This window comes from Cygnus olor, chromosome 2 (genome assembly GCF_009769625.2).
Source record: "Cygnus olor isolate bCygOlo1 chromosome 2, bCygOlo1.pri.v2, whole genome shotgun sequence".
NCBI lineage: Eukaryota > Metazoa > Chordata > Aves > Anseriformes > Anatidae > Cygnus > Cygnus olor.
In genome coordinates, this window is record NC_049170.1 from 82393206 (window position 1) to 82456255 (window position 63050).

A 63050-nucleotide genomic window follows, 5' to 3' on the forward strand; every position below is an offset into this window, starting at 1 on the left:
AACGTTTCAATTAGAAAGAAAAGGGAATAATGTTTTTTTATGGGGCTTTGGTCCTCTTTTCACTTAGTCAATTTTTATTTATATATACACATACATCTGTAAAAGCTAAAAGTGAGTTTGAGAAAAATCTGTTAAAGTACATTTAAAGTATTTTTAAATTAACTTTTTTTTCCTGTGCTAGAAGAAAAGTCAGATCTTTAGACTAGGTCAGCTTGAAAAGATGATACTCCTTTAAGACAGCACATTGCCAGATCCACAAATCATCTCTTTGTTTGTCCAGTGTCCAAAGAGACTTGGCCTCAATGAAGAGGAAAAGAGTGCTGGATTTGATCAGCAACTAACAAAGTCCTGAGAACAGATTCCTTTTCCCCAACTGTTCCCCTTCATGCCTTTCTGCGTATATCATCTTAAGACAGACTGACCCAAGGGACATGCTCTCCAAAAGTGATTATCAAGGTTACATGTCATGTTTGTACAAAGCAGGATTCACAGCTTCTAGCCTAGCAAGGATGCAGCATTAAGATCTGAAACAACTGCACATGCTCTAGTGCTGATTTTTCACAGATTTCCTTCTACTCTACTGCATGTATCTTAAGAAATGCTTTCTGTAAAATAATAATAATAATAATAATAAAAGGCTTTTTCCTCTTTTCGTATAATTTCAGTGCATACCAGGTCACAGCTTGATAACCTTGAAGAATTTGATGCGATGACTTTAACATACAGCTACAGACATCCACAGCATCCTTCTGCAAGATTATCTTGACCTTTCAGTGCTTCAGCAACCAGCTTTCAAATGAATTATACAGATACCCATATCCAAAATATAGTAGCACGGGGCAGAGGGCTGACTATCAGGAGCAACAATAGACAGAATGCAGTAATCCTTGCTGTGTTCTGCAGTTTAGCCTTGAGATAACCAAAAGACCTTCTAACAACACAATCCTGTATCGCCAGGAGCTCAGAGTCCAGCTTATGAGTGAGAAACTCAAGTACTGCAGGTTCCTTTGGGTGGTCATTCCTGAAACGGGAGAACTGGAAATGGGATTCTGGAATAACAACTTAGTTTTCAAGCACAGTACTTCTCCAGAATAGAGTCATTTGTGTTCTGGGGGAGGGCGCAAGCCAGAGGAAAGGAGATAGCTGAAGGCAACTCATCAGCCTACCTTAATGACAACCAAACTCACTGCAGCAGAATAGCACTAAGGCCAGTCAACAGCCCCTCATGCAGCCAGGCCTGTGTCCCAGTTTTCAAAAGCACATTGCTGTTTGCACACCATCTTAGTCCAATACAAATACTTGTCTCTAAGCCGCTTTCGGAAAAGCGGATGTGCGCTCCTTAGTCACTTAGGTATTACTGAAGTTTCTACTCCGCTCATATTAATTAAGAGGAGAATAACACTCATTATAGATCCTAATTAGTACTAGAGTTGGCAGAGAGTTGGTATATCATAAACATACAATGTTTAATGAGTACATGGCAGATGTTAGTCATCTCATTTAACACACAGCTGGCAGAGGTTCCTCTCACAACAGAGTAGGATGGTAAAAAGAAATCAGCCACAAATATTACTGTCCTTTGCAGAACCATTTCTGGGGCACTAGCTGACCCATTTTTTTTTCCCCCTAGTTATCTATTCCTAGAGGTTCACCTTGATCATTGTGAGCCAGCACAGCCCCACACATTGCCAAAGCTGCTGCATGTCTTTCAAAGATGAAGGCAAAGTTGTAAGAGGTTTTATGGATGAAGTAAAACAGATAAAACCCCACAGAGCCAGCCAAATGCCTGTTAGGAACCACACATACAATTACTGCAGTACACAGTAAAGCAGTCCCTATTCTCCCCAAATTTGGGGGAATTTATAGGGTCATGTCCTATTGCTGCCAGCAGTGTGGGAAACAACCACTGCAGACATCTCTATCAGGTCATTAAGACATATAAATGCCATCAATAAGTTACTGCCAAAAAAATAGCCCCATCAAGCAGCTGCTGCCTCTCTGGGAGAGCCTCACAGCTGCAGGTAGCTGTTGTGGTGGCCGAGCATCAGCAGCAAGCTGCACCCAGCCACATGTTCAGCTGAAACTCATCCATCACTGCAAGTAGTTGCTTGACTCTTTAGCACTAACAGCATTACAAGACTACGATATTAAATATGAATAACTTATGCTGTTAAGCCACCACCCGCTAGAAATGGCAAGGAATTCATTTTAGTAATTTCATTTGAATACGAAAGTCTGGAAGTATTTTGCTTCAGGATGTGAATGTTTATTGCCATTTGCAGTGTTTTACTGCTTAGTAAGCTCCCCTAAATGGTTAGCTGCTCCTTCCATCAAAAACTCATTTTATTTTTCTTAAGTACTGCAGAGCTGTAGGAATTGCAAACAAGACATCTGCAACTTGGGCTTTTTATAAAGTCAGAAAATACATTTAAAAGAAATGGGGAAGCTTTTGGGGTGTGTTTAGCCCAAGGACTCATTTTAACAGTAGTTGAACAAAGGATTTTTTTTTATTTTTTTTTAACAATTAATGAAAATTAAATACATTAGCACAAAGCCTTTGATAATCTTGCCTGTAGCACCGGCTAGTCCATTGAGTGCTTTTATCATCATCCCTGAGATGCAGCTGCACTCACCTTGGAAATGTAGTTGATGCTTGCTCAAACAGCTCTGCATTAACATGGTAAACAGCTACAGTTCAACGTTGTGGAGGAAGAGGAGAACAAGAGAAGTCATTGCTAAGCCTAACTTCTAATGTACAGCTTTTCTTTCTTTATCTGCTCTTTCTTTTCCTTTTCTCTTCACTATAGACAGGTCTTGCAGGAGAACATGAACCAAAGTTGGCTGATTGTTGCCTAAAGTTGCCAATTAGCTATCCTGACTAAACACTTTTTAGTAAAGGCTAGTTTGTTTATTCCCCTAGCTCCCCTCTCCTGGCTACAAATGCATGCAAAGGCTCTGCACTCGCCTCTTCAGAAAGGCCTGCTAATTCACCCTGTACTTTTGCAGTCAAGGCTCCCTAAAATTTTGTTGCAGAGGCAATGAGTTCTTCAGTGACAATCAGGTGAGCAAGGCTTGCTTCAGGTTTACAGCAACCAGTTAACGTGTGAAAACAGCTTCTTCATGCTAAACTTTTGTGCATAGTAACAAACAGGTTTAAAACATGCCATGTACTACTCCCATAGATGTGCCCAACACTTTCTGGGTTCAAAAAACCAAGCACTGTACAGAGAGCCCCCAGTACTTGCCAGTGCTACCAAGGACAGTAAAAGCAAGGAGAAAACCATTGCATCCCTCTCCAAATTATGGATTTTACACTTCCATGTAGTTCTTTCCTCCAAATAAAATGCAATAATAATCCTGGACAAACGGGAGAAAGCACTTTTTCCTTACACAGCAAAATAGCACAGCTTAGTTTAATAGCGTATTTTGCAACACAGACAGTTTCCTGCCCTTCAATACTCGAGCCATGACAGAAATAACAGTGCTTCCAGCAATCTGAAAAGACCTAATGGTAAAGGAGAGCACTACATTTCACAGCACGACAAGAGGGTTGAAAATAACATCAATTTTCCCCTATTTCCCATTGGCTTTTACCTAGGGTGGAATGGCCATTACAGCTACAAAGCACATTTCCCCTGTCCCGGATGTGCTGGTTTGTGCATTTGCTCTCTGCAGATTTCTCTCTCCAAGAGCAGCTGTGTCCTCGTAACCATGGAAACTGCTTGTGGCAAATTCCCTCAAAACACAAAAGTAGAAGGATGGAAAAGAACAAACATTTTAAGAAGGTTGTACACAAAGAGCAAGACAGCATCGTATCTTCATAAAGTGTTCCCAGTGGCTTGGGGAATCATGCAGGAGAGGGGAAAGCCATGGTTTCCTTGATGCTGGAGGGCTGGCTACCAGGCTGCTCGCCTTCCTAACTGGACAAAACAGAGGATTTCGTCCAAGGCTGCTTTTTAGCATTGCAGTTGTACTCTCTGAAGACTTGCACCTATATATTGTCAAAACTTTTCTAAACTTCTGGGAGATCAAAGGACTCAAAACTGAATTTTCGTGGCAGTGCAAGACAACCTCGTGCCATGCCTAGGACAAAAGTACATCAAATTTAAGAAAGTAACTTGGATCGTCTTCAAAAGGAAAAAATGAAGGCATGCATCTGTGTAAAACCATAACAAAAAAGCAAATCACATCTGAGCAGACCTTGGTCCTCCTAGTTCAGTGTTCTGTCTCCAACTCAGCCTGTAAATAGGGAATAGTAAATACCCTTTGGGCAGCCCTTCCACCCTAATACTCCCCACCTGTAACTCCCCCCATCCTCAGGAGATTCCCTGAACCTGTTGTGGCTTTTCCAGAGTAAGCCACAAAGCAGCTCTTTTCCCAAGCACTTCTCCAGGCTCCTTTCCAAACTATAACAGCTTCTTGCATCTACACCACCCTTTTGCAGGCCGCACAACAGACCTCATTCACTGCACATGAGCAACCACCTCCTGTTTGCACTGAAACAGCCGCCTACTAGCATCACTCAATGGCCCTTTGTCCTCATGCTAGAAGAAATAACAGCCTCTATTTACCCCTTGTGTCACTCATGGCTTTGTAGATCTCTGTCACATCATCCACACACAGCCCTTTCCCAGGGATGGAAAATCCAGTCTGCTTAACTTTTCCTTGAACAGATTGTTTCATACCTTTTTTTTTTTATCTACAATGCCTTTCTTCAGACTTTCTCCTGCTCCAATACATTTTGACATGAGAGGACCAGAACTGCACAGAGGAGGGTGAACCTTGGAGTCATGCAGTGGCTTTAAAAAAAAAAATCTCTATTCTCTTTCCGAGAAGTAATAACATTTAATCTTCTTTCCCATTACTACTGAGCACCGAGCTGTCGGAATTATCTATTATAAACCCCACAGTGTCACCCATAAGTGACAAAAATGATATCATAGCTCAATATTTTATACATGAGGCCAGGATTACTTTTACCCAGGACTTACATTTACCTGCATTGAATTTCATCTTCTATTACTACTGTCTCAAATTTAGGAGGTCCTTCTCCATGCCTCAGTCTACCTGAGTCCCTCCAGATCATTTGGGTGACTACCACCAGACCTGGGCATTAGATATTGTTTTGTTTTCTTTGTTTGTACACCTCAGCCCGCTCCATAATTAATTCAGACCTCAGGCTGATCATTTCCTGAGTCACTGATTAAAAGAACAGAGAATTTCCCCAGCTTCCTCTAAAACTAGTGGAAAAATAATTGTTTCTCTGCAGTAGTCTTGTGCACATGGCTCTCAGATAGCCTCACCAACTTTCTGGTGGACTTTGTTCTTTTATGTTAGGTTCTGTAGCCTCTATTCCTCCTCCTCCCAGAGGTGTCACAGCTGCTGCTCAAGGCCAGCTCTGATACCGTGCAGCTGTGTGACCTTCAGCCTGGCTGCTGGGAACAGAGCTGGGAGAAGTCTTGCTGGGAGCCCCTGCTCTTTCCCTTGGGAGATGCATCTAAGATGTTCTGTCAGTCCCTGCCTGAGCTATGCTGTAGGCATCCCTGTGCCCACCTTTGCCCCTCACCAGCCCAGACCCTGACCCAATGACTTGACTTCCCAGACCCAGGCCTCATCACCACCATGGGCTTGCCTGACTAGCTGGACTCCTGCCTACCCCAGGTCACTGCCACCCAACCTGCTCTGCTCTCTTTGCCTGGGCACCGTGGGTCTGGGACTCAGCCACGAAGGAGCAGTCCTGCCAACCTTGCTTCACCTTCATTCCCAGCTCCCCTTGCCCTGTGGGGCAGCCCCAGCCCCACTGTTCCCTGACAGACAGGCTGAGGAATCAGGAAGACTGATTCCTCTAGCGAATCTTCAAGTTTGGTGCATAATATATTATCATAATATTTTTCAAACCGATGAAGACTAAGTATGAATTGTTTTTGAACAGAGATATGCAGAAGAGAAGAAGTGAAGACGCCAGTTTGTTCCGCTGCTAGCTGAGGAGGCAGGACAGCTGTGTACTCCACATTTCCTGTGCATGATCTTCATCTCGTCACTTAGATGCTCCCTGAGAGTCTCTCTTGCTCTAGAAAGGGATAAAGTTTCCTCCCGAGAGCAAAGGAACCCTGCTTCCTCCCTCACTGTACCAAATGTCAACAGTGACAGCCCTGCCTGGGGCTGGGAGGATCCGGAAGTTTGCCATTTTCCCTAGCAAGCTACCAGGCTTCACGTACAGAGCAGGGACAAGACTGACTACAGAAGAGAGGTTGGTCCTCCTCTGTATTAATACAAATAATGCACTAGCACTAGGATATAAAATTGGGCATCAGATATCATTCCCAAGCCTTGTACAAATATATTTAGAAACTCAAAGAAATAAGGTTTTCATATAGAAGCAGCAAGAATAATCTGTACTAGAAAGTATAACAATTTAAATTGCTTGCATTGATATAGCTAGTTTGAGCCTCAGCTAGCAGGATTTCCTTTTTAAATGGGTATTTTAGCAACAATTTTACTTTGCCAAGCTATAAAGGTGAAAACCTGTACTTTTCCTCTCACTAAGCTTCAGAAAATTACTCCTGCGATACTGCTTTCCAAAAGAGTGCTAACACAATTTTGGTAGCTGTGTGTTGAGGTACAGGCACAGAAAGTGAGAAATAAAATTCCATTTAAGATCTATAGTCATGTTTAAGTGTGTTGCAAATCTAAACTTCTACAAGGTGCTTAAGGGCACCTTGGAAAGGCAGGAGGTCAAAACCACCAGGCTTTCTTGGCATAAAAGCCACCCAGGATATTAAAATACCTTGTCTTCACCTCCTCCCCCAATTCTGTGTTATAGAAACTAAGGTAGCTTTAGAGCTCTGCATTTTAATTGATGGTTTTTTTTTTCCTTCACTCTTTCTTCTCTTTTGTTACATCTTCCTTAGAGGTAAAGTGACAAAAGAGAAGGGAGAAAAACAAGGATATAAATATCGGGGGAGAAAAATAAAAAGTTAGAATATATCTTCTAACAAAACTATGAAGGATGAAAATTGCTTTAAAAAGCATTGCTAGAATGGTATAAGAATATGCAGAAATCTAGGCCTAGAGGCATAAACTATATTTCCCTTCTTTAGGCCAATGGATATAGTTGGTAAAGTTTTTAGGAACACAGTAGAGCTAATGAAGGAAGTCTGTGCCTAAAAACTTTACCTTCTCCCTTCCCCGCCCCATTCATATCAGTTGCTCTTAACATAATAGCCCTTTACAAATTTTGTGTCTTAAGTACACATACCTATATTCATATACATTTACATTTTTCAAACTGGCTAAAATGCTTATTTTAAATCAGATTCCAGTCTCACATCTAAGTTTAAGAAACACTGGTACTAACGGAGTAAAATGAAAACAAGCATGGTAATTTCCTCACTTTGAACATTTAACATCAGTCCTGCATTTGACTGTCCCTACTTGGGTGCAGGGAGTCCATAAAGCATCTACACAGAGCATGGAAAAGATTGTTAATGGAAATAATTGCAATAGGTCACAGGACACTTCAGTTCTGCAGCTGAAATGGAACAAGGACTTTGAATTTTGGTCCAAAAGTCTCCCAGAACAGGCTTGACATTTCTTATGTAAAGTTAGGCACCTGATCATAATCAAAGGAAAGATGTTTCTGTCTCTCCTGTACAGACTGTCCTCCCAGCATAGCAATCTGGTGATTGCCTCGGCTGCCAGACAGAAGCAGGTGCATTGTCACACTGGGCCTAAGGAATCAGGGCTGCTCGTTGTACATCACATCCTTTCTCCCAGGCCTTAGTCATTCAAAAGGTTTAAGGCTGCAGTGGACCTAGAGAGAAAACCAGACCTTCCCTTAGATCTGCAGGGGTGGCAAGTAAAAGGGGGTGTCTACACCAGGTGACTGAACAGCAGACCCTGCTCAAGCCCTGTCCTAATGCTCATGCTGAGGTGGAATAGCTTGGCTATCTAAACACCACACAGCAATGTGCAGGGCAGAGGCATGTGAATCCTGATCTCAGCAGCAATTAAATTTTGCCACTTTTTGAAGTGTGTTAGCAGCAAGGTGGAAAGCTAATGAGATAGGAATAATTTACTTGGTGGAAACAGCCTATGCTCTCGAAAGCTAGCTGCAGGTTTTAATTGTTCAGGATAACATTTCCTTCAAATGCATGCCCCATAGGCTTCCCTTAACCAGAAATTCAGCATTTGTAAGTACCATCAATGCCTCTGTTCCCAAGCTGTAACTGTGGTCCCTGCAGCAGCCATAAGCAGAAGGCAGCTATTTTTAGCCCAGCAGCCTGGAGTCCCGTTTCATGGGTGTTATGTCTGAGTGTGCTTCACAGACCAAAAGGGTAACACTGCCATACACAGGCAGGATATTCTCCCTCTTCGGGCTAATTAGATGTGTTAAGGGAGGTTCCTGATGAGCACATCTATCTGCATATAAAGCACAAAAGATATCTATCTCCCTTTGCAGCTATTAGTGAATCACCATTTAGATGCCTAGTAAGCTTGCACGTTAAATTCTAATTGCTTCCTGCTTCCCTCATTAACCTGAATTACTCTACCTACCCGTAAAAATCCTGCTTTTCCAGGAGGTACTGCAGTGCCTGACAGTCTCTGATCTGGATCTGCAATCTCAGAGCTGTTGAAAGTAATAATTCCATCTTCTCTATTTATCACAGCCATGTAACTGTTCGGCAACTCTCTTGACTCAGTGAGCTATATTTCTCTGCCCTGTTGCTCACTTCATAAAAATCCGGGCTGGCATTGTGGGTCTATGGAAAATAATGTCTGTTTTCCACATAAACACTTAAAAAAGCTTGAGCCAAAGTCTGGTTAGTTCATTATATATTGCTGTAGTACCTGTTACTATATATCCCTCAGCTGGAGTTCTTGCTCCTGTTTTGCTAACACCTGCTTACACATATTTGCCAGCTTTTTCTCTCCTCAGTCATGTATCTAATCACCCATCCTCCACATCTGGTTTTCCTCCTTCATTATTTCTCAGGTTGTTAAGCACGGAGGAGACAAACCTAATGGTAAGGCCTCTTACAGCCTGGAAACTGCAGATCTGTGCATTGCAATACAAGATGGGATAAACACCCTTACTGCCTCCTGGATATGGGGAATGGGACTCCCACCCCCCCCAACCAATTCACAACCAAACCCTGGGATATTATGGTGTTTTCCCAACTGTGCTTCAGTAGTGATGAAGTAGGAAGGAGATCAGAATTGTTTATTCCAAAAGTTCCCTAGCTTGCACGTTGAAGATAACCAGCAGTCAGTGATTACGCAGCCTCCACAGTAATGTCCCATCAGAAGAGAAACAGAAGCAAAGTTCCCAGTAACCAAACATCGACCTCAAAGATAGTAAATTGATTATTTCTAGAAGCTACATGTGAACATACTTCACCATTTTAGACTAAAACCCAAAGAGCCACTGCTGTGGTTTAACCCAGCAGGCAGTTATGAATCATACAGCTGTTTCCTCACCCCATCTCCCCCAGCTGGATGTGGGAGAGAAACAAAGAAAAAAAGCACAATTCATGGGTTGAAATAAAAACAGTTTAACAGGACAGAAAAGGAAGGCAAGATAGTAATAATAATAGAATACACAAAGCAAGAGATGCACAATGCACTTGCCCATCACCTGCTGACCAATGCCCAGCCAGTCCCCAAGCAGCAGCACCCCCTTGTCCATCCAACTCCCCCCAGTTTTATTGCTCATCATGACACCACATGGTACAGGGCATCCCTTTGGCCAGTCTGGGTCAGCTGAACTGGTTCCCTTCTCTCCCAGCTTTTTGTGCAGCCCCAGCCTCCTCCTGGCAGGGCAGCGTGAGAAGCTGAAAAGCACTTCACTCAGTGTAAGCACTACTCTGCAATAACTAAAATGTTAGTGTGTAATCAACTTTATCCTCATCCTAAATCCAAAACACAGCACTGTACCAGCTACTAGGAAGAAAATTAACTCTATCCCAGCTGAAACCAGGACAGCCATTAATTCTTTATAAGTATCAGTGTCACATCAGTGTTCTCTAGCAGTTAAGCCAACAAGCAGTTGTATTCTCCAGACCAAACTAACTACACTATAAACTTATATATCACACAAAGAAATATTCCCAAGTATACGTTTCTTTAGACATCTCTAGGAAGAGCTCCCCTATAACAGAACAGTTGGCATCTGTATCAGCACAAGCTTGTAAAGATGAGGTTTACCAGAGCAAGCAGAACCAGGGATCTCACTGTTGGGTGCAGCAAGGGGTCTCAGCAGCCCTCCAGCAAGCTCCAGGCTGCGCACCAGCCAACTCAGATGACAGCCTAGGAAACCCCTAGGAGCAGGACTGAGGGGCCATACTCTTACAGAACAGCTCAGGAAGGAGCTAAAGGACCTGGGCTGCACTGAAGGAGAGCTGTGGTGAGAGCGTGTGCAGTGCAAGTGGTCAGGGCAATCAAACTCAATTAGCGCCCTCAGGGCCCTGGCACCTGCCTCTGTGTGCATTCCTAGGCCTGCGAGTATGGAAATGGAGCACACAGTGAAAGAGGCATGGGGGACTAAGTGAAACAGAAGCTGGAATAGGTAGATGCTATGAGCTGTGCAGTGCTTTTCAAAGGACAAACACCATAAATTTTGTTGCTGCAAAATGCCTATTTCTGCAACGTTCAACACACTCAACTTATAGAAGGGATCCTGATCAGACACGGAAATCTCCCAACAAGACCAACCAGGACCAATACCATTCCTTGCAGGCTAACTGGTGAGGAACAGCAATTTAGCACCCAGATAACACCCGTGCAAGGGAACCCAAGTCCACTTGCACACTGACAAAGATGACTTATCGCAGCTTCAAGACTGAAATGATCCCCTGAGATCTCCTCTGCTTGCGTTACAATCCCTCCCTTATTTCTCCATCCCTCTCCTTCCAAGCCATCCTTGTGCCCCCTTGTGCGCCCTCCGCATACACCCACTGCTTTCTTTTTTATCTGAAGGTCACTTCAAGACCGCTGAATGCAGCATGTGGTATCTCTGCGTGCCCAGCCACACAAGCCAGCTCCCTTGAGACAAAAAGAAACCTGACAGATTTCTGGAGGCTTCTGTTTTGGGAAGAGCTTATGTTCATTCAGAAGTCATGGATTCTGTTCAACTCAATTTTAATATCTACAAAGGAAAATAATGGACAATGGTTGTTTTGCTGGTGGTATTTTTTTGTTTGTTTTATTGTTGTTTTTTTTTTCGTTGTACATAATGAATTTGGCTTCTGCTACATGCAATTACTTCTCTCTCCAGTCTGATTAGTGCAAGGTGATACAGCTAAACAAGAGGTCATGATTACTGACGGATGATTTCCAAACTAAACTGCAATGATAAATGAAGCTTACCTATCAATGGAAATTACTGAAGCTTCTTGCAGCCCCCCGCAATGCTAGAGGCATTTTAATGTTACAGGAGCTTTGTATGGAGGACCAGTGCCTCCAAGCAGTTGAGAGCCTCCTGTAAGATGCCAGGGGGAGCCAAAGGAGGCTCAGCGTCTCACAGACCTTATAAACACATACTGCAATTGTAGCCAACCATTGTTTTTTGCCAGGCTGTGTCAGAAGTAGCTGCAACAGAACACACAAAGCCTGACATAGAGCTCCAACTTATGCTGTAAAAGATTTTAGAAAAGAATACTTTTTTTTTTTTTATGTTCGTTTGAAAACACACGTACAAAGCTGATGCCAGGATGGTTTTAGTCAAGATTCAGTGCTTGCATTTGGGTTTTCTTCTTGCATCATCTGTCTTTTATCAACTATTTTCTTTATCTAAAAGCCTCTGAAAACTGTTTAACAGAATCTGTATACTAGAAGCTGGGTGCTGAAGCTGGTGTCTGAAGCCTGGGCAGGGGCTGGGTCTAATCCAGCCCTTTCTGCCAGCAGTGGGCCCTAGTACAGCTGAGAGCTCATCTACAAGCTGTCAGCTCTTCAGTTCAGAGATGTAGTTAACATCACCAGGCAGCAGAAAATGAATTTTACTCCTATGCAGGGTTTGAAAAAGCATCTTTAGAGATGAAGAAGCTTTTCTTTATAACCTCATCTGAGCAGGTTCCCATAAAAGCAGCCTTTCAAGAGAACGGCACCTGAAACCTCTGTAGCACTTCCCATCCTGTGGCACACAGTATGTGCCTGCTAGCGCTGGGACAAAGAGTAAGCACTGCAAAATTCTGTCCTAGTCATCTCTTGCTGATGTGGAAGTTTGAACTGTTCTCTCTCTCACCAGAGCATGTGGGGTTATATGCTTTAACGGTAGAAAGCACAGGCGTAATGTTAATGGGGCCTAGGAGAACCTAAGAAAGTCTGAATTCATACAATTCAATAGTAAATGCACCTGAGCAAGCTCCACATATTCACTGTTACTCTAATCTTTTAGGTGAATGCAAATTCTCCAACTATTAGATAGAGATATATTGTATATAATATTACCTTGATGTTTTTCCCTTACCTAAATCCCCCAATGTACGTATCACTAACAGTGTTAATTATAATGAGAATGGTTTTAGAGCCTGAGGAAATTACACTGAAAATGGGAATGCTCTGCCTGCTATAAAACTTGGGAACAGCACTTCAGGGTGTGAATATTTCCATAAGAAAGCAATTATATTGATGAAAGCTGACTGGTAAAATAGTCTGAATAATTTGTGTATGTGTGAGGAAGGGAATTCAGAGATAGCTGACTGGTACAGGAATGAACATTACTATAGGATGCAATGGGAAAACATTCATATATACATTTTTAAAGAGTTCGGTGCTGAGCTACAGACTGTTCCAAAAAAGAATCCAGTCTTGGAATCCAGTGCTGGCCTTTTTAAAGGTATTTACTATAACAAATACCAAAAAGACTGATGGACAATATGTAGTGTAGTGTGATATCTTTTATCTTCCCTTTTCATTCTTGAGATCTAAAAAACTCTCAAGATTTTGCAACATTACAATACCAGTGTATTTCACGACCTGAAAAATAAAACCCAAATGAGTTTGTCATCACTGTTCCTCCCAGAAGACACACACCTCCTGTTCCTTCAGTAGATAGTAGCATACTTCACCTTTACTCTGCTCATGCAGCTAACAGCAAGAACTGGTACACATTATTCCCTTATAACACGTGAAAGCAAGAAGCCAAAGCTGCTGAGAAAATAAAGACTGGCTTTTTAACAACGCAGCTTACGCAGGAAGTGGCTTTGCATTGTGGAGAAGGGTTTGGAGATTAAGTCCTTGCATCATCCATTTCTGTCAGAATCATCAGAAGCTAACTAATGACCCACGCTAAAAATTACATTTTCATCATTAGATTTCTGAAGCAACGCACCACTGAGATGAATGGCAGCACTTTGCATCCCAGCAGATATTTTCTGCAGGGTTGTGCAGGCTGGGCAGAAAGGGTTTTACCAGCTGCAGTGGGAGCACAGGGGAGAGGTCTTGTTTACAAACTGAAGAGAAAGTTTTATTTCAGCTACACTTTTCTTAAGTGATGACAGACTAGTTTTTGGAACGCAATCCTGCAGCAAGAACTGAATTCTGCACCATAATCCATGTCTGAATACACATTTAACCATTTGTTGCAATGGAAAATAATAAGTGCATTTCTGAAACACACGGGACAAAAATCCTGACATCCAGCATCAGGGCCCTGAGGGCACCCACAGGTGCCCTGCCCTCCCCCAGGCCTCCCACATGGCCCAAGCCCCCATACCAGCCCTGGGGCCATCAGCCCCTTCCCCATGGGTGCAGCAGCAGGGCCAGGCTCCAGATCCCCCCTGCCCAGTCACGATCCATGGGCAGTCTGGCCCTGTCCCCAAGAAGGTGCTGGGGCTGCTCCTGGCTGCCCTGCTCCTGGTAGGGCAGCGGGATGGGGCCAGCCTGCCAGGCCCTGCCATGGCACACCGGGAGAGACCCCACACTCCTGGCCCTTGTAGGACCCTCACCTTCAGGATGAGAAATTGGAAATGCAGGAAGGAAAATGAAGAATACCCAATGTGCCCAAATAATGAAAGGGATAAACAGTTACCACATGGCATATACTAAGCATTTTAGGAAAGGACTGCAAGGAATGCTTCTGCAGGCTGATTATTAAACTGTTCTCCTAGCACTGGCTGCAAACAAACCCCAACATGTTAGGTACGAGATCTTCCCCCAAGCACAAAACCTGGCATTGGTTCAGGCCTTGCAGCCCCTTTCCTACACCCACAATGTGAGGGAAAACCTCTGCAAAGCAGCTGTAACTGCCCATTCCCAGCATCCAAGAGAGAGCCCAACATACGCAGCTGATTTGGTGAGAAGTTTCTTGCCACTTACTGGGAAAGTCACTGCACCACAACACTAGGCTTGTACTTCAGTGACAGCTTTTGCCCGTGTGTTTGCACTTTTAGTACCTCCAGAGGCTCATTTATATACAACCATATAAACTGGCAGTGTTCCCCTACAGACAAATACACGTTAATTGACCACCACCATGGCCACGAGTCCTGTAAACTCCACCATTTTACTCCTTTTCATCAGGACTGCCCCATGGAAATGACCACTTCCCATCCAGTTACTAGGAATCAAGGACGGGTAAAGCCTGCCTGTGCTCCAAGACCCACCCCCTGCCCTTGCCTGGAGATCAGCTCAAGTCCCCACCGTCCCTGGCCGAGGAGCAAGGCAGAAGCTCTGGTGCGACCACCCAGCCATGAGCTCGACAGACACAGCCCGTGTGGATGTCAGGTGGCAATGAGCTCCTTCTGCCAGATGGGATCCATGAAGGAGTGACAGCAGTACAGTTACAATCAACCCTAGACAGAAATTAAAGAACATCTAAGCATAGATGTCAGGACAAATTCCTGTTTCTCAAGACTTTTTTTTTTTTTTTTATCCTCACAGAGAAGCAACTGCAAGACAAGAATCTTTCAGCCATCAGGTGAAAGGAGCAACAGCAGCAAAGAAATTGTTTGCTTTTTTGTCTTTTTTTTTTTTTTTTAAAGGTTTTCACTTCTTTGAGATAAATTCTCTTCTGTGAGGGATTGTATTACGACACAAATCTGCTGACTTAAAAATTCCCCAAAAGGGCTCTATAAAATGGAAAAAAAAAAAATCCACGTAAACTCTCCACAGCTGCCCCAACAAACAACTGCAAGTATGTTTTGTGATCATAGAGTGATTCCAAAAGAAGAACCACGTTTTACCCAGACAGTAAGTACTTAGGACTATACTTTTATTTGCTCCTGAATACTTGATGGCTCAACTGAGGCAGGTCCCACAGGCCCAGACCTCTTCTCACACTTGTGTAATGCCAAGGACATTACCTGGAAAGCCAACAAGAGTGGCCCAAGCACCACACCAAGGGCTGACAGGACACAACAGAACATACATGCCTACTCTACAGGGGTCAATTGTGGGTGAACTGTGTGTCAGGCTGTCCCCCTAGAGTAATTCAGAGTATTTTAAGACATAAGCTGAAGGACAGCTGGCCTGGAATAGAATCCTACAGAAATGCAGAAAGCTCTGAAGACTTTACCGTAACATACACAAACAGGAAAGCTACACTGGAAACTTAAATCAAATTTTCTAAATTTCTACTGTTTCACTCAAGTAATGTCTTAGTAACCTTTTAACAAAACCTTGTGAACACACAGTCTGCATCTTGGACTGTAAAAGCAAATTTATTTTTATTCCTCAAAGACAATATTGGTTCTACTTCATCACTGATCTATTTTGAACCTATGAGTTGACCACATGCATAATTCACACTTTGAACTTTTCCCAGTTGTAGAGAACTGGTCTGCAGGAGAAAATTGCAGTGGTTTAACCAAATTAGTGTTGTTTCTTCATTTTACATTAGCTCTCTGCACAAAGTAATATACTCAATTATTTATATTGCCTTGATTTATCAAATAGCTAGATCTCATTTAAGTGAAATAAATTAGGTAACCACCTTTGGAAAATAATTGATCAAAATATCTTTTGAAAAATACAAGCTAAACAGTGCAACTTCTGTTTGTAAATAAGTTCTTTGCCTTACAATTCCACTTCCTTGAAGACTTCAACATCCATGCAGTTTAGATGTTTTTCATGAGGAATGTGGTTGTACCTTTTAAAAATTAGCAATATTTTTATAACGTATAACTTAAAGTACTTTGAAAAAGATAAGTAGTTATCACTGAGTTAAAAATTCATAGGAACATTCAAATGAACCAGGAGAAAATGCTGCATCAAAAGCCAATGACACCGTGGTGCTCTAAAAAACATTACTCTAGGAAAAACTCAGGCATAAGGCAACAAAGCAGAATTACCCAAAACACCATGGTAGGCTGAGAGCAGGGCCAGCAACTGAAATCGAATATTCCAACTCCCAATCCAACATATTTATTTACTGGATACTAACCCACCATGGTTAACTGAAAGCACTGACAGAAGAGTTAAAAATCATGAGATTAAAAACAAACAAAAACCTCACAATTTGAATTCAAGAGGCTGCTCAGAAAGCCTTTGCATGAGTGAGGACATATACCTTTCTATTCTAGAAGTGTTATGTACAAGAATCTGATTTATCTTTAAAAAGTGTAAGTGCCAGACTTGATTTACCTTGTAGTTGTAATGATGCAGAATTCCTCCACTAAACTTAGTGGTATTGAACAACATTCACCTATACACAAGATCAACAGTTACGCTAAGAGGTTGCACATGAGTATGTGCCATTTCAGCATTATGGACAATACATGGAGCAGCATAGAAAGAGTTCCCAAAACTCAGCATTTTTCCAAAACTACTAGAGAAAGAATGAAAATTTGGCATGACTGCGAGAGAGTCCCCAGAGAACAAGAAGGGGAGGAAAAAAAAAAGTAACCACCATTTAAAGCTGCAGAAATTTTACTGAAGGCGAGTTATATTTTATTTCATTAAAATATATTTTGAAAACATACTGTGTAAAAGAATTAGGGTTCTCAATAATTTATTATTTACATTAGCAAATGCTGTTTGACTGTTATTCTACAGATAGAAATGAAAAGTCTGCAGAAGGAATTGTACCAACTTCTTCAGGACCACACAAGCCCCATTACAAGGAAACACATCCAAAACACACTCCTCCCCATTTCAATCCTTTCAAATTCACGTTTGCAATCAGATCACAAAGCCCAATGACAGGTCACGCTGGTGAGCGTTGAGCGCTGACAATGACAGCTGGGAGTTCACAGCACTCTGCAAGAGAGAGACCCCAAAGAGATTTTAACCTTGCACTACTCAGTAGCCAAGATGCTGTAGGGTCCAATCCCACTTTTGCTCCCACTGTCTTAATGCCACTGAAACCAACAGCATTACGTGACAAGGCCTGCACCAGGCCCCCAGACATATCCCAGAAAGCTAGACAGACTCCTTGAGCCTCACTGGCCCAGGAGAGGGTGTATTTCCTACCACTGTAGACACGCTGTAGCTTATCATTTTTTTTCAGTCCAAACATGTTATAAATCTCATTGGCTTCCTCCCCATCCTCTAGGGAGAAATATGCATAGGAAATTATCTCTCTGATGTAAACAACTGTAAGCACCATTCACATTTTCTGGTCCACGTGACAAAAGTGATATCCAAGTGCCTGTCATAGCCTTGACCATTCTTAGCAGGGCAGCTCAGCTTTCCCATCAGCTCTCCAGATCTCTGACATCATCCAGGTACCCAAACATTGTGTGTAGTCCATTGCAATGCCAGCTGCTGTCTGCTTTACTCCTGGAAAGAGGGAAAGAGTAGTCATCTCTTCTGGGATTTTATAAAAACCCACGATTAAAAGAAGTAAAGCAGTCAGCTCATGTGTCCTGTAGACTGGAGGCACTCAATGGTATTTCTGACATCTCATGTAAGGCACCAGTCATCCGGTAGCTGAGCAAAAAGTGACCTGCAAAGCCTCCATTTAGCAGCCACAGAGGGAACTGACAAAATTCAGCTGGTTTGCTTGCCTTCTTGCTTACATAGCATAAAAAGTGTGGTCGAGACGTCTGGTGAAGTTTCTGGTGGAATCCTGAAAGAGGAAGCCTCAACTTGCACTGCAAGCCAAGGAGTATGGGTGACAGTACACCACAGCACAAGTTTTAATGGCTGTATCACAGTCGCAGTTGCCACAGACATTGCAGAGATTTCCTCAAGCCCCAGGAAGCCTCTGCTGCCTTGCTTTCATGGAAAACGAGTTTGTTCTCAGCAGCGAAGCAGTTACCTCCGTACAAGATGTCTCTGCAAGACACATAGGAAGGCCAGACTCCGAAGCCAGCTTTGTGGTGTACTTGCTGCAACTTCTCTGCTGTTGGTCTTGTCTGCACAGCCATATTCACAGAGCTGCAATGCTGGAGAGAGCAGAGGATTCACCTACGGACGAAGAGGTCGGCTGGATGCTGGCTGACTGCAACGTTGAACAGCCTCAGTCCAGAATATCAGTCTCAAATGGGACCAGGTGGTAGTATGTCAAGTTGGTGACATAAGCTGTTGGATCATCGCTGTCTTCTAGCTCTGAGGTAAAGTCACTCACACTCTCGAACCTAAGGAGAAATCAAAACAAAACAAAAGGCATTAAATCATTAATAATTATTTTAAAAAGTCAAAGGAATCTGAAGAAAAGTACAGGGGGAAAAGAAGGCCAGAATATCTGAAGACTGATCCCTAGAAATTTTGAGAAAAGACACTTGTGAGGAGGTCATTTGGAATAAGGGCTGCAGGCAAGAATGCCTCTGCTGGCATCTCAGGTTAAATTTCTGAGTAAATATAATGCACGGACTTCCTTTACACCTGAGTAGTGTTACTGTGATAGTCTTTCTAATGCTGGTTTGCAGCTTCAGCTTTGTGAAGCTCAGTTTGCAAGGCAGAGATCTAGAGTCCCAACCCTTTTCTGAATGAAATCATCAGGCTCTCTCTCTCTCGGCAGCTTGAAATTCAAACTTACTCTAGAAGCTGTCAGACAAGGTCCATGCAGATCAACCATGAACCATAAAGTTACAGTTTCTGTGACAACAGCCTACGTATTGTTCTGCTAATGTGGAGAGACCAGAAATGACATCTTCTGCCACTTACATAAACCCATTCCAGCACTTACTAAAGAGGGTTGAGATAGAAATGGAAACCATTGCTCTCCATGTCCTTAATTACAAATAGAAGCTGCTTCTTTGTAACCTGTGGAAATGAATGGGCAAAAGGGTTTGCTTTCAGTAAAACAGGATGGCTATTCCTTCTAAAACTGTGCCAAAACACAGCTACCCAGCACACTAGGAAAGCAAGTTCCACTTCTCTTTAGACAGCAGTCTTCAGCGGAAGGGACTTATAGGACTCCTCTCCCGTATGACACTGACTCTTCACAGCACTTGTCATGGTAATACCTGAACTCATCTCATGACATCTGGTTACCATGTTGAGTTGAAGGTGGCCTGGATCAAAACCGTTATTAATTGATTTTAATTTCCTAGGGTTCCTCTCCTACTAGTGAATAAATGATTTCATGGGATGTAGCCTTTCTTATCAGGCAATTCTGAATACCTTTGAAATTAGATGTTTATGAGTCTAGAAGAGCTTTCACTGTGGTATGGGAAAAGCTCCACAGAAAGCACTCAGAACTTATCCCATCCACCTCCTCCTCAACACAGCCACATGTTTATGAATCAACCACAGGACAGTGAGAACCATGGTGCACACGCAAATCATCTTGTCCTCTCTGATTTTCAAAGCCACTCGTGATGAAGGAAGGAAGCAGCAAGTGAACGCTGGTAAAGTGAGTCATGAAACTGAGGTCCACATTCTTCCATTTTGTTCTCAGAGCATTTGGCAGCAACACGAAATGCCTCTGTTCCCACACAAAAGTGGAACAGAAACTGCCTTTGTATCCAGACTGAACTTGTACCGATGAAGTTGAAAGGGTATTTTCTCTCCATTTGGCTTTTGTATGAGGCTAAATGTTTAAGACAAATAGGAAACAATGACTAGAGCGTCTTTCCCACAGAGCCTTGCTGTCCTCCCCGTGGCATGAGATTTAGATTTTGATAAGCAGAGGATATCTGAATATAGAGATTCCCAAATTTGGTTTCACTTGCTTTGGTATTTTCCTTCTCACTTCCTACCTCCTGTGTTACAACTCAAATTTCTGCAAAGCTCACTCACCACCTCATTCCTCCTGTCAACCAGAAGGCATCAACTTGTTAAAACCTACACTTTCCTCAGTGACACACATTCCAGTTCCAAGAAGGCTGCGATTTCTGCACTAAGAGAACATTTTACTTCTTCCCAGATAGCCTAGCAGTTAAGGGCAAGTCACTTCAGACCAAGGATTAAATCTCATCTTAGTTCAGGCAAGGGACCTGAAGAACTGTCAAATTTCTTTTTTGTACACTCTCTCTTTACTGTTTTGAAAGAACATGCATTCATTCAATACAGAGTGAGAAAACGGAAAATGAAAATTGCACAAGATGGAAAAATAATTTCTAACCTAGCTCTGACTATAGGATGTGTCCCCTTAGGGGACATTTTTTCTAACTTTTTTTTTTTTTGTAGGCTGGCATACTTCAGCTCTCTGAATAACAGGTAAACAGAGAAAGCTTTAAAATAATTTGGTTTAAAACTGCATCTCACCTTCACATCAACTACTTAAATTCCTGCAGTTAAGTAAGACAACTGTAGATACCCTTCCAACTTCAAACTAGAAAGTCCTAAGACTCAGGTATTTCAGAAGATCCAAAGAGGAGTGGTAGGATAAAGAAACAGATAACATCTCCTACTTCCATCTCTCCCCAAAACTCACTTTCTTTGGATGCATCATGGGTTATTGAATAGCAGTGTCCATACATCCTGGAACATATGCACACGGACAGCTCTGTCTTTTCCACACTCCTGCCTGCTCATTCTCAACTCTTAATGATGAGGACCACAACTTTTTGAACAGAAAATCGCACATTTTCTACTGCAGTGTTGTCACTATGCTCTCTACTTACAAGCAAAAAAAATGACACCAAATGTTTATATGTTCATTCCTCTACTCCCACCAGGCTGTTTGCTTGCCTGCATGTGTGTGAACGTGTGCAGAAGAAATTTGACATAGTTTGCTACAATTATTTCACAGGTGACGTTGTGTTATCTTACAGACCAGCAGCGATCCAGAAACAACAGGTTATGAAACACCAGTGAGGCAGACAGAATGACAAAGCCAGAAGAGGAGGCAAGAAAGCTATTTGTATTCTTCTTGCCTTCTTTTATCAGTTATAGAAAACTAGATTATTACAACGTGAAGACCTCACAGATTTTGTGGTTCTTCAGCCTCAGCAATAAGGTACTACAAGCAGCACACAAGATACAAAGCAGTGGCATTCACATACTGTGGGTAGGCAGAAAGCATTCCTTGCTGCTGGAAAGGAAGCACGGGCACAGCGTTCTGCAAAGCACTGCTCTGCAGTGCTCACTGGAAACCAAACCCTGTAAACCAGGGCTACAGCTAGCTGCTGCATAAGACATCCAACTACCAACAGGTTTTTTCCCAGTATAAAGTTTACAAAATACTAACTCCGTGAACTGTCATGCAATGCGGTCTCCTAATGGCCAAACTGCTGTCCTGGTCTTGCTGTTTGTTCCTCTGAGTACCTTGATAGACACACTGTCCTTCACAAGGGCCTATGCCTTGTGCTGTAAGACAGCCTCCTTCGTTGGTTTAACTCCAGTTAATGCATTAGTGCTACTGCTCACATTCACCAGGAAGAAGTGGGAAACGAGGTATGTAGAAGCTAATACCTCTCATTAACTCACAGGAGTAACCCCAGTGTAAATAAGGTGCGAGACAACAGTCCAGCTCCTCTCACCACCTTACATGCAAGCAGTACCTCAACAGAACTCCTTCCATCTAAGACTAAGAAACACAGGGGCAGCATTTTCTTTTCCTGACAAGAGTAGGATTTTGCTTTCCTGGAAATGTTCTGCATCTACCTTGACCAGCTCCACCTACTTTTGCAATGCCACCCATGAAAGCCTCTCCCATGGACAACAAAATGCTTATGATGACTGCAGCACTGTCCTGAAAATACACATCTATTACTGGAATGAGTTTGCCAGAAAGGCAGCATGTCCAGCTCCAAAGCCTTTGCTGCCTGCTGCTGGCTGTAAAGACAGAAGTGCAAACAGTCCTTGCAGAGAACGGTTATCTCTCTGTAACAAAATCAGAGTTTGAACGTGCTTATTTACCACCTTGTCTTTGAGGTCTGCAGTGTACTGAAAGAAGTTTATATAAGAGGACAGTTTATGGCACGTGGAGACCAAACGCACTGGGTTCACCACATTTTGCAATAGTATGGTATACTGGCAACTAAAAAAAAAGAGAAAACGATAAGCAGAAAGGAAGTACTTCAGAACAGAGTAAGCAACTCCAACTTGCAAAAACATTAGTTTCTTCCGCAAGAAGTTTCAGTCTTTTCAGCTGATGGGCTGCTTGGTAGGTAGCACTGAGGCAGTCCAACAGCCGACCAGTGCAGCAGGGCCTCAGCAAACGAATGCTACCTGATGAAGATCCAAGTGCTTCTATCCAAAAAGTACAAGTTTGCTTTGCAAAATGTCTGATTCAAGCACATCAGCAGCCAAAACCCACATGGAGTTTAATGTTGCTGAAAGGAAAATGTTCCCATTTGAGGATATACAAGTCCACAAGGAATTAACTCTAATTTCAGAATAGAAAACATGGGTCCCATAAATCCAATTTTACAGAGACAAAAAGGGAACTGAATAGGATTCCAAAAGATTTTAAAACTTCCTTTCTGGGCTACTAACCTACACTTAAAGCAACAACATCGAAAACCTTTTCTTTAAAAAATAATAATCAATTTTTACAAAAGAGCTGTTCTACACAAGTGCCATTACTTCCTAACTACTACCTCCCAGCTTCAATATACAGCTACAGGAAGAGCAAATTTAAGGTACCATGCACAACAGACATTTAAAATTTACTAACTTCTTCATTTCTGATTTAACTTCCTTCAAGAAGTTAAGATACAAATCCACAAAGCTAGGCTGTTATCCTGGATTTGTTTCTTCTATCACAATTTATGGAAAAACAAACCAATCATCCAGTTTTTATTGTATTTCAGTATTTAGTATTATATACTGGCTTTAGTATCTTCTGACTTTCTATATAGGACAAACAATGGGATAACGAGTAGATGACAGCAGTTTCCAAACCCAAACTAGTAAGTTTTGCTTGGTCCAGAGCACATTTTTAAAATCAAGACTGATATTTTTTTTTAATAAAAACATTTTGAAATAGTAAAAATGGAAAGCCTTTTGCTGCCTTTCAGTCATCTGCTCTAATTATTTATCACTCTCAGCACTAAAACAAGATCCACTGTGAACTGTCAACATTAATTTCCAGACACTAGCCACATAGAATTATCTCCAGTATATCATTTCAACCTCATTAATATAAGCTTATGAGCTTAAATGCTGTTAGCAAGGTCTAGGTTCAAAACAGTAAGTGATAAAACCCTGGTTCTTTTAAAAGTTAATAGAATGGCTTCAAAAAAAATTACAGTGGAGCCAGAGATACATTTCAGCCCCTGACAAAATCTCGTCAAGCTCTAAACTCTTCTGCAGACCGGCAATGATCACATTTTAAATGTGGCAAGACAGAGCCTTGTATTCAAAGATAAAGCCTCTATAAGGCTTTTAGCACTCTGTTTCCATCATTTTGACTGCTCTAATGAAAATGGAGGTCAATGTTTCTCATTAAAAATATTTAAAAGCTTCATTACCTGCAGCTCATTGAAATATCAATCACTTTCCATGACAGAAATTTCTAGGAGCCGATTGCCATCAGTGCCCATCTGTCAGTAGAGTCACTGACTTCAGACGTACATGAAAACCTTCCTGGTTACTGGTCTCTGACCCCAAAATACCTACATACATTAACAAGCAAAATTTACAAATAAGGCTAATCTAACTTTCCCCCTTCTTAATGAAATACACGTTTCACCAACTCAGAGCATGTGGCAGCACCTGAGCAGCTGCTCAGTTTCCTTTTTTCAGGGATGTGTTCCCCTTCCTCTGAGGATGGTGTTTTGCTTCCCAAGTATTTGGGATATTTCATCAGTAAGGATTCTTCAGCTTCCAAATCTGGGCTCAAGTCACCTCCTTCACAGTCTTGCAAGAAAGAAAAAGCTCCTCTGTTCTCACCTGTCAGGGTCCCTATGACAGTCACAGCTTTTTTCATACACATAGGATTGAGCTCCCTGGGGTCAATAATTCTCAGACAGCCATTTTATACATCTTAATGTAAAGAGCTGTGAAGCCTTAGCAACCATGCCCAGTAATCTTTAACCAGTCGGAATGACAACTGCACTAGTTTTACTCCTATACAGGAAATATTTTGCTGGCAAGGGGGTAGGGGGAAAGAAACAACCAAAAACTGAGAGTTTATCTGAACCTTGACAGCATGACTCATGGACAAACCACACTTACAAGTGTTCTGCTGAGTCTACGTCCAGGTGCTTCTCTTTTCCATTGGGTATACTGTGGTCGATGACTATTGTTTCAGTGTTTGCTAAACAAAATCCATTTGATCGCATGATTTCTGTCAGGGGAAGAAAGAAAAACAAGATGAGAGTCCAAAAAAAAAAAAAGCTGGAAAACAACTGCATATCATATGTAGTTGACATGATTATGAAATGGGATATGCACGTGACACTGAAAATCTGCACAGGAAAGCAGAAACAAAGAGTTTGTTTCACAGCTTCTTACACCTACAAACTGCCAGCACTTAAGTAATTTTATTCATGTAATCAACTCCTGATACAGAGCATTTGAAGCAAGACACAGTTTCAGTCCCACTAATGCCAGTGGCAAAATCTGCATCATTTTTTAGGAGAATGGCAGCCCATCTATTTAGACGCAATCTACCACTTCTCATAATGATATTTTTCCCCAGACAGATTTCCAAGACTTAAACCAGTTAAGCATAAAAGAAAAAAAAAATTAAAAAAAAGGCCCAAAACAGGAGATAAACAGGAAATTAAAAGTTACCCTCCAAATTAATTCAACCAGCATCTTTAAGTCATGTAAAACAATGTCATCTGCTATACTGCCCGCAACTCTGCTTACTTGTTTCTTACTGTGTAAGAAGCTCCAGTCCAGAACAGCTAAAATTTACAACTAATTCCACTGACATACCACCAAGGATAGAGCTTGTAACTAAAGAGTAGTATTTGATGTCAATGAGAAGTTAATCCACATCCGTATTACACGGAAAGGTAAACTAGAAAAATCACAAGGATTTTTCTTCCGGTCATGCAATCTTAGATGAAGCTAGGGCCAACACAAAAGGAACATGCTTCTCTATTTAAATCAGCACTGGCTTAAGCAGGATGACTGATCATTTGCTTCAAAGTAAGAGGACTCTTTGTGTTATCAGCACAGGCAAAATGAAATTCTTCTGTGGCAGCTTTTCTCCTAACCGTATTTTCTATGTACAGGGAATAATGCCTAAGACCTTGCCTCAAAAAGACCAACTTCAACTACACAGTTCAAGTAATGAGCAAGAGAGGAAAGCAGAGAGAGAGAAAGGAGGTAATTTTTAAGTGTACATTTGCATATTACTACATAAAGGTAAAGCCAGAACTCAATTCCATATTTTGAGAAAGTAATCTCTGACTTTCAGTCTGTACTTTATTGCAATCCACTTCAGCAGAATATGTTTGGGGTGGTAAAAACACTGAAAAGCAGCAGAATCACCCTTCAGTCATGACTCATCACAAGCCAACATCATAGTGCAGAATAAAATTTACATCATAAATTCAAATTGAGCTTTCATCAAAGGATGGGGGCTTTCTCTCTTCCCCATCACCTACCACTGAACCAGACCACGTGAGGGACAGCTTGTTTGTTCAGAGAGCACAAAATGTGTTTGCCTGTTTTTCTGAGTCTGCAGCCATGCAGAATGCTGCACTACGGCCAACATGAATACCGCACAGTTTTTTCCTAGTGTCCTTGACATGACCTAAAAGTTACAGCATTTCATTGCAATGCAAACTGCTTTGGACGTTAACATTTACTGCCATCTACTGACAGCACTTCCAGACACTGAAACCATTCCCAGTGCGCAACATTCAGATGAGGCAAATAGCAATTTATTATCAGATTTCCGCCTGTGTTTTAAAAATTTATTTGCAGCATCCATTTAAACAATAAAACAAATTACCACATGATGCTTTTGCATAGCTGTATAGGTCTTTCTCCAGTCTTCCTCCAATTAATTAGGTATGACTCGACTACGAAAATTAATTTAGGATTAAAACAAAACATGTTATTGTTCAGCTAACCTGGTTTCCACGGCTCCTCTACACGCAGGCTGGCAGAAGGCCTCCCTGTACTGCTAGCCTGTCCCTCAGCCAAACACCCTCCCTGTGAATTTAGATTCATCTCCACCACCTTCTCTGTTGTACCCAAGCGTGGCATTCTCAGACATGCACAGTATGTGTGCCCCAAGGGGGTACACACCCTCACAAAAATTAAAGGAAACCTTTCCAAACAAGAAAATAAATCAAAAACCAAAACCAAAACAAACAAAACAAAACAAACAATAAAACAATCAAGCCAGAGCAACAGTGCAGTTTTTGACCAATGCAATTCCAAGTACATCTGTTCTTATGTTTACCTGTTTGCAAAAGGAACAAGGTTTAAAAGTGTGGCTGCTCTCAGTGGCACAATTTTAGAGCATATAGTTCAGGGATCCTTCATTTCATAATGGGCAGGTGCTAGGACCCACTTTGCAGCCTCTGTTCTCATGGAGTAGCAACATATTCCGGACAAAAATAGTGAGTATGCTCTCAAGAGCCAACACTGAGAACACATCCAGGTGTTCAGAAGCAAAGCACATAAACCATGTCCAGCCTTTGGAGGATGACTGACGTTAGGAAACACGCACATGAGGAATTTCACCTGTGCTTTCCATATCAACTCAAGACATCATCCAAACCTCCCTACTCTCAGACGGAGCATGAGACATACTTTTTGGCTCCCCTCTCTCATGCCCAGGAATCCAAACTCACATCACCCCCTTGGCTGTATGACCCCAGGGGCTCTTCTCAACAAGCTCTGTCCTGTCCTGCACTGCAGCCTGGCCCTGGGGGCCCTACAAGAAGGCACCAGCCCAGATGGGCTGGCAAGACCACGCTTTTCACCAAGGCTCTCTGTTACGTGGTACTTTTCTAAATAGTTGTTGGTAGGCTCACAAGCAATTTACCGTTTAATTAAAACAATATTTAACCCATGACTAGTTTTAGAACCAGAGCTCAGGATCAGTTACAAAAACAAAACAACAACAAAAAAAAACTACCCAGTTTATGAGATCAGTCCTTTAAACACACTGTTTACATCCTTAGCATGCTGACGCACTGACTAGTCATTAACTAATATACAGTTAGAACCTACAAAAACTGATGTATTTAGTACTAAACATCTTATGCACCTTGGAGGACTATGCAGTATTTCACTCTTATTTCACGCACCAAAAGAAACTCTTCCACTGACACTAAAACTGCCACCTGGTGGGATAGGTCACAGACTGCAACCTTCAGAAAAGTCTGCAGTTCCCGCTAGGCTCAAATGAAACTTTTCAGTGTAGTAATACAAAACCATGCACGCCGAACATCCACAGACCTTTTAACAACAATCAGTAGCAGATTTCTGGGGGACGGACTGAAAGGATGGACAAGTACACAAGTGATACTGGTCTTCAGTCTACCCTCTGGGTTTAGAACCTTGCTGTCTCCAACTGTGACAGGTCTCAAAGTACTTTTGCTCCATTTGCTTGTTTAATTCTTTTTTGAAGTCATTTATGCTTTCAGTTCCATGATATCCTATGACAATTACTTGCATTCTTTAACCGTGTTCCAGATGAAAGCAACATAATATTATAACCTTTCTTTTGTTTGTCTAAAGCCTGTTATCCGCCAACCTACAATTCTTGTTTGGTGACAAGTACAGGGTAATCAACCTCCTTCCATTCACAGCTTTGTAGGCTTCCATTACATTCCTGCTGTCATGTCTTCTCAAAGTTGAAACATATTTCTTTATTTAACCTTGTTCTTAGAGAAGCTGTTCAATTATTTGAGCCCCTCTCTTTTATTTGTATGTTTTCAAATTTAATTATGTCCTGTCCGAGACAGAGAGACCAGAATTGAGCACACTGTATTCAAGATGTGGTGGTTCTCCTTCATTCTTCCCTAATAATTCCAAATATTCTCACTGTCTTTTTTGCTAGCCTCTTGGCAGTGAGCTTACATTTTCACAGAACTACATAAAGAGCTCAGAATCTCCTTCCTAAGTGGTAACAGCACTATCATATGTGACAATAGTGAGGATTGCCTTTTCCTCATGTTGTTTCTCTGAATTCAGCCTTCAGTTTCACCTGTCATTTTATTGCCTAGTATGTCAAGGTTAATTATATGTTCTATGTTATAAAGCAGACTATGGAGAACTGTCTTTTGAATTGCTGATGGAGAAAGAACAAAGGGAACAGCAAATGCAGTCATTTTCATTCTTTAATTCTTGTCTTGACTGTAGGAAGCAAACAACTCTTACCTGATATTTTGACTGGACTTTGAAAGCTTGGCTGAATTTTATGGACATTGTCATTCTTTAGAACTTGGTCCAAAGGAGATCTCTCGAAGAACGTGAGGACTACTTCAGACCTTGAATACTAAAAAAGAGAAAGAGACGTCCATTATTTTACCAGTAGTTTGCTTTGTTCCTCTTTTCCCTTTCCATCCCACTGCCTGGAGATGTCATCACATGGTTCTGGCACTCAGCACTTCTGCAAGATACTCAAATTGTTGCTTCTTTTACGGTTTGGCAAAAACCATTGTTTTCTAATCTGCATGAGAGTGTGTGTCACCATCAAGGAGGAATCAAGCCAGGCTAAGTGTGGAACTTGATTTACTCACCTTCCATGGCATGTTTATAATAGTCTTCAGAAGCTTTTCCACTTCATTAAGTCTGGCTTCTATGTCATGGGCTTCTTTTATTGTGATGAGCCCTAGAAACAAAATAAACAGATTGTGAGCATAGGCAAAAGCATGTTTTCATGTGTACACACACTTCAGCACCCAAAAGCAGCTGCTCAAGAAGATGTGGAAAGACCTCAAATATTATGCCTTCCAGAAATAAGCCTTTTAACCCACACTGATCATAATATGTGTACCCAAACTAAGGTGGGTGTAGTTACTAGCACAGTCGCAGGCCTGACACAAGTTCAGCTGTTTATGATCACATTTAGGAGCTGCAAGACAAGCAGAAGTAGAACCGCCTACTCCTTCACCTACAGTTTCACTACACAGCATTCCCAGCAATGATAATCAAAATGCCTGTTTTCTTCTTCCCAGAACCATGATTCATCCTTTTTCTGTCAATAAAAATTGAAAGAAAACCCAAAGAAGCCAAAAAATGCAACCCACAGATCAGAGGAAAAGACTAAACATAAGCTACACAAAAGCCTTCGAGAGCACTCCTGTATTTCTCTGAATGTAAACGCCAATGAACAACCCAGGGAAGATTTCTCAGTGCCATGTTCTCCAAGTGCAAAACAACTGTTTGCCTTTTTTTTTTTTTCCTCCTTAAATCATTGAATTATCACAGAGCTGCAGGAGGGATTAAAGTGGAATTTTTGCATTCTAGTGTCCTGAATGATGCATTAAAATGCTTCTAATTTTGAATTGCTCAATACAGGGATCTTCAAGTGTAATACTGTAGAAATTCCATATTTATAATCTGCAGGGCGTATGTAACTTCTGTCTTTCCTGGCAAGCTCAGGGAAATCTAACACAGGTCATATGCACATACAGGAAAAATGAGAAGAAGCCAACCCCAATACCTCACATCCCTCTAACAGCCTGTTTATTTCTGGTCTTTGTAACTCACTTGTTCTAACCTAATTATCATTTTGCTTCTAAATGTGCACAGTTTTTCCAAAGAACAAGATACATATGTGAAATGAAATACCTAAGAGACTACTAAATTCAACAAGATTCACTGGTTTAAACAAAAAGTAAAATATTAAAAAAGGAGCAAAAGACAACCCAATAAATCAAAACCATCTAAATAAAAAGAGAAAAACATCCAAAAGGCAAGCTGTAAGAAACTACCTCAATATATTAACATTGTAAGCACTAAGCTTTCTAAAAGCAGTCTTCTACATGTATTTCTACCTCCGTATTTAAAAGACAAGAAAGAGCTGTCAAATACACAACAATCTGGGGCCAACATTCACAAAATGTTTCCACCTGCATCAGTCCGTGTTGCATTACTGGTGTGACGTGACCACATACAAACTTTCCAGACAAAAAAAGTGTGACTTGGAAACTGTCAGCTCTCCTCAGATTAGAGCGCTAAATAAAACAGAGATTGTCTCCGGAGCAGCCAGGTTTACTTGAAAGTCTTTCTATTGCTCAATAGTCCCTCATTTTGCCATTTCTGTCAGCGTCACTGCCACTTCTTCCTCCAGGACAGCTCTCTCCCTCTCCTGACTGCAGAGCCGCGCGCACCCACAGGCAAGTAAGCATGGCAGCAGCACATCCTGCTTTGGCTGGTGTATACCACGGTTGAGCAGCTTTGCATGGGAACTCTCTGAAAGGCTGTAAACACAAATTAACTCATCTGCATGGGTCCGCAGACTGCATATTAGCAGGGCTGTACTTGACGCCTCAGACCTGAATTGCAGACCAGCACCCTTCATCTTCCTAACTGCTGGGTGTGAGCGGGCCTGGGTGGATCTGTGTCGCCCCTTCACAAGTTTGTTCCCATCCCACATCTGATGGAAGCTCAAACCTTTCAAAAATAAAAAATTCATCCTCCCTAAAAATGGCTGCCGACTGCCCCACAGCTCAGGAGCCCACGTGTGGTGTTTGAACCATGCTGTCACCCTGCCACAGCCCATGTCAGAGAGAACTGAGGGACACAGGCCCCCTCGCCACCAACCCACCAGGGATGTGCTCTCAAACCTACCCTTGTCCTCAAAGCCTTCCTCAAATAAGCACTTGTTGGTGAAATTAGCATTTTGCCAGAAAGAGGGATGCTTTGAAACAAATGAAGATACTCATCAAATCAAGAGCAGCCAAAATAAAAAGAGAGAGAGAGAAATGAAAAAGTCCACCTCACCAACAACACTGAACATTCCTGCTCAGAGGGAAACCAGCCAAGCAGTGAGATTTTCTCTCATTAGTAATCAGGCGAAGCATCTGCAGCTCCGCACAGCCTTTTTAAGCTTCAGCGAGGGAAGTCGGACAAGACCGGCAGCCTGTGGCACTCTCACAGCTCACCCAGTAGGAGGTTTTACAGCTTCTTGCCCTCACCAGGGATTTCCAGCCCCTGTGTACTCCTTGCTCGAGCTGTTGGAGAGACACCAGGCATGCAAACCCACGGAAACTGGCACGGCCGACTTTTAACATCTGACACAATAAGAGCTGTTTCTTACTGCCACTTTTACTAATATCAAAACCAAAAGGCAGACAGTGTAGGAAGGAGAGCAAGTGATACATCTGCCTGGACAGATGCCTGTGTGTGTGCTTAATGACTACGGATGCACAGCTCTGTTGTGTAAAGCTGCTGACCTTACACGATCAGTCGCTGAGAATCGAGCTTGGCAGGGCTACAACTTTCCTTTCCATACGTCTGCAGACCAAACGCACAGAAACCACTTGACTTGCTATATATATATTGAGCCCTGTAATTTCTTCTGCAACAGCTACCAAGTTTTACAAGGCCCTCATTTATCATAATTCTAAAAGGCTCTGTTTTTAAGAGTTAACAGATGCCCTGGTGGCTTTTAGTTCGTCATGGGCTGCGATCCCACACCCTGAGGGATTGCTTACAGCCCAACATCTGCACTACCCTGAGCAAGACACTGCCTGCCCATGCAGGCAGCAGGGACAGAGGCCTCAGTCCCTCCTTTTGCTCCCTTCCAGCGCTCACTGAATGCTTGCTGTCATCAGCCACAACATACACGTGCCTGGGTAACAACACCGTGGTTTCCCAAGGTGAAGTCTCCAGCGGCAGCGCTGGTTCAAGGTGCTTTCACCCTCCCCTGCAACTCATTTCCTCTCCCGTGCTGCTGCAACACACCGCTGCCTCTGCTTTGCCAGCACAATTAGGGGAATGCCTTGAACCAGCCCTGTCAAAGACTTCACCTCAGGAAATCCCGGCCTGCGCAGGAGAAGTAACCTTACCTGCTGTAAGCTACTTTCTCCTCCAGGCACCACACAGCCAGCTCAAGCAGGAATTGGGATTTGTGTAAAGAAAGGTCACAGAATTGCACGCAAGATTTCCATCTCTACCCCTCACTAACAGCTTGCTTATGCACAGCAGGTGCCCTTTGAGGGAGCCTTTCTCTCCTGACTGCCTTCTTTTTTTCCGTTCTGAGGCTTTGACAAGGCAGAGGAAAAGGAAAAAAAAAAAGGCCAGAGACTGGTCTAGGATCTCCAGACGCTGGAAACGTCTGAACAAACAGACACGACGCACGTGCTGGCCTTCATAGACAGTCCAGCACCTCCAGCACTTGTTAATCCTGACATGAACGCACCACAAGCTGGATGCATCTGGAGCACACTGCACTCACTGCACACACACTGGCCACGTAAGCAGCATCCATACAGCAGCTACAGCATGTCCTGATGCCTTTGTCTCTCTGCCCATGGAGCTGAAAGACGTGCCTATCTTTCCATCAGGGGCTTTCTGACCCCGAGAACCTTTCTTCAGGCAGCTCACCCTGAAATAAAGAGAAAACATTAATAAAGCTACCAGTAGCCTGGAACCAGTTGTGTTTTCTTCCACTTGTTCAGTCATGCAACAGAGCTGAGCTGAAAGCTAGGAAATCTCTTAGTGAGGTCATGGTGAAACGCTGTTCTCATGCCTTTCCCTCTGCCCTGGCTGCTGTCTGACTGCTAATTGAAAACATGTGCAAACTCCTCCCAGGAAAACTTTGCTCTCTGTCTTGTTACCCATACTGTGCTTGGACAATTAACTATCATTTCAAGTGATTTAAATACTATAAACACCTATGTTTATAGGGCTTGAGGTAAATTGGAGCCCTGCTGGCTCCTTTTTTTTTTTTTTTCCTTTAAACCACAAAGCCTTTTGCTGCCAAACACCACAGACCTCTAAGATTTTTTTTCACCCTGCACACAAGGGAGCCCACACGCTGGGTCACAGGAGGAACAATACAGGCACACCGTGTTACCAAGGGTGGCACTTGCCTGTACCTGGGATATTTGGTTTTAGCTGCATTCTGCTGTGCACACAACCCCTGTAACTAGCAAGCTGATTTTAAGGGAGGAGACAATCACTTCGACATCTCCACTGCCCCTTTCCTGATCAAGAACCCCAAGCAGAGTCCTGAAGATGGGGTGAACAGGATTTGCCCAGTTTGAGACCACGCACACGTAACAACAACACACCTCTGGAAAAACACAGCACAAACAGCACCTCGAGCCTGCAGCATCCTTCCTGCTCAGGGACCCTGGTGCCAGAGCAGCTGCAGGAGACTCAGGGATCAAGCATGCAGCTGTGTCCCTGGCATGCTGGGTCATGGCGTGGGAGAGAGGCCTGAAGCTGAAAATGAGCAGGAAACAAGTTCAGCTGAGGAGGAGAGCGAACTGGGAGCCAGCTAAAGATGTCAACACACAAGCCTTGATAGCCTGTCCTATTACTGGCATATGAGCCACCAAACCTGCAACTAATGCTATTTTGACAGCCATATCTAACACACTGCATAGCTTGTAATGAAATCACGATGTGGTCCTGACAGCTGATGCCCATGATGACTGCTTTGTCTCAACAGTCCTCTAGTGCCTTCCAAGGAAGAGTGAGTTCATGCCTAAATGAAATCTGTCTCATACGCCATCCCTCAATGATGACACAAAGTCATCTGTTTGTCTGGAGACGTGTTGCTGTGTACAAGTTGCTGGGTACGTGATCTCAAACTGTGGGCAAACCCTGCCCCTCCTGGCTGAAGGACTCCACCTGAGGCTTTTGGTCGGGAGAGGAGCAAAGAATGTCCAAGAGATCTCCTACTTTCTCAAAATTAGTTCAATAAGTAAAGGAGACTGAGCAAGAACAGAGGCCAAGGCGCACTGTGTGAAGACGTGTTCAAGATGGAATGATGATACTACAAATGCTATGTATTTCAGTATCTAAATGAAGATTAAAACCTTGCACTGAGCCCTTCTCACCCAATCCCCTCTCAGTCCCCTGCAGGAAAAACTGCAGAACAGATATAAAAGTGAAAAAAGGAGTAGAAGATAAATAGAGGCAGAAGTCTTACTGTGTTTTGCTAAATCCACACTGCAATAAAGATTTATGGCCTATAGGTGCTGATCCTGAGCCCACCCTTATCTCTTTGCCCAAGTCAATGAGCGGCAACTAGGGATCCCAGATCTTTAGGGAAGATGCATAAGCTGTCTTGCACAGATGACTGCTACTCCGCTAGGAAGATAGGAAAAAGCTCTTTTCACACAACTTTTCAATAATTCTGCAGAAATAACACCACAGGAACCCCTTCAGTCCAAAGACTTGATAAGACCCAGAGAAGGGCAGATAATTAGGGACAATCAGGGATATCAGCTCTCCAATTACCAGAGACCAGGATAGCCACTTTTCTGTTCTCTGCTGGTTATTTATGATGTCTTCTGGGGCATCTGGTTCTCATCACGATGGACAGGATCCCAGAGCTAGCTGTAGCTCTAGTCTTAGTCCAGCAGCACTGGCAGCTCCTCTTTGTTGCCTCTTCCCTAATTCTTCTGCACCCCGCTCTTGGGGCAGACACACTTGCCCCTTCCCCTCATTAGGAAATCCATCTATCTCATATGACAAGAGTCACTGCAGTCTCTAAAGCCTTTACAAAAGGTTTTCTATTCATGGAGTATCACTGACATGACACATCTTGGTGGCATTGCTCAGGGAGCAGGGAAAAGGACATGATGGAGTTCAAAAGAGGGGTGCAGGGGACTGTATGTTTGCAGTTTGTTGCACATTTGCTGCTCTTTTTAACCTGGATTGCTGAGGAACAAAATAGGGACAGTGTTTTTGAGAGAGATGGTTTCACAAAATGGAAGTAAGCCACTCCATGCTTTTATAAGTCTTACTAGATAGCAATGAGCATATTGAAGACGTTGATATAAATCTGCTAGACACTGAAAGACACAGAGCTTTCAAAACCCTGCCTGCACTGTGTGCTTTTAGCTCTAACACTGAGCACTTCTTCATACATAGCAGGTGTGAAAATAAGGATGGCATGAAGTACTATTCACACAACTGTCTGTCTGAAAGCGATCCTCAAGATCACTTGAGGACCCTGGCACACCCAAGCAGCCCTGCAAAGCACATGAGGCGAGTTAAAAGCTGAGAAGTCCAGACCTCCAGCTGACGGATTTTCCACACGTGTTATTAGATACGGGGAAACGGCACCTCCCAGTGACAGAGCTCAGCACAGATCTTCCCCGCAGAGCTCCCTGCCTCGATGCTTGATGAGCCACAAGAAACGAGATGTCAAAGGAGCACAAGATGAAAGTGAACAGAGCAGTCAAAGCCTGATGAAAAATGCAAGCTCCTACAACCATTTTTAGTGCCAGCTCCTTATCAGGTGAGAACTGTGATGAGAAAACAACCTCATTTCCATTCCTTTCCACCAAAATCCTCCCAGACACATTGCCCGGTTGCCTCAGTCCACCACAAAAAGGGAACTTGTGCCTAGCTTTGTTACAACACAGCAAGCTTCATTTATCTCCATCATTACCGATGAACCACGAAATTCAGCTAATAAAAAAAAAAAAACAAACGCAGAAGCCCCAAACTTAATTTCAATCATAGAGCACTGCTAGAGCCTGATAACCGAGAGCTGCATCCTTTGTCTGCCAGACAGAAGCTCAGAGCAAGCTCCACTAATGAACTGTTGACAATGTCAACAATGAAAAGAGCACAATAGATGCAGTGTATTTATCATTATTGTCACAGCACCGAAACAGCTGCCGTCTGTGGAAACCACTGTGCTGTTTGTGTAGAGCTCCCTCTTTGCATAAATCACCCTCCCAGACGGTCTCGTAAACAACAACAGCACAACGCAGCATATAGAAAACTGTACATTACAAACACGACATTTACAGCGAAAAGCGTGGGCAAACAAAGTCCCTGGGACAAGTCCTTTGAACTGCAGCCCTGGAGGAGCTCCCCATATGCTTCCTGGTGCACGGCCACTCTGACACAGAAAACAGCTGATCATCTGCTTCCCACATGAGGCAACCGAGTCACAGGGCAGGCACAGAGCCTCAGAGCTAGAGCTCAGCGTTAGTCACCCAGGAAGGGCTGCCCAGGGGCTGCTACGGATGATGAGTGAACTCCTCTGTGCTACGAGGCGAGCTGCAGGCGCAAAGTTTCCGTGGGACGCCTCCACGGCTGCTGGACAGCTTGTACGGTTGGACAAAGGTTGAGTGCCAGCACAGCAGAAGATAACCGAGAAGTTCTGGAGAGCTTTTCCAGGTAAACACCGTTGGCAGCAGTCTGGTGAAGGTGAAGAAGAAAAGGGAGTGCAGCTCGAGGAAAGCAAGCGGAGAAGCAGATACAATAACAAAAAGGAGGGCGAGGGAAAAAAGGCCGCAACAGAGCAGAATGAATCAGAGGAGGGATGGAAAGAAGAAAGGGGAGGGAATGAGCACTTTGGAAAGGAAGTCCATCTAGGAAGAAAAAAAAATGTGTAAGACTGAAGAGCATTTCTGACTTGACAGCACGGAGTATCAAAGCAGCACCAGGCACGGGACGAACAGCCACGTTGGAAGAGCATCTGAGCTTCTGTCCTGATCACGAAAGCAACAGAGCAGTGGTATGGGGCAGCACAGTCCCAGCAGAGCAGGCCTGCCAGAAAACACCCTGCCACTCTAAGGGCAAACCAAACCCAAGCTTTGAAAGGTTGCTAATGAGCTCGCCCTGGTTTGGCACCCAAGGGTCTGGTCCTGCCCACACTGAAGTCCAAGGCAGGTGGGTGACTGCACTGATGTTGGATCAGGTTCCAGGATAAATCTTAACCAAGAAACCTTAGAAGTAATAGGTAGAGAAAACAGAAGGGAAAAATAAAGAAGTGTTTTTCCAGATTTATACTTCACTTCCAGCACCTATTGGGTCTGTTGCAACTACTTCTAAATCACCAATATAAAGTCAGCTCCTAAGTCCAGGGGCTGTCTTTCTCATAAAGAGATTTAAATACAAAAGTTGTTTATTCTGCATACAGAAAGGAACAGACAGATTAGTAACATCAAGAGTGAACTAGCCTGTGTTTGTCTGTGATCCTCTTTGTGCATTTGCCTACAGCAAGGGATGGGCACGGTTCAGACACAAATAAGATACTAGCAAGTTACTGGTAACATCGCAGTGAATCACATTTAGTCACCCTGCAGGTATGCACATATCTAACCTTGTTTACTAGCTCACTAGTAAGATGCCTCGTGCTGTTGAACATCCTTGGCCCTCAGCATCATAACACGCTCCAGATGCACGCACGGAGTGCGCTGTGCCATGTGCTGTTTTTAGTTATCAAAGACAAGACCAGACTATGTGTATGCCATGCTCCCCCACGGGGACCTCCTCTTTTCTCATGCCAAAGCAAGGGTGAGACGAACAGCGAACGCGGAAAGCAGTGCCTCCCATCCCCTCCTCTGGAACCGCAAAGCGCCCTGCGGGTCTGAGAAGTACGGGGAGGGAGAGATTGTGGAGGGCAGGGCAAGGGGGCAGGGGAGGAGAAATGGAAGTAGGAGGCAGTTTGCTCTGTTTGCTCTGGCTGAGCAAGAAAAGGAGCACACCGCTGCTCAGTGTTAGCCGTTTGCTGAAACCAGCAATAACGGTGACAACCAACTCTTCCTAAAAAGAGTTAAAAAAATATATATAAATTCTTCCTAAAAGAAGTCAGTAACATCAAATAGCTCAACCTTGCACTCCTCAAACACATCCCTAAACTGTAACATACCACAGCATGACCAAGCTGCAGGATAATTCTAGTTCTTTTAATGGTCCTTAAGCAAATCTGTAGGAGGACTGGATTCTTTCAATGCAATGCAAATTTGGTTTGCAACATTTAACCACTTCCTCCAGATAAAAGGCACAGCTAATATTCAGCTTCTTTCAGAAAGCCTAAGATAAATACACAAACAAACACACATACATATGCATATACATCTGTATGCATATAAAAACACGCACACAGTTCTATATGACTGAATGCTAACACACACAAGGCTGTATCTTTGTCAGGTGTTTTTGCTGGGTTAAATACTTTGAGCTTTACTGTGTGCAGCAGGACCTCAGCTTTTAAACAGGACATTTAGAAACCGTGCTTACCCCAGAAGCTTTCTCAAGACCGGACATGCTCCACGCAACCTGTACTTAGAGCCAGACTTTGCATCAGTGTCGCTCAGTTAAATGAGATTTTTATGTTTCAGCTTCATGAAGTTACACAAGGCTGTGGCCACTCAGTTTAAAATGCCGGCGTGATGAAGTGTTCTCTATGCAGAGAAACACACTTGGCAAAGTAATTTTCTTCAGCACACGAGCAGCTTAATTTTAAAGAGTATTACTGAAAGTGTGAGGCACGCCGTGATTGCTTACAAACTATTCTGGATTTTGATTCCATCTCTGCTGCAGAGTTAACCTCCACCTCCTCACCAAGCTGAATAGATCACGATCTGCTTACATTTGCCTTCAATTTTTCAAATCCTGGCCTGATGCTTTTGCTCATTCCAGATCTGATAGGGGCGGGTACGTCTGTTCCCAAGATAAGGGCAAGCAGAGGTTGCTGGCTCAGGGTCTCAGGCAGGATCTGAGGATGCTCACTCTTTCCCAGCTGTTCATGGACCAACAGCGCGTGTTACCTGGCCCTGCCGAGCACAACCAGTGCAAGCACTGACTGTAACCCCACCTGGCTGCACCTGCCCCGACGATACCTCGGGGATGCGCGAACCCAGCTCAGCGCTTTACAAAAGCCTCGCTGCGCTTCGAGGCCGTTGCGGGAGGCGCTGAGGGACGAATTCAGCGAGGGGCCGGCGCCCGGGACCCCCAGGGACCGATCCTGCCTACCCCCAGCTCCCCATCGGGGCCAAGAGCTCCGGGGCCCGGCCCTCATCCCCAGCGCCCGCCGCCTGCAGAGGGCACCCGGCCCCCGCGAGTGGCGGCGGTGCCCGGCCGGGAGGCGACACCACGGCCCCGGGATGCCACCGGCACCAGGGGGGGGCACACGACCCGGCCGGGGGGGGCCCTCTGGGGCTGCCTTGCCGCTCCCAGCCAGCTGAGGCCCGGGGATAAAAGCAGGCAGCCCCCGGCCGCAAAGCAAACGGAGGGCACCCCCCCAGGCTGACAAGCGGGTGCAGCCGGGGCTGAGCGGGGGGAGCCCCCCCGGGGCCGCTTCGCCTGCTGCCGAAACGGGAAGGGAGAAGGAAAATGGCTCGGGCTGCTGCTGCTGCTGAGACTGCCCTGCTCTGCACAAAGTTATGGCAGGAATTGCGCTCGCTCCCAGAGACGCGAGAGTCCACTGCCAAGCGCCGCTGACGGCCTCTTTTTTTTTTTTCCTTTTTTTTCTATTTTTTTCCCCCTTTTTTTCCCTTTTTCCTTTTTTTTTTCTTTTTCTTTCCCTTTTTTTCTTTTTTTTTTCCTTTTTTTTTTTTTCTCCTTTTTCCCGTCCCCATGCTGACAGGCCGGGGGGGGGGGGGGGGTTCCCCCCTTAGCCCCTCTCCCCCCAGCACCCCCGGGGAAGCTCCGGGGTGCCAGCAGAGACCCGGCGCCCACCTCCGCGGGGGGGAGGGGGGGGCGCTGCACATTTACAGCCACAAAACCACCCCTAAAAACAACCCAACCGAGACAAGCACAGCCCGGGAGGAGCTGCCGACCGCAGAGTGCCGCTCCCCCGCCCCGTCCCGTCCCCTCGCCCCCCTCGGGGGGGAGCCCCCCGCCGCCACCATCCCGGGGCAGGCAGCGGCTGAGGGCTGGGGGGACGGGACCCCCCCTGCATCACCCCCCAAACCTTGTAGCAGCGGGGAGCGGGACAGCTCGGGCCGGTCCTCGGGGAAGGAGTCGAGGAGGCGCTTGAAGAGGCGCCCCAGGTCGGAGTAGCTGCGGTGCAGGTAGAGGACGTTGCGGTCCGACCACTCGGTGCGGATCTCGTAAAACTCCTCCTCGTCGCCCCGCCGGCTGATGACGAGCCGCCGGATGCCGTTCACCCAGCAGCCCCGCACGTACATGTTCACCAGCGAGGTGCCCTCGAACACGGCCGAGGCCATCCCGCCGCCGGCGGACGGCGAAGCGCGGCGCCCCGCCCGCCGCGCCCCACTTAAGGGGAGGAGGAGGAAGAGGAGGAGGAGGAGGAAGAGGAGGAGGAGGAGAAGAAGGACAGGGGGTGACACCCGCCGCACCCCCGGGGCGGAGGAGCAGGGCGGCCCGGCCCCTTCTTCCCCGCCGCCGCCAGGGGGGGAGGCTCCAGGCAGGGGAGGGAGCGGGGCTGCGGCCCCCAAGTCCCACCGACCCCCCTCTAAACCACCCCCAACGCCCCCCAACCCCCCCCAGACCCCCGCTCCCCCTCCGCCCTGCCGCTCCCGAAGGCCCCGCGGAGGGCGGCGGGATCCTCCTCTTCCTCCTCGGGACGGTTTCGCAGACGCCACAGACGTGATGAGGAATTTATTTTTCCCCTCCCAGTGACCCTAGAAGTCTTTTTTTTGTTTGTTTTTCCTCTCTCTCTCTCTCTCTCTTTTTTTTTTTTTTTTCCAAACTTCCAGGCCAGCTGAGGAAGGAAGGGATTGGGGAATAGCTTACGCCGCCTCCGGCTGCTGCATGCGAGGCTGCGGGCACCCAGCACCTCACAGGGCACCCCTGCGCCGTGGGGAGCCCGAAAGGAGATGTCCCTGGGGAAAGGGAGGCCCATGACACGGAGAAAGGCAGCAAAGACTCTTGGTAGCCCCATGAGCCAACGTCCCCACGGGACACCCAGCTGTGTTGCACGTGATGGGGAAGCCCACCCTTGCACATGGGTTCCCTCCTTCCAGTGTGCCCCCAAGCAGCGCGTTAACGCACCCCGGGGGTACCCGCTGGGTCGTACAGCAAGGGAATGTGGGGGGAGATAACTGGGTGCCTGAAAATGCCTGGAAGCTGCAAAAAAAGACGTACACATTTCTGGAGGTGCGTCATCGGGATGGGCCTCTGCGTGCAGGGCCTCCGGCAGGGAGCACCCTGCGGGACAGGGGCTCCCGGAGAGGTGGGCGCCGTGGAAAGAGTCTCATATGTAAAGAATGCAAACAACAGAGCCCTGCTTCTCCAAACAGAGACGCACGTGCCTGCTCACCGCAGCCTCGCTCCGCAGCACCTGCAGCCATTTCTGAAGCGAAATCTGAAGCTGTGAAACCAGGACTCGAGGTGTCGAAGCGGATGCTGCGGCGCTCAGAAGCGACTCCTGCCAAGCTGCCCGCACGAGGACCAGTGCTGGGCCCCGAGCTGCGCTACAAAACCAGGCAAAGCAAACAACCTGGGGGCACATGCTTTGCAAGCCCAGCTGCATCCCCCTGCTTGTCGTGAAGTGTGTGGCACAGGCCCACCCACTTCACCTTGGCTCACCACAAAAGGGTTTTCGCAGCCCTGTAGGGCTAGACACCCCTTGTGCTGCAGGTATGGGCTGCTCAGAATATGCAATGCGGTTTTGCAGGAAAGGAATTGCCGCGAACCTTTGTCCTGCAGGAAGATCTCGACACAGTGCTTTTTGTTCGGGACGGGCTTTTGTGATCTCTCCTCTTGTTCCAGTACTTGGTGGTCTCCCCAGCTCTTCCACGGGAAAAAACAAAACGAAAATAAAATGCCTTCTCTTCTGACAGTTGCTGTGGCAACCTGAAATAGCCATGTATCTGAAGGAAGTGAAACTTTTAGGAAGAGAGCTGCAAGACTAGCCCCCCCCTTTCTGAAAGATGTCAGCCTTGAGTTGCTTCTAACTATTTACGTGCTTGACTTCTACTGGTATTTTTTGCCTTTGCTATAGAATGAGTTTTGCGCGTTGTCAGCCTGCCCACGAAGTGTGTGCAGCTCCACAGACCTCCGAGGCTCTCAGCACCTCACCAAAGCTCTGGCCTCAGCTTGATTCTGCAAGACCTCAGTTAGGAGGTTTTACAGACCCACTTTTGCTGGGTTACGGGTGGTGTGCAGTGTCCTGTAGGCTTGAGACATTAAACGTTTGGTTCCATTTTTCTCTTTCAGTCTGACTGGTGCCACCCTTCCAACTTTATTAAAAAGTTCAGATCATGCTAAACCCTATGTGACTGTCACAGCCTGCTCATGAAAAATAAGCCTATGCCAACATTTTTACATCCAAAAGGCTTGAAGTTGACATACTGATGCCAGATCCTGATTTTTAGGATTATGAAAAGTAGAAGTATTCCTATACCTAATGCTGCACATGCAGCATTTGCAGGACTGGTTCCTTATTCCCCCAAGAGTATGATACTGTTCCAGAAAAAGCAGCCTTGATCCCGTAAGTTCAGAAGCACAACATCCCCTTTTTGGAGTGAAAGGGTAAGCTGTGGTGCAGCTTTGAAACCTGCCACTGAGTACTTCTGGTGGCTACCTCGCTGCCTGTGGGCGAGTCCACAGCCCACTGGAATTTAATCTGGTTCTCACCTCAGGTGCCAGGGCATGTGTATAATATATATGTCCTCTCGTCGACCCGGTATGTGTAGCAGTGTAATGCCAGCCAGGCACTAAATCTGGACAGAACTGCTGCTCAGGAAGGTTGGCTTAGTAATAATCATCTGTTACTGTGTGGCTCTCTTAAAGTTTCACCGGAAAATGTTCACACACAGAAAATAAATGTTTGCATTAGAATAGTGGTGTGCTGAGGAGGAAGGCAGCTCTTGCAAGATTTTCTGCACTGTGGAATGTAAAATGGATGAGGATGGATAGTCACAAGGGACACAGACATCTTGCAGATGAAACTATCTCCTATTATCAGCACCTTCTATTGTTGCTATACTAATTGTATCTGTCATGCACTTTTAAAAGTACATAGAGGGCAGTCATTTGCATTTGACTAGTTTTTCATGTGTATGCAGCATGGGCAGAGGCACTGTGCAGCAGCTGCTCTTCAGCAGAAAATGGGGAATATGTATTTGCCCTTTTTTAAAGACAGGCTTTTATTGAAAGACATTTTATTCCTTTTTCGTGTGACACTTTGGGTTACTATTTTCCTATTTAAGTTTAGAGACATAAGTGGCAATTGCACCTGACAGAAGAAAGATGCTGGTTGAGTATGTATTTTATTCCTTTGCATTTTTTGTGCTCTTATTGTTTCATTGGAGTCATAAAATACTAGTGGGATTCATGTATTCTCTTGGACCATTTATTAGCTTCATTTCTACCTAAGAGTTTTTCAGTCTTGCGTTTAGTTTCACAAGCTGGTAATCAATTTCATTCATTTAAAATACATGCAGAGTACCTACCACATATTGTTAATCACATTGCTGAGGTGACCCAGGCTCTTTGAAGATTAGTCTGGCCAAAAATTCACCCCCAAGTCTTCAACAGATGCAAAGCGATGCAACAAAATCGCCTGGATTTGAGAAGAGACCAGCATCAAATCACAGGGTTTAAGAAGCCCAGGAGCAGGTAACTCTTCCCTCTTACATTTACACAGTGAACTATGGCTAGAAACACAAACGAAGATGATTGAGCCTGTGGTTCTAATCTCATACCATGCTGTGACATCTGCCAGCCCTGCTTTTTCAGGTTTCTTCATCCATGTAGTGGTAGTGACAGGGATACTTGCCTTCTGTCACATACAAACAGGCTATGGAGACTTCTGAAAGCCATCCCCATGCCACCTACCTTTTCTCCATGTGTCCTACACCCTCCAGTCCATTGCAGCACCTTCTTTGCCCTTACTGGTTATAGTCTCCACTAATTATTGACTCCAAGACTGCATCTGCATTTGGGAGGAACTTCATCTAAACGTCTGAGAAGATCTCTGTTACTGTTTGAAAGTCATTAGGGTTTCCTTTTGCCATTAAGCCTTCAACCCCCTTAGCTGAGAGGCATGATGATTCACCCTTTCTGTCCACATCCATAATCTATATAATTCACAAGGTAGGGAACAGACTTTTGCACTACACACATTGACAAAGTCCTCATTTTTTGGCAATAGACTTTATAGTAAGCAATAAGGACCATCCACTAATGCAAAACATGGCATAAGAAAAGTAGTTTTCACCTTAAGGAAAAAACACACTGTCTGAACCAAAGTGTCTTTTGTGAGTGCATCCACTGAAGCTGGCTGGTTTCACTACCTTGGTTTAAACCATTAGCCTTCCTACAAGGAAATACATCGCAGAAATACCAGCAGCCACCAAGCAGGCAACGCACATCCCCACCTGCCAGGTGATCTGGGTGAAGCGCGCAGTATTGTGGCATGGAGCAAGAAGAACCAGCCCAGAGCAGAGAGGGGAGGTATTTCCTTCAGCTGACACTGCCACCAAAACTCAAGCACTGGAAAATGCCAATTCAAGAAAGGAGTCTGAATGGCTTTGGTGCATCACGCTGGAAACAGTCAGAGAGAGGCAGGAGGTGGAGAATGCCTGCCTTGGGGGAAGATGCTCTCTGGTCACGTCTTCCCTTGCTCAAAGAAGCTGACTTTCTTCATTCTTGTAAATAAGCCAAAATTGCACCCAGGGTGCCTGGCTCCATTAATCATTTCTCTAGCTGGAACAAGTATTCAAGACCCCAACATTTCAACAAGCCACTTAACACATCAAAAGGCAGGAACAGCTCCCAAGCCTGGAGTCACCAAAGACCTCTTGCCTGGGGAATTTATAAAATTGTTCCTGCTGGGAAAACATGGACTGCCTGGACTCTACAGCAAAAGATGAAGTCACACTTCCAGCCTCAGATTTGTTAGCACAGGAGACCAGAACCTTTGCAAAGATGCTCAGCTCATTTTGCTGTTACCAGCGTAGGATTGGAATAAATAAAATATTCAGCTATTCCTCTTGCTCAGCAGTACCAGAACAATTTGGAAAGCAAGAGGGACTGGAGCTTTATCCACTTACATGAACAGTGCAAAGAAGATGATGAGCTTTGAAAAGCAGCCCACACCTCTGTAATGCTCGCAAACAATGTGGAGTGGGCCCCCTTCTTCTTCTCTCCCATGATGTGCACCCTTCTGTTAAATCACTTTTTTTTTTTTTTTTAATGTGCAATCCAAAGGCCAAGCAGCTCCTTGTGTTTTAGTCTTTAGCTCACGTGACAAGATTGTCCCTTCTGAACACCTCTGGTGAGAGGGAGCCCCTGAATAAATGAGCTACTGACTGAAACATCCTTCCATGCTCCTGTGGGGCCGTTCGACTGCACGAGGGTTGAACGCACAGCCAGAGCACTGCTGGGGCTCTGTATTCTCACTTTGTTCTTCTCCTCTCTCCCCCAGGCTGATCCTGTGAAGTACTGAGCCCTCCTGGAGCCAATGGGAGTTAAAAAATGCTCAATATCCTTCCAGCTTTGGCTACTTCATAATATAGCCATTAATGTATGCACAGCCTATTTTTAGAGTCTGTTACATGTTTTCTGGGTAAAAAACTGCTTGAAAGACCCTTTCCTCTCCCCCAAAGTTGACATTGAATTTGATTTAATAGAAGAGCCTGAAATTCTTTCCATTAAAAAATGTATTATAAATGCTCACGGAGCTGTAACTGCAGTTGAAAGCTAGGTATATTCCTGCCAAAGGGTAAACTAGCTTCATCTAATAGGGGAATATTTCTAGGGGAACAATTTACCCTTTATGAGCCTTCTTCCTAGAGACAACACAGAAAGTATGTCTTCACTATGTTTCGAGCAGAATAAAATAAATTAAATGCACCTGCAGGTACACTAACAAAAAGCACCGGCATAAAAACAGCTAAGATAAAATTTATCTGCGTTTTCAGTCTCTTAGCCTAATGCAATCAACCAATTGGGCAATAAAAGGTCTGCAGCACTGGGATTTGGTATGGTTTGTAATGATCCCTTGTATGGCCTAAGACTGCAAATGCGTATTGCACATCGAAATAGAAAGCCCTAAAGTGTTCAGCAATGACAAGCATTATTATTCTGAGTCTGCAGAAGGGGAGACAGAGCCACAGAGCAGAGAAAGCAGCTTGCCTAAGCCTGCAAAAAGAGGTTGTCCTAGAGGTTGAAATATTTGTAGCACTTGGCACATGGACTTGTATGCAACCCTTAGAGAACATACTGTTTTGCAGGGAAAAAAAAAAAAAACACAATACATTGCTTATGTCCACTAGACTCATAAATGCAAAAGTGAACCATTCACACATGCTAAGAAGGCATGGTTTTTTTTGTTCTCCTTTTTTTTTTTTAATCATGAATTAGCTCTAATGTTTTTTTTTTTTTTTTCTCTTTTTAGTGAAGAAAAATTATCCAGTTTAAAAATGGTATGCTGAGCATAACAAATTCAAGCTGGGCATTTTTTTGCTACTGTTGTTAGTAACTGGAACAAATTCTTCCTTTGCTCTCCCTACACCACCCTAGGATAAGTAATTGGCCTTGTTTTAGATGCTGAAACCTCTGGCTGTATCCTAACTGGTGATAAGTCTCACTGAAAACATATGAGGCATCCAGCTGAACTGCAGTACCCTGCTCTTGCACTTAAAATGAAGGGCACGTTAAGTGCTTAGCTATGTGAATATGGAGCCCTTCAACACCTGCCCATGGCAAGGAGAAGCTCTCAATGACAGAAATACATGAGGAAGTTGCAGCAACAGGAATGCTGAGTATGAAAGAAATGCAGGATTGGACCCTGAGCCTGACGAACAGGTATTACTGAATTGCATTCATTCACGTAGCTGCATCCATAAGATACAGCTCATCAGTGTTTGCTGCTTCAAATACTTCAAGTCAAAACAAGCGTGAGTGATTTGATGTGTCTACATGGCGTAATTAGAGATGTAAACAACGACTGCCGTTGCAGAAACTAGAGCAATATGCTAAGTAACTACCTGAGTTATTTCAGTCGAGCTATATTCTGCATCATTAGTGTAATTACAGGAATAAAATTCGAGCCCATCATACCTTTGGTAGTTCGGCTTGTGTATAACAACCTGTTCTTCAATTTTTATGATGTTTCTTCCCCTATCACCAGGGTGGCCCATGCTCTCCCCCATTTTTAGTTGTCTAAACCACAAAGGAAAGATCCACTAAAGAAAACAAGGTTAATTATGCTTTCATCAGAATGGTTTCAGAAGGGATTCCTTCTGAGAAACACTAGAATGGGGAGTCCATTCATTCTGCTCCCTTCTGCCATAAAAAATGAAGTAAAACCACACAATGAATGTCTCTATCTATGTTTCAGAGTTCTTTTCATGCTAAATGTGTCTATGTGAATGTACCAAATACAAATGAAGCATTAATAATATACAACTATTTTTCCTTTTTTTTTTTTTTCCTATATTGCTCAGCACTCTATTTTTCTAACTCTTCCCGAGAGCAAGAAGGAAACCATTTCCCTGCCCCCTACTTCTTTGTTTCTTTTTCTTCTAATTCAGGAAGGGGCTTGTAGTGAATCTGTTAGGACTATTGTGCTATATTCATCGCTGTTACTTAGCGCAGCTCATGGGTGAGTCAAGTATCTTTTCTCTATGAGAAAAGATATTTCCCTTTATAGCGTTGTAAGTCAATTACTGTGTTGGCCTTATGTATTTTTCCCTTTGAACCAGACCTGTAAGTACTATCCCTAAAGCCTTTTTATTATCTATCATGTTGTAAAGACCAGAGTACCTTGAACATATGTATGGTTCCTGTATATGCTACACTCACTGAAGAAGGTCGTGAAAGATATCATAGCACCTTCTTATAAACAAAGGGCAAAATCTAATGGACAACTCTTGTTATTCTCAATATAAGGAGGTTAAGAAGGCACCTACAAAATTTTTGTCTTTGAATAGGTCAGTGATGATTTTTTCCTTAATAAATAAATTCATTAACTTTGACCAAGAGTTGACTCTCAACTGAACACACTGCGAAGCCTCAAAGGAACATGAAGAATGATGCAAGAGGCACACCATAGTTTTAGTACAGATGATTTTTGGAAGAACAACCTCTACCCATGCTAAAAGCCTTTGGCTTTGATTGTACAACTGCTTCAAGCATAAAAAAACATAGGGTTTCAACACTAAAGGTATTTTGTTTGTTTTATTTTGAAGAAAGTGGGATGGAAAGCCAGTGGGAATTGTTCCCATACAATTCGGGTATACAGCTCACTGCACACCAGCTTAAGTTTCCAGCATAGTCAGGCTCAAATTGGGCCAGCAAAAAACCTACAGAAGCCTCCTGGTCTTCAGCACAAAATATTGCCACATCCCATGGAACAGAACCAACAGACACTGTAACATGGTTCTCTGATCCAACTTATTTTGTGGGACAGGAAGGGTCTTTACAGTCCTTGTCAAAAGTACAAGTCCTTGATTGCTGCTGCAAGCAGAGGCTATGCTAATGCAATATCCTACTGCAAGATTACTGTAATTCCACTGCCTACCTTCTTTGGGCCTCTCCAGCACAGTTTTAGCAGTCCTTAGTCCTAGACCATCTCTTCAGTCGCTTCAGTGAAACTAACACAAATATAAATTAATTGTATTAGAAGTTTGCAGTTGTGCATACAATCATTGCCCACATGAAACAGCTGGAAATTAAGAGAGTTCAAGCAGCTCTCCCCAAGCAGGACTAGGTTTTAATGGTAACAGTTCAAAAGAATGTGACTTAAAAAATTTAAAGATGCAATATAATAGGTAAGCAAAGAATGATGTCATACAGATGTCTCATGGAAAATACATTATCACTATACGGATAATAAGCAAAATTTTTAAATTAACAGAAGAAGAAATTGTAAATATATGAAGATAAAAGCAAAAGGTTTTCTGAAGAAATCTAGTAGGGAATTTACCAATGAGGTCTGAAAGTCTTTCTTAACTTCAAATCAGGAACTGAGTCAAAGAGATCTTTGCAACCTCTGTAGATGGGAACCTCTACATGAACAGAGGAAGAACATCGTGGTGCCAGACACTTCTTTTATCCCAGACTATAGCAACTTACACAGTATCATGATTTAAATGGTTTAATTATATAAGTAAAGAAATAGGATAATAAAACCGTATCTTATTGTAAATATGGTATAAATTGCATCTACTGGCTGGTTTGTGGATCAATCTGGTTCTTCAGTTGTTGCGTGGAAAAAACTAAGGCTTGTTTTTCTTTTCTACTGCTTAGGTTTCTCTGCTTTCTAATTCTCCATTTGCATAACTGAAGCAGAGGTGACAAAAACTGCCTGGAATGGTTACTTGTTGCTGCTAAACCAGGACTCACATTTTTTCCCCTCTAATATTTAGTGAACATCCTATGCTAGTTCTTATGTTATCTCAAAGTAACTGCTATACTTAGGCCTACTAAAAAAAGTTAAGGTTAAATGAGAGGTATATACCTCTTAGCTAGATGTTTCTTCTCCAAATGAGATGTAAATTCCACTATTAAGTGCAATTTTCCTTGAATTGCATACTTTCGGAAACCCATTTAACAGTGTAGATTCCCAGTGCACGCTTTGTTTCAAAAAAGTAATGGCTTTGTGAGGATACATTCTCTTTGCCTTTCAATTGCTTTCCCATAACATCTGTGATCCAAACAACACAATTCTGCTTGTGGAGTGCACCTCCCAAACAAAACAATCTAAAATAAAAGCACTGCTAACATTTTGATAATAGTGTTTGCTCACAGGGTCCCAAATGCAAAACAAGATTTTTTGTTGCTGCAAGAATTTTCTAATCATTCAGCCTGCAGGACTGGATGGGAATAGAGGAGGAAACAGCCTTCAGGAGGACTGTACGCAATGGAAAATGCCTACTTCCTCAGCCATAAAGATATTCGTCTCAAGAACTGGAAGCTTCTCTGCATCCAAGCATTTTAGAGTGACATAACTGCACAAGCACAACTTCATCAGTGCAAATCTCCAGGAAGCTCCGATTGCACCGATGTACAGGCATGTGTCAGCACAATTAAACACAGGTGCCAAGTAAGCCCATGCAGAAGTAGGCACAGAATCTGAGTTTTATTGCAAAATGCTTCAGTGGGGCCATGAAAGTTTTCTTTTCCTTCCTAAAAAAGTAGGGGCCAGGAAGGATCTAGGGAAGACAGAGGCATCTGCATAGATGAAAAAGAGATGAGAGACCCTGGAAAGACCTGCAGGGAATAAGAAAACTGACAGTCTAAACCTTCGAAAGCACAGCAGCTTTCTTGTCTTTTTAGCTGCACAGAAAAATCAATGCTAGGCCCTATCCTGAAAGGAAACAAGAAACACAAAGGCATAACTATCTGCCATCTGCTTGGGGGGAGCTGTCAGTTGCATGATTTTCAATAGGTGCTGGACCGAAGCAAGCCTGTCCTTCTGGCAGGTGGGGCAGCCACAAGCTTTTGTTCTCACCTTGTCTCGCCTCACCAAAAATACATTCTTTCAAGCAAGAAGTTGAGCAACTTCCCTCTTTAGAATGGCTTGATTCCCACCACATGCCAGAAAAAAAATATAAAAATAAAAGTTTCCAAAGTAGTTAAGAACATAAGTGTGTATATATATATATATTATATAGCCAGCCCCTTGCACAGCAGCTGAGTAAAACAAGTGAAACTCTTCCAACTTCCTCTTCTCCCCAGTTTTCATTTTAAAAAGGCATGCGTGGGGGGAAAGACTCAACTGCCTCCTAATTGTTCCCCAGCTTCCTGTCAGAAAGATCCAGACCTAAATCCCAGGAAACTTGTCATTCCCTGTCCTGAGGCAGAGCTCAGGAGAACAATAGCTGGCTACAATCAACAGCAACAGAGACTTAAACGTTTGCATTGCAATACACTACTGAGAAATGCCACTGTATAACAGAAGCACACGACACTTATAGTAGAAATGTATTAGTAAGTCTAAGTGCTGAAAATCACCAACTAATTTATCTTTTAGCTTCTCTGATGATTGCTAGTAAGAATTATCTCCCTTTAAAAAGCACCACCACCAGTAAACAGATGGATAGAATAAAAAGGTCTACAAAGAAATTTATCATAGTACAGCGCAAAACCATGGCACAGTGTGGTTTAAAAAAGCAGTGCTCATTATTCCCAAAGCCATCATTTCTCATCTTCATTTTAGCTCCAAGGACTGATGATGCTATAATGCCTAAGATGGCGAAAGAGGGTGGTCCTTGAGTCATTATTCTTCATATCCTTCTCAGTGCTATCTCACAACTTCAAAATTTATTAGATTAGCAGTTTCTTTTGAGGTAAGCCCAAAACTTGTTTATCCTGAGGCACTAAAAGTAGTTTTCCAAAGCCATATTTGGTACTCAAATGAGTTGGCCTGATATCCCCAGAAAAAGCAACCCTTCTTTGTCTCCTGGAGCAATGAGAGTTGTCCAACATGGCACACAGGGCCTGTACACGTAGCCCCTCAAATGGTTGTTACTGCCAGGCAAGAAGCCATAGAATATGACTGAGGGAGATAAATATCAGAGTGCCTAGTAGTCTCTATCCTTCTATAAAGTTGCTATTGTCTTGAGCTTACTTTCCACCACTGTCAGCATAAAACTATTAAAAATGCATAATTTATTGCAGATTGCTTCAATATAGCTGAAAAGATCATCCTTGTAAAGGTCTCCCTCTTCAAATCCTGCACAGATTTCCTCTAACAGCAGAGGACATTAAAAAAATTAAAAGAAAGAAGTAGGAGATTTGAGACTAACTTCTTTGAGAAGGTGAAGTGTCATCTCTTACTTTTCTCTTGCGTTGCTGACACTCAGTTGAGTCTCGCACTCTACACTGGGAACATCCAAGATGTCACCCATCTGGAAACTTGAAAAACCAATTCTGAGAACAATGAACAGGACTGGGGCCCAAATCCTGTTTGATTGTCTGGCTTTAATGCAGAACTGCATGTTGAATCAGTCCTTCGTTCTGCAAGAAATCATGAAGTATAAACGTGGTTGTATAAGCATCAGTGGCTTCCTTGGGGAGATCCAGTCAAACCACAGCACATCAGGTAAATTAAGAGGTCAAGCAGAACACAACATTCTCTGTCCTGGTGAGAACTGGGAGGTTTAATGATAAAACTATCTCAAAATCAGACTGCTTACTAGAAGCATCTCTGCATATGAATGTCTAGTGTCTACCCACAGGCAATCAAGCTTGACCAAGTCATACAACTTAAAAATGTCAAGATCACCAAGGAAATTCTGCAGGAGAAAAAAAGAATAAAACCCTTATTGTCCTATTACTACAAGGCTTTCTTTCTTCCGTTGTTAAAGTAATTCATTTTGTACAGATTTAACAAGCTAAATCCTAAAGTCCCTCCTAAAACAGACTTGGATCTAAGCTACCCTGTGCATTAGTTGGTGTAACCGAGATCAGAATTCAGAATTCATTCTTCTTCATTCCATACCAGGCAGGCTCCCCTCTCCTTCAGAATAAAGCGTAGGTGTTAGATACAGAATTAAGGATTCATCTCTCTGTAAGTAATTAGCAGTGCATTTTTTACAGTACCTTTTTCCTCATTAATGACACCATGGTATTTCTGAAAAGTGATAGTGACTGTTACAGCTAGTGACCACTTTAGAAATAGAAGTATCACTACGTTGCTTTGCTTTCCCTAATAGGATCCCGAGCATGCAGTAGAAACTCCCTGTGTGCATCTCAGTCTCCCATGGAGATCATTAACAGAGGTCATTATCGTCTTCAATAGAAGCACGTCACCACCCTTCTCCTCTCAAGGACAGGATAGACCTCTGGAAGGAACTCACCACAGTTATTAGGCCACAGGCTTCTTATGCTCAGAAAGGGTCACTGAGCTCTTAACTCCTTAAAGAAAGGGTCCACAGAAAGCTCAAGGGGAGGAAAAGTGGCGGCTGGGGCTGCCTGGCCAGAAGCTGTGCTGCTGTGAAGGCCCTGGGGATGGTGGTGGGCTGCGAGCTGAGCAGAAGGCCCAGCATGGCAGCCAGGAAGGCCCACAGCATCCCAGGCTGCACCAACAGCACCCCAGGCAGCAGACTGTGGGCAATGGTTATTCCTATTTTCTTGGCACTGCATTAGACTGGAATATGCATTCAGTTCTGGCCCTCAGGACAAGAGGGAGGATGATCATGTAGGGCAAGTCCAGGTGACTGGGGCGCAGGCCAGTGAGGAGAGGCTGAGGGACCAGGGCTTGTTCAGCCTGGAGAAGAGACTGCTTCAGGGACGTGACAGCAGGCATCCAGCACCTCTGAGAAGAGATGAGAAGGAAGATGCACAGCAGAGAGACAGTAGCCACAAATTGAAAAGGGTAGAGGGGGAAAATTCCCCACAGTGACAGTCAGACAGCAGCTCAGTTTGCCCAGACAGGCTGTGCAATCTCTGTCCTTGGAGGTTTTCAGGACCTGACTGGACAAAGTCCTGAGCAACCCAGTCTGATCTTATCGCTAACCCTGCTTTGGGAAGGAGGTTGGACTAGAGATGTACTGAGGTCCTTTCTAACTTAAACCATTTTATAGAAAATTACAAAGCAATAAAAGATGCAAGATATCTACACAAACAAGTAAAAATCCACCCCTTTTCACAGTAGATCTGCAAAGTTTTAGGAAGCAGGACTTTTCAGATGTGATGTATAAAAACAAAACCAAACAACCCCCCTCTTCTTCAGTCCGTAATATTGAGCTATTACATTAAAATCTACCCCAGATATTGTTATCTGACTTGTAAACTTTGTTCTGACTAGTCACTTCAGAGATTAATGCATTTGGGATTCAGAAGAAAGAAATCCCTCCTTTCTTCTGGCAGGTATTCATAGCAAAGCAAAGAAGGGAGTGTATTATTAAAGCTTTGCTGTTCAAGCTTTTGAAATAGGACTTTTGCCTGTTTCTTCCAAGAAAATCCCTTCTCCCTTGCTCTACAAACATAAAAAAAAAAAAACAGACTAAATCCACCAGTGTCATCCAGAGAGATTCTTATCCTGTTTACACTGGCCTGAGTTTGAATAGCTCCCCAAGAAAGAAATTAATCTCAATATACAGCATTGTGACTGAGAAATGCATGACCTAATGAATTTCATCATAAACAGCCATGCAAGAAAAAAAAAGAAAAAAAAAGCAGGCTAGGTGTTTTTTAAGAAGGCTGAAAAGACATTAAAAGAAAGCAATTAGTGAATATCATTCTTTGTTGGCACAAAGCAAAAGTAGGAAGCTGCATAACACTCTCAGCTCCTAAATCTATATGACACATAAGCCAAAGGGGTCCACAGCCAAAGGGCTCCAGTGGGACCTGAGCCAGGGAAGCCTGCTCCACATGGACTTCTGAAGTCCTCTCAGCTACACAAGAACAGGTGTGAAATGTCCAAAGTGCTTATTGCATGTCCCATCAAAGGGCCAGACAAGGTACTGCCTTCTTACAGAAATGAAAGGAGTCAGAAACCACTTGCAAGTCATACTGTTGCATTAACTCATTTGACATTGAAAACCATGGGCCTGGTTTAATTCTTTATAATGACTTAGACTGATGATGACCAACTTGAGAAAGATGTTCAGGATCTGGTTCCACATGAAGAAAAGTTTTTAACTGGATATGGGGTGTATTATAGGTTTGTGATCTAGAAAGAATGTCTTTATGGCAACTTCTAGGGTGAAAAGTAAGCTCTGTCTGAAAACCTACCTCATTTAATGCTTTGAAATGCTATACTCTGTTTACAAATTAACTTCTGCTCCTCTTGAGTAATGCACATTTAAATACTCCTTCATATACATCTGTATTTTAAAAAGGATTCCAGAACGAATCCCTCCCCCCTGCAAGAAAAAATGCTTTGGGGAATTTGTAGGAGGATTAGAGCTTTAACAACATGTACAATAAAATATTAAAATCATATAAAGCCCTTTAAGAAACCAGTCTTTCAAAAAGTGGCATTTTCATTTGTTCTGGTCTTTGGAAGTTCTGTGGAAGAAAGCCCTGCCCATGAATTTTCTCTGCTTTGAAGTCCTAGCACTTTTGCAAAATAGGAAAAATTGAATTTGGAACATTGGGACTATAATTAAATGCCATCATTCAAAATAAGGGGGAATAAAAAGCACATGCTTCCTTGAGTCTTAAAGCTGTAATGGCCATGATCATAAAGAAGCTGGTAAAGCCTCAGGATAAAATTCCAGCTTTGCTGAAGTTGACAAGGGCTCTACTACAAGATTTCACCCTTAGGATTTCGCTTCGAGGACTTGAACCTGGCCTTGTGTGGATTTAGGTCTTCTAGTTTTAAAGATGGCATCGAATTATGCACAACTCTCACATTTCAAATGAAAAAGCCCAGGTGTAAAATTCTTCTTTTCCTCTGCCTCACACGCATAAAAAGAAATGTTCAAGTCTTTAGCCCAGTAAATAATACAGAAATTTTTGATAAATAGAAAATAAATTCTGTACAAGAAGTTTGCAAAGTGTGTTGTGTTTTTTTTAATAGAAAGGATAATTATTTTTTTTTACTTCAGAGCAAATGTGATATTTTTCACTACAACCAAAGTGATGAACTGGGCTAATGAAGAAACTTATTACACATATGGACTGCATTCTTTTCAGAAGAGTGCTGTTTGTCTCTAACATACTGCTCTAGACAGGGAAATATATTCCAGAAAAAGATCCAGTGTTCATAATGGGGGAAGAAGGCCAATGATCACAAAAAACTGTGTAAACCAAAGATAGTGAACTAAGAATAGTAATTTTTATGTAGTATAAGATCCTAGGAAATGTAAGAAGAAACTATTAGCACTCAGCAGGTTTGATCCTTCCCTTTTTTCAAATGTTTCCAGCATGAATTTTTGGAGTTCCTACTATCAATCAGTGACAGAAAGAAAGATAAAGAGTAACATTCAAAAAGGGAAATCCCATTGTCCAGTTTTGCTTGTCTGCAATAAATGTATTGCACAAAAAAAAGGAAGACAAAGGAAATCAAAAGAGAAAGAGACTGTCTCTCTTGTAGTGGTGGGAAGCAGAAGAAAACTTAGCGTATTTGCTGGCAATCCCTTGTGTACCGTCCTGAAGCATGATGTAATAACAGCTCTAAACTGCATTTAAGAACAATTTCACCTTCACTATACTGAATCATGAAGGGTGAAAACTTTCATGAATGGCGCCTCGTTACAGCATACCATATAGGCATGCATAGTGATGCACTGAAGATCAGTGATCCAGGTCAGACATGATAAGCATTTACCACTAGGTTCAAAAGGAAGCACATTTTAACACTACTGCTATCTAGTCTTATCACCTATATTTTGTTAACCATTCATACCCTGCTTGCAAATTATGTTTTGCATCATGCTTGTAACCCTGTAATTCTGCTTGCATCAGACCATCTGCCACAGATTATTACCAAGACCTGCCCAGAAGTAACACGGTTTTGGAAAAGCTTTCTTAGAAGTCTCCCAGGTCATTCCCTCCCATCTCTCCTCAGTTTTGATATAGGACTGTAACTTCAACCCAAGTGCACCTTTTGACATATGGTACATTGTATAATAGAGTATACTGCACTTGATGTATAATTTACCTACTGTTTTGCAACAGGTAATATTATGTTGTTGCTATGTTCTGTTGTGCGTTGAGTAAACCTCGGCAAGACATTAGAAACATTTCAATATTAGATTTATTCTTAAAGTTGTTCTCCTTGGGTAGTTATTATGCCCCATAATTTTCTTTCATTTTAAAATACTCTCAAGGATTTAGATCCCAAATGTCCTTCTTGTACCTAAAGAGAATTAAATGTACCGGAAAATACTAATGCCTATAACATCACCACCTTCTCTTTTGCCATGTTTATGGTCATTCCCTGCCCTTTGATACACAAGAGATCCATTCCCATGAAAGCAAAGCTGGGACAGTATTGAAGGAAAGATTCTCTTAAACCCTTGCAGTGCTTCAAATGACACATAACTATTATGGGTAATGACTGTGAGTAACAAGGTAGTCATTTAAGTGGCAGTAAACCCTATTTTTGGACAATCTTAACTCTTCGTTGGCCATTTAGACTAATAAATGAAGTAAGATCTTTCCCAGATATCTGTTCCCCCCCAAAAAAAGAGACTGAATTTTTTAGACAGGCACACTCTGGTATTATTACAGAATGTTGCAATGGATCCCCTAACACTTCCAGACTGCTGTTCACCTCTCCCATTGCTGCTCCAGTCCCCTCAGAGGATCGTTTTAGAAGTAAAGGGACCAAAAATGCCTGGGTTCAGGATCTTCCACTCTGTAGAATACATCCACAGAGTCTTAAAGTTGATATCTGACAAAGCATCAGTACTCAAGAATAATTTACTGTAGTTCAAAATTAAAAATAGTCTTTATACCACTTAGTAGCCAGACGATGTGGTCCAAAAGATGTTAGGGAAGAACAGTATCTACTGCACGCTTCATGTTGTTGTTTTCACTAAGATTGTGAGGATTTATTATTTGTTTTGCTGTAGTGTAAGACATTCCAAGAAATAACAAAAAGATCAGTGTTTAAAAAGGACAGAAAAAGACTGTTCTTATTTGGTGTGCCTAATTTAAAATAAGCAAACAACAACAAAAAATGCTTAAGCATGCTCTTTCCTCATCTTTCTGACATCACTGGATTTTGGTTTGTGTGTTTTTTAAATCCTGCCTGAAAAAAAAAAAAAAAAAAAAAAGCACTCTCCTCACTGGGACCTAAATAGTTCAGAAGGCAAAATTGAGTGCTAAAACACAGAGGTGGAATTATAACCATCTTGTTCTTAGGGAAACAAAAGAAAAGGAGACCAGAAGACTGAAGGTGCTCTGGAGCCCCAAAACTCTCTTGGTGTCCCCTCAAACTTCCACTGTGATGTGCCCCCTGCAAATACAACTGGAAACATTTTTAGATTATTGGAACAGGACAGCATTCTGCTTTTCTTCACCTCAAGTATTGAGCATAATCAGCCTATTTGTCCTGCTTAATTTAGTCAGTCATAAATGCTGGAGTGGAGGATGACATCTGACTCACTTCCACAGGAATTAATTGTGATTTCATAAAAGCAGCGTTATGTTATTTATTCTGGCAGAGGAAGTTGAAATAGATAAATAATAGTTAGCAATTACACATATACCAACTATAGTCATGCTGTGTACTGGTAAAGTCCTTCAAGGAATTATACAACATCTCATTAAATATGATGATGGAAGATATATAGAAAGCATATGTAACAACGTAGTTTAGAAGAGACTAACATTCCTACTTGCTAGGAACAACTATAAGCTATAATTCGAGTACAACGCTGACAGACACTCCAGAAGGTTAATTCAGAATAAAACTCTGAACTAGAATAAAGAAGATTTACCTCTAATTCTCCCCAGGAAGAGAGTTTCTCCCAAAACTTTAACGAGTCTCTTCTAATTCGTATTCTGTGTGAAATGGTTTTCTCTAGTCTAAGAAACTCCAATGCTTCAGTATTTTCCTTATTTTATATCAGTGCCAAAGACTCTTCTCTGGGTTAGCAGAGACCAAGCCTGTGTGCCCTGATTCAGATCAAGAACTTAAATGTGATCTTCTAAACTTCAGGATATTTTGTGCAGGTACAAATGGCCAGTTTGGCTACAACATTTGCCTTTGATAATTGTATTCCTTAATCAAAAATCTCATCCCAATAACATATTCCCACCCCTAACATTTTAGAAGCATCGATAGTCAGAAGTCACTGTTCAGTTCAATTTCTCCAGATGTAGGCAACATTTCTTTTGGTGTCTTTACAATGCACAGCACCATGAAGTAGGCATTTAATTGTGCTAAGTCAAAACACTCCAGATGTCAGCATGTTCAGGACCCCAGGAATACAGCCTCACTTATGCTGTCTGCAGAACAGAGCCAAGTTTAGGACACTATGGTCCTTTTTTGCCGATACGTAGCAGTTCATTAATCTGCAGGTTATCTTGGTGAAACTGTTTGAGAGACTAAACAGTTCTCTGTCAGACCAAACTGCAAACTGGATCAGGTAAAAGAAGAAAGCCTGTGTTTGTAAAAAAGGTGGCTTCACCTTTCTGGTTTCATAGCACGACTCCACAAGCAATTGCATCTGGCTCCTGTTTGGAACAGGAGGGCAGCAGAAACAAACCACACTCTAATTTAGTGGCTTCATTGCTGGGACTGATCCTGTATTCTAATTTTGTTTTAGTCAGCAGCAAATCTCCCATTTACTTTATCAGATCTTAAGTTTATATGTGTTTGCTTCTATTTGTCACTTCAAAAGCTCAGTTTGTCATAACTGGTTCCTACTCTGAGTTTCCCCTTAAGCACTTCAAATGCTCTCTGTCTAGACATTAGTTCTATATAGCAGGTCAAAATTATTTTCTCAGTTGTGCTCAGCTCTGGGCAATAACAGCCCCTTGTGTGGTAAATTCTACAGAGCCCTACCCCTTCAAAACCAGAAAGGACGATAAAGGCAGTATTTTCCTCACACAGAAGTAGCACCCACCCACCCCACACAGATGTTGCAGACCCAAAGAAAAGTGTTTAAAGAAGAGTTTTCACTGAAACTCTTCCCACGTTCATTCGTCTGCTTTTACATTTTGAGATGGGTTACAAAAAGAAGCAGAAAAACGAGTTTCTGTATTTCGTTGGTTGGTTTGAAATCCATTTTCTCCTCATTTTCACATCCAGAATACTTTCCAGGAAAAGAACATAACAAGTAATAGACAGAAAGCAACACCAGCTTCCATTCTCTCCACCAGGAATTAAAAAGAACCCTAAGAGGAAATTATGAGCTCTTTACACACACACACACACTAACTCTTTCATCTTCTCCATTTGAAATCTAGGACATTTAAGAGCATTTTACTACCCGAAATATATTTCCCTTCATGATTTTATTCATCTTTGCAGAAAATGAAGTCTATTTTCAGTCAGCAGTCCGTAACAGCATAAACATTTTAAGAGCTCCCTTGGCAGAACACCTTATCAGGAGTTGCTCTATGGGAGTCAGACGTGGCATTTCCAGGCATAGAACTACCTGGCTGTGTGAACAGCTCCATAAAGAAAGAGATTCGACTTTGCTCATTCTTTAATTTTATTTTTCCAATAAATTTAACAGAAAGGTTGAAACTTCAAGGGGTGATATGTCTTCGGCCAAGGTTAGCGGGGTACTTCTGCCTTCAGCAGCAGTGATGTAAGTCCACCCTCATAGAGCGTGATGGTTACCAGCACTGGAAAGGAGACTGGAACATCTTCAAAGTCAGACTCAGCCTTTAACTCTGCAAATCGAGCGGATTCCATGTATCCATGGAATTGCATTAAAGTCCCATGTTGGATGACTGGATTTGACCCACGTACATCAGTAAAACTATTCTCAAGTTAAATCTTGGTTACTGGGGACAACAGAGGTATTTGGGTGCACCAGGAGTGCAGCACAGAACCAATCTGGTCATGCTGAGACATAATGAATGCCTCTGTGAGGGGAAGAAGAAAAAGAAATACTTCGCACATATACAAACCAGGCTTTTATCATTTGAAAAGGGTTCTCTTAAGGACACTCTCCAAGGACAGGTCTGGGAGTTTTTTTGATAGCTGCTATGTCACTTCTTTCTTGTCTAGCAAAAGATGAATTAATGTTTTTTGACAAACTCGTACAACTCAGATAATTCACAGCCAGCCATCACATACCATACAATTTAAACCAGCATGAAAATAAAATAATACGAAAGGTTTGGAGTTAAGAACAACCTTTTACAAGTTCAGCTCAAACTTGCTGCCACCAAAGATTGTTGGTACTCTGGGGCTTTCAATGGTGGCAGACTTAGCTTGCAGCTCTGGACACTTGATCCAAAAAGAGCTTATTTTCAGGTCAGTAGTTCTGAAAAATCTAAGTTTAACGGTAGAGGACATGACCACTATATTATCTTGTAAAGCCAATTTGCAGTTATAAGCTTAAGATATTTTTTTGATAGGAAATACTGGACAATATCTCCACTGGGCTTGCTGGTATATGCATTTGGAATCTGAACAAGGAAGAAAGATAAGAAAGATCTCTTTTTACTGATGTATATTGGCCTACTGCCTTTGGGGAGTTCTGCAAGCTGAAAAACTGCAAATCAGATCAACTGCAAACCTGGATTTCGTAATTTCCACAATGTAAAGGGTCAGCAAAGCTTACAATGTAAGAAAAGTAGGAAAGAGGAAACCCATAGGAAACAAGACTTGGAAGGTTAATACAAACTATTAAATGGTATTTTTGGTACCTGAACATTCAGCTACAATTTTATAGCAAACATAAATGGAATAGTTTAGTTATAGGATATCAGAGGAAGCCCATGGAGATGCCCTCTCTGAAAACTTTACTAACAGTGAAGCATTTATTCTAATACATTCAACGTGTCCTTTTGAGACCTCTTATCCATATGCATTACATCCTTATTGCTGCTTTAAAACTAAAAGGTTCTCCATGAAGGCCTCAGATATATTAAGTAATGGAGGCTAACAAAAGTGAGAGCTACTAATGCAGAATGGACTACAGAACCAAGCTTCAAATGTTCCACCTGATGTGCTTGGGCATTCTGTAACTTCCATCACTGCTGAGCGTGATCAATTCTAACACTTTAAGGAAAGCTGGAGACATCTATGGGCAGAAACCTGTTGATTTGGTTTGAAGTGGGTTTAAGGTTCCCTGCTGAGCATGTAGAAGATGGTGTGAAACAGAACTGGTGGTATCTTGTTGGCAGGCTGGGCCACATCTGCAGTTGCACAGATGACAGAATGGCAGGCATTAATACTCCACTCTGCCACTGCTCCCTCCCAGGTGGTCTCCTGATGCAATGGAAAAGGTGACGCTCTGAAAGGTTAAATGGGGTAAAGAAGAACTGGGACCATCACAAGCCCCTGACAGGATGGAGCTGGGAAGAGAAGAAAGGAGAAGTGAGAGGGAAAACACACGTGGTCTCCCCACATTGAAAGTACAGAGGAGACTGCTATATGGGAAAGCACCAGCACTCACAACCCCTGGCAGGCAGCTGTGGGACAAGCACTCTGAAAAAGAGGATGGTAAGACATACAGAAAGTTTGCGGTCACAAGAACTACTGGAATGCAAAAATTCTCCTGAGTGCAATGAAATACAGCCTATAGGAGCAACAAAGCGTGTAACCTTGCAGTTCAACTGAAAACCAAGTTATGTCAGTTCTTAGTAGGTGACCTCTCAGATGTATGTACACATACATAACACGATGAGACAGTTGTGTGCAAAGGAAGAGCCAGCACCAGTGATTGAATATAAAATGACAAGCCTTTTCAAAATAATGGGTTTGTTTCAGATATGGTTTATCTTAACAGGCTTTTAAGGCAAACTGTTGCAGTCTGACTAGTCTCACCAAGGCCACAGAGCTGTAGAGGTGGAAATCAAGGATTAAATCTGAATGTGGTTCCTAGTCAGTTTTGACAAAAACTTCCAGAAAACTCCTCAGAGGTGGCAACAGCCACTCTGCAAAGAATTCCAGACCTGTGTCAAGGTTCCTATCAAGTTAGACTCCAGCTTCAAGAAATAGACCATCTTCTTAGAGTTTCAGGTCCTGCTTGGAATGTTCAGTTGCAACCGGGGATTGACATCTGGAAAATACACGCATATATGCAACAGGGAAGAAGTACAGTGCACAACTTGACCTTCTCTCCAGGGGAAAAGAAAATAGCAAGAGGCAAGAAAAATAATAGATTCTATGCAAAATAGGGAGGAAGTAATTGCAATAAATGTATCAGCCCATGAACAACAGTTTCCAGTTTGGAGGCAAGAGAAGTGCAGTCATGACCAAGATTTAAGGCATAACACAGAAAGTCAGAGAGGTTAATTGCCAAGAAGAAAAACACCAAATGTGAAACCCCAGCTCACAAAATCATGTAAGTTTTGTCACTGATTTCAGTGCAGTTAAGCCTTGCTGCAGGTTTCTTCAGGGCAAGCTACAGTGATTTCCTTGTGCTGCAAAGGAAAACGTGGAATTTCCTCTTTCCTTTGCCTGACACATTTTCAAGTTTACTGAA

At 43.1% G+C, this 63050-nt stretch overlaps 1 protein-coding gene across 1 annotated transcript; it reads right to left on the reverse strand.

The window, feature by feature from the left end:
- Positions 1-16864: 16864 nt before the first annotated feature.
- Positions 16865-40505, reverse strand: PXDC1 (PX domain containing 1). The gene is made up of 5 exons (XM_040548079.1): positions 40034-40505; positions 28932-29023; positions 28570-28687; positions 24451-24562; positions 16865-18518 (listed from the first exon to the last, which is right to left on the reverse strand). The coding sequence occupies exons 1-5, from the start codon at positions 40287-40289 to the stop codon at positions 18401-18403; spliced, it is 696 nt and encodes a 231-aa protein (XP_040404013.1). The 5' UTR covers positions 40290-40505; the 3' UTR covers positions 16865-18400.
- Positions 40506-63050: the final 22545 nt, after the last annotated feature.

What these genes read in the sequence shown, in the direction of transcription:
- PXDC1 (XM_040548079.1), bottom strand. Translation starts at nt 40,289, where the DNA reads ATGGCCTCGGCCGTGTTCGAGGGCACCTCGCTGGTGAACATGTACGTG. An exon ending in CCGCTCCCCGCTGCTACAAG is followed by an intron (nt 29,024 to 40,033) that starts GTTTGGGGGGTG and finishes TTTTGTTTCTAG; the next exon opens with GGCTCATCACAATAAAAGAA. An exon ending in GTAGACTCAGCAGAACACTT is followed by an intron (nt 18,519 to 24,450) that starts GTAAGTGTGGTT and finishes ATTTCTCCTTAG; the next exon opens with GTTCGAGAGTGTGAGTGACT.